The sequence below is a fragment of the Channa argus genome, chromosome 10 (assembly GCF_033026475.1).
Source record: "Channa argus isolate prfri chromosome 10, Channa argus male v1.0, whole genome shotgun sequence".
In the NCBI taxonomy this organism is placed as follows: Eukaryota; Metazoa; Chordata; class Actinopteri; order Anabantiformes; family Channidae; genus Channa; species Channa argus.
The window spans coordinates 15,402,088-15,474,176 of NC_090206.1; the positions used below are offsets into that span (position 1 = coordinate 15,402,088).

At 39.9% G+C, this 72,089-nt stretch overlaps 2 protein-coding genes across 8 annotated transcripts in view; one reads left to right on the plus strand and one right to left on the minus strand.

The window, feature by feature from the left end:
* Positions 1–18,225: 18,225 nt before the first annotated feature.
* tsc22d3 (TSC22 domain family, member 3) lies at positions 18,226–49,470 on the minus strand. Of its 4 annotated transcripts, XM_067517798.1 has the most exons (4): positions 49,165–49,470; positions 48,677–49,017; positions 20,617–20,668; positions 18,226–19,921 (listed from the first exon to the last, which is right to left on the minus strand). In XM_067517798.1, exons 2-4 carry the CDS (start codon positions 49,015–49,017, stop codon positions 19,649–19,651), a joined length of 666 nt encoding a protein of 221 aa, XP_067373899.1. In that variant the 5' UTR covers positions 49,165–49,470; the 3' UTR covers positions 18,226–19,648. The 4 variants fall into 4 exon arrangements, with proteins under 4 accessions (XP_067373899.1, XP_067373898.1, XP_067373900.1 ...); XM_067517797.1 differs by having other exon boundaries at positions 48,677–49,470; XM_067517799.1 differs by lacking the exons at positions 48,677–49,017; positions 49,165–49,470 and adding an exon at positions 25,491–25,766.
* Positions 49,471–66,440: 16,970 nt separating this feature from the next.
* Positions 66,441–72,089, plus strand: part of mid2 (midline 2) — a 127,394-nt gene continuing 121,745 nt past the window's right edge. For all 4 annotated transcript variants that reach the window (XM_067518455.1, XM_067518459.1, XM_067518454.1 and 1 more), the window contains exon 1: positions 66,441–66,746. The gene's annotated coding sequence lies outside the window, so the exon portion shown is untranslated. The remainder of the gene's footprint in view (positions 66,747–72,089) is intronic.

Consider the following 72,089-nt stretch of genomic DNA (forward strand, 5'->3'; position numbering starts at 1 on the left):
GGAAGAAATTAAAAGAGAGTGGGAAATGGGTCACACCCTGGTCAGCTCTGGAAATCCAACTCAGCACATATGTGTGTCAACCAGAGTCCTGGCACGACTCCTTTCAAAAGAAAAGCTGGACACAGTTGTGCACACACAGTCCCCAGTGGCTATTGTCCAAAGTGTGTCGGTAAGCTCTGTGCCGGTGGCCAGAAACAGAGTAATCCCATTGTGTAACAAACTTGCTTAAAACAAAACAGAGATGTGCTCAACTGTATAGGACGTCTTAATTACAAAGGCAGTAAACAAGCAGAATTAGTTGCAAGAAGACATTGTTTCATAAGTTAAATTAAAAAAGTAAAAAGTAAAATAAAAAAAATAAAAAGTTGTTCTGAGGGATAGATATCAAATAAGCAGCAAAATGTGGGTTAAGATGAATACACACATTTTAACAGACAGACAGACAGAGACGGCTTTATAAATGGCATAACTTGCTTTGTTATTTAAGCTCTGAAGAAGGTGCCTCGTGTCAAAACATCAACTTATGTAATAGCGTCTCTCCTCCATAGCTGAGCAATTTTGCATATTTGCTGCCCGCTGGGTATTTCTCAATCATACAATTCAATAGATTATCTATTACTGCAATAATTCTAAGATTAAAAAATCTTTTATCGTAAAACAATTTTTTTTGATAAGATGTCTGTTATGCAATAAACTGCGCAAATGCAGTGGATTTATTTAATCTGCTATAACCCTGGACTACAGTTAAGACTAGGCTAATGTTTGCAGCTGTCTAAATAGCAAGTGAGGCATTGAAGCAGTCAGTGAGGGCAGACTCCTTCTGTGCACCACTCCATGAAAATTTGCAGCCTTCATGGGACAATACACGCAATGCATGCGTAGTGTTGGAATAGCACCTGACCAAAAGTACATTATATATTAGTTTTTGCTGTTTATTCAGAGTAATAGGTTGAAGCTACATTTTCCTTGTAGAGATTTGCTGTTGAAGCCTCTCGTGACAAAGACTGATAGAACAGACGTGGTAGCAGTACAGAGATGTTCCCTTCAAGCAAACAAGCCTCACTCCTTCAAGCAATCGGAGACAAAACGTCTCATGTAGACACAAAGGGTACTTTTCACTTATATATGAGAATCCACGGGCTTTGAAATGGCTTCATTATTTGTGGCTGTTAGTGGATTGATTTCGAGGTCTCCAATGCATAGTCTACCCAAAATGTGTGAAATGTTTCCTACTTGCCAAACCTTAAAATAAAGCTTCACCCAGCCATCTAATAAATCACTTCTTTATTCTTTGAACTTAGCATGAAACTAATAAGCTAATGAGCTTCTAATGAGTAATGGTGGCAACAAATCCTGCACCTCATACTCAACTAACAAGTGTAGCTCCTTTTAAAGACCTTTTTTTTTGGTGACAGAGTTTGCAGTGCCAAATTTTGCTGCTTCTCCTGTTGCAAGAAGATACTAGCACTTCTCTTGATGTTTCTAGCATCTGAGTTTGGCTCAGTGTGACAAATAAGTGGACTAAAATGGATCAAAGATTTTAAGAGATCTAATTTGTCAAAAATACCTAACTCTTTCAGTGTTGCTGTTCCCATCACCCATTTCCAGATATGTACATTAAACATTCCAATGGGGATTTTCTTTTTTGTCTTTCTTGTTGAAAGAAAAAAGAAGTTTTCGTGTGAGCTTCACTCCATACAGTACTGTAAGTGAGGAATTACTAATTCAAATAAATCTTGCAGCACCCTGCAGCTTTACATCAACGTGGTGGCCTTTTCTTTATGACTGAAGACTGGCTGGTTTACTAGTTGGTAAACACGACTATACAATGTGTAATTTACTGTACTGATGTCACAGTACATAATTTGGATGTGTTAAATGTCCTAAATTTCCTGTTAATAATTATCCTGTCACTCTTGTTTTGGGCCACCAACATGCAAAGTACTATTGGGACTTAAAATTAACCTACAATATTTTGTCAAGGACAGATCCTTGTCTTTCTTAAGAGGTCATTAATCTCTGCTAGAACAGTAGACCAAAGCCTTAGATGAACTGCTGGGGGTTCTTTCCCTCGGTACCAGTAGACCATCACTGATAGCCGTGCATTAACTAAGCTGTGATTGGTGGAGAATGATGGCACATTGCATATTGTTGTTGTTGTTTTAGTTGTATGATACACACAGTATGAACTTCAAACTAAGGTGCTGCCTGAGGTCACTATGAAATTAGATACATTGGCTACAGTTTGGAAATGTTTTCAGCACATCAGTATCACGCATACCCAGATCTATCCGGATCCAGCCGCCGTCATTGTGCCCAACAGGTTAAGCTTATTCACAGCTCGTAGTGATGCAAGAAGTTCTTTCGTTGGCTGCAAACCAAAGGGTCCACACTAAAACTCCAACACCACCAGCCTCTGCCGGGTAGAAAGCCAATCCAAAAGACTTGTTTATTTGACTAATCCTCACAGCTTCACAAGCAGAAATAGAAGCCGTTATATAATTACGTTAAAGGTTGGGCCAAAAGTATACAAACGCTCAAAATAAGAAATGTTTTACTAGTATTTATTTATTATGATTTTAAAAAATATATATTTGTACCCAGTTCCCATTGATTTCATAAATGCATTTGGACTGACAAGTTACCCTAAATCTTTTACACAGAATCTGTGGGTCAGTACATTACAGTGTATAGGAGAAATACAACCAAGTAAGCCATGATGATCCCTGTCTGTAACCTGGTAAGATTCCCACAACATTCCTGCAACAAAATCTTATTTGTTGATATTGTGACCAAAGTAATGCATTCCTTGTTTATTTGTTGACTTTTTTGTCCATGTGTTTGTTAAGACAAAGGTACATTTGATGCGTAGTCAGTCAGTGAGTCATCCTAGCTTATGCAATGGGATCCTGAAGTCAGCATCTGACTTTATCAGACAACTAGCTCTCAAAAATGCAGCCATAGCCAGTATGAACAACAGTGTTCACTGTTGTATTATAAAGGAACTGCTGAACAAGGATGACATTCTCTTTCTGTGTGAACTAAAAACACATTTGGTCTGTAGCGTGACAACCTTGCTTTGAAATCCCAGCATCTATGATGTAGGTCACAGTAGAGCAGATTTCACAAGGATTTTTCCCCAAAGCACAGAGTGTGTGGGGCTCTGTATCTTAGCATAGATTTGGCAATTAATTATATGGTGTATAGTAAAAGAGCTGTAAAGTTAATGAGAAATTACATGTTCACTACTGCTCAGACTCAAGTTGCACACAAACCCTGTACTGTGCACGCGTTGGATCTTAGACTAAACCAAGATTCAATTAAAATATTCTTTCTGCCAGTTCAGCAGTTGTTTTCATTGACTGGTTTTATAGGTATATAAACGGGGTGAATGGCAGTGTTTAGAGCTTTGAAACTTGGAGCTTGCTTGAGTTAAATCCAAAATGCATGGCATCATCTTTAAACATCTGTTGTCTTACTCTCTGCAACCAACAACAATTAAACTGGAGGGATAAAACTCCTCATGCATTCTATGCCAAATTAAACAATAATGTTCTCTCTTTCATATGACATTTGTTATGCGTGTAATCAGAGACAGTAAATCTGTCTTTAGGACTGTACCCCACAGTTTAAAACGTGAGCTTTAACGGAACATTTACAACTAAATGGAATATAAATGTGTGCATGGCCAAATAATTCCCAGTACTCATTTGGTTTGCAGTAGTAAGTGTTGTGCAGTACTGGTCCTTTAGCACCATGGGAAAGTGTCACAGTTATTTACAAATGAACTTATTTGCGGCAGTAAGCACAATTGAGCGCCTTACACAGGTCTTAGAAAGAGATATACTTCACTCTGATCCGCTTTCAAGTTTTCAATCAGATTACGCACAATGGCACAGAATATGATCTGTGATATGCCAGAATGAACTACTGACCCCCAGCAGCAGTGAGTCTCAAATCCATATCAGCTGCTTAACCTCCCATAAGTAGTCAAAATGTTTGCTTCGCTTAGAGTGTTATAAAATGAACATGGCCAGTTTTACAAACCCTAATCTGAATCATTGAAAGTCAACATACTGCGTAACTGTACAGTGTAACTGCAATTTACAGCAACCACCCACAAGATGTGTGCGTTTTAGTCACTGAAAAAAGCATAAAAAGCGTGGGATGTGGCACGACTGAGGACACTTGCTCATCTTCCTGTAATTATTATCGTCTTGAGTCAAGAATGGGACAAATGTATGGACATTTTTCTCTGCGATTACACAAGACCAGAAACTGACCTCTGCTTTAGTAAATAGGTTATTATAGGTTGGGGGCTGATACTGGGCAAGCACAAACTCTTATGTCCAGTTGCTGATGAAGTTTGAACAGAGCAATAAGGATGAAGAACTAATGCAGGGACAGTGGAGGAAGACAAAAAACAGCAGGTTATGAAACAATGGTCATAATCTGTCTATTGTATTTGTGCTGCCCACCGTCCCTCGGTCATCCTGCGCTGGCACCCTTCAAACACAGTTGACCTAACGATGGTCAGCAGGAATGCTTTCTCATCTTTGATCCACATGACCTAACAGCAAACCAAGCAACCTGAGATTTGTGTGAGGTCAACATGCGGAAAAATGTAGGTCACTCAGTCCAACACTACAAAATGCCACATGCCATAACCTTTAGTGGAAAGGTAAAAGCTTCTGTTTAGGTTCATGCTCTCCAGAAATCCCCCATTCACAGCTATGGTATGTGGCCCACCTGTTTACAGCGACATCACAACTTTTCACCTTACTGAAACAAGACATCAACCTGCACAGAATAAGGAGAAAAAGACAACTTGCAAAACTTTAAACCCATTGTGGTTTAATAAGTTAATTGTCTGAAACACTCTGTTGACTTACTGGATAAGGCACATACCAAATAAGGGCAAGGGCCATGCTTCAATTCTTGTTCAGGGGCCTTCACCTAGATATCATAACCATCTCTTTCCCCACATCTTTACTGAAAATGGGCAATAATAATTACATATTACTATGTTTGGTTTATTTAATTTTAAAATGGAGAAACCTGACATGTGTCCTAATGTTTCTTTAATTTGAAATAGGGCCAGACTAGCTGTTTACTTCCTGTTCTTTAAGCTGACTTTCTGCTGGCTGTAACAGACAGATGAAGGAGAGAAGGAGAGTATATTTTTTATCAAATAAATAAGATACAATATATAATTATGTAAAATGCAACAAAATCTATTAATGTTCAGTTTTGTTTAAAGCTTGTTTTTATTCAGAGCTCTGAAAGGAAATTTAATTTGACTTTATAATTCTTGATCAGAAATCTGATTTTGTTCGTGTCTCAGCACTGTCACCAAGACTTCAAAGGAGAGATTGTATCGTGGTCAGAGACAGAGGCTCTGCAGCAGATACAGGAAACAGCTGGGCTCTAAGTCAGTACATCTCCACCTCTACCACATCATAAGGGAGTTAACCCACTCTTCAGTGGCTGACCGGTGCTTTGACAGCTGAGAGGAAGGCTGGTGATCCTTCCTGTCCAAACTTACAGCTACACAAGTCCCTGTGGCTGCAAAAGAGAGAGAGAGAGAGAGACAGACTCAGTTTGTCTTGTCAGTGAGCCAGGATGGCTTTCCCTCAGGAAACTCCTTGAAAACGCAATGTCAGACCTGAATAGTGCTTTGTGAGTCTCACACCACAGCTGAGACAGCACCAGGAAAAGCCAGAAGGATTTCAAATCTTTCCTCACTTTATTTTCGTCAGAGCTCCGATAGCAGGAAATGACAGGACTATATCGAGCAATTGAAACTTAATCGGCCGGCTCCGAGGTTTCAGTGACTGGTCAGATATGTGCTACAAAGTGTGCTGGTTAAAAATTCTCTTTTATTTATACCACCACACGTACAGTTTCCATGGACTGTAACAAAGGTGCTGATGGAGGGCAACAGAGTTAGCTTTTTGATATTTGCTTAACACATAATCTCTAAGATCAAGAAGTCACTTCTGTCTACATAAAATGTATGTGGTTGTTCATGGCAATTTCACCTTTTATGGAGTGCAACAAGATGCAATAACAAACACATAACCAGACCTGTTTGGGCCACTGAGACAAAGACGTGGGGCCATTGATATTTCCTCAACCTTGTCTAACTCTGGCCGGACAAACCCTGTTCCTTGGGGAATCTTAACAACCATTGTATTTTTCAACATGTTGTTTTTACTGCACAGCCATCCACTTCCTGTGTTTTCAACAAACAATATAACTTTCCTTGCTTCTACTTCTTTATTTGAAACAGTGAGATCAGACATACAGAAACACCTGGTGATATGTTTTAAAGCCGTAGTCGGGATTTAAGTGGGCAGCTGTCCAGTGTTTTCACTCACACTAAAACCTCCAGTGAATGATAAAGGAAAGGGCATTTTTTGTGTTTTTTAATTGGGGGTTTTCTTTATGCAAAATTTGGGGCAAGTATTGCTTAAACAGTTAAAGCGTGTGGCACCTTATAGCTAGAGAGCCCAGCAATTACAGTAGCATCTGGTATTTATTTTGCTGTTACAATTATATTCCAAGTGTTCATTTTTTTACAGTTTCTGTAAAAAAAACATAAGATAAATGTCATTAAATATATCAAAAAAGATCTGAAAAGACATTGTTGAAATGCAAAGAAACATCTAGAAAATATATCATTGATAGTAAATCTATATAATGGCTTTGGGCTTTAATCATATGCAGTTGTGTATAAAATATACATGCCACTTAAAGTCTTTTGAAAAGCTTGCCAACATGATTTGTAGGACACCGGCAGATGTTAGAGATTACTTTAGCAACATAAGCACATTTCAGTTAAGGAATCGAAGCAAAAAACACACACTGTACAAGAACGCGACACCTGCGGTTGGGGAGTGTTGCGTGTCAAGATGGTTGCGTCTGCAGAGTTAGACAGTCTGTGATCTGAGCTCGGTCTGCCTCAGAGGTTATGCAACGCAGCCTTGGTCACAGCAGATGCTACATTCTGATTGGTTTCATGGAACTGACTCATTTAAATACCCTTCCCCCTACAGAGCTTCTATTTAGTGTCCGACTGAGGGAGTCGCCCTGATTTGAATGAATGGCTGTACTTCAGCAAGATTCAAAACACTGGAAAAACATCTGTCTTAAGGCAGTTGGACACAAAAGACATCATGTGAACAAAGTATGTTAACAGAGGGGGTAAACTGACAGGAGGAAAAAGAAAAAAAACTTGATGCTAAATCAACAGTGTCTAACCTTGTCTGGTTTCTGGTTTCAGTAGTGTAACCAAGTATGGGAGGGTACTCCCAATGCGTGACAAAAAGAAAAAACAGCCTTACATAAGAATTTGGATTGCAGTTATGCCTGCTATGAAATGCATGGGAAAGATGTTCTTTTTCCTATTTGACCTCTTCATCCAAGACCAAAAATGGAGTAACCAAATTAAAGGGCAGAGCCTCAGAAAAGTGTTCAGTTCTGAGACCATTAAAAAAGTCTCATTGTGATTACAGCTGACGTTATAAACCGCATTAAAAGATCTGCACTGACTGTTTCATGCTGCCTTTTCCTTGACAAGGCAACAAACAGCACCCCTGGAATATAATAATTTGGAATGCAGACATTGTGTCTTCTGAAATCTCTGCAATCAGTCCTTGAAGGCGTTTCATATTTTTAACAAAAAACTGCTGTCTTCCATGAGATGTAACATTTAATTCTTCATTTTGAATTCTAATGCTGTTTTGCATGTTAAGACACGGTTAAGGTTCATGTTCAAAACAAGGAAATGAGATAGACAAAGAATTTGGTTTCAACCCAAAATGTTTGTATTCATTTGTAGTTTTGACATGTTTCTGTAACCCAATTTTTGTTATGCATTGAGAAAAGAGTTGGAAAATCCTTTGTACTAGCTTGTGTATTGGCACATGCACATCCATGCTGATTCAGGCCATGTTTGATTTTCTCTCTAATCACAGATGTTGCGTAAGATAACAACAACCATGAAGGCAGATCATGATACGGTACACTTCACGACATGCAGTTGTTTGATATTGCCACAAAAACCAAAACATCGCTTATGCTGGCAAGCCGAAAACGCAGCGACGGACATGACCCAGCATGTATGCAAGTCTCCTTCTACCCTTTCTGACCTTGTTAGTGTTAATCTAAAGCCTAGCTGTGGCCTGCATCCGAGGATCGGACAAATAAAGAAGAAGAATGGCACTTGTCTTGCTTTTTTGATTCAAAGGTGAACCGACATCTAAAATAAACACAACGCAGCATCTACTTCATGCCAAACTTCTGCTGCACATGATAAACTCTCGAGGGCAGAGACCTGCCTGGCATCGCTCCCTGAACATTTTGTCTGTGCTAGCAAGGCAGTGTTCGTAGAAATGTTTAAAAATTGCATCATAAATTGATTTTCTGTGCTTAGGGAGGGGTTCATATAATGGATTGTGCTCTATTTGACTGTGGTTTTTCTGGTAACTTAAAATGTATGCAGCAATTTACCCTGACATATGTGTAATGAATTGGAAGTAATATAGTTATAAACTGACAGTAAAAATTTATATTTTAGATCACAAAGTAACAAACCTGAAATTCGACAATTGTGTTTCATACATTACATTGAGAATCATCACTTTAAACCATTAAATCTACTGATGTGGAACTTTGGCATAGGTTAAATAAGTGTTCTGGGTCACTAGGCTGGGATTGTGCAGAGAGGTAAACACACAGAGGCATCACCTGTATTTCCAGCTTTTGCAGTACGTTTGCAGTGTGCATTGCAACATTCACAAACTACAAGACAGTATCATATCATATAACATGTACCATATTCCCATACTCAGCTGTCACCTTTGTTCACCTGTCTTACTATCTTACCTGTTCACCATTATCTCAGTCAGTTTGAGATGTTTAACATGTGTCTGTGCATATGTGTAGCAATGGAAATAACAAGAATGATGGTCAGCTTAAACATAAGGCAAATGAGCTGGTGGCCGTGAAATGGTAAAATGTCTCAGTTTGGTTAAAAACTTTTGTTTATACGCATATCTCACTTTTTATTTAATCAGAAAAAAGTAATCCAACTTTGAGCAAGCTGGAGCACAGTGTGAATATCTAAATAGACATTATTTGAACAATATAACTAAAATAGTTATATAATGTACAATAGTATCGAGTGAAAGATAAACTTTACCTATCATCATAAACCTCACGAGAAGCTCAAAAACATCACAAAGCATCACGTTCACGTTGAACAGTTATTTCTAGCAGTAAGTGGAAAACAAGGATTAATAGAAATTTGAAACCTCTCATTTTAGACTTAACCACATATTTCCCCTGAAAGACAACAGGTTGCATGCTGCAGCTTTTAAGTGCTTGACAAAGTAAATTGTTTGTGTGACTGTTAGTCAGCGTTCACGCTGCGTTAACAGCTACTTGAAATGCTCTGTAAAACCCTTGAAGCAGGCTGATCTCAATGTTGACAGACAGACGCCATGACACACATTACTGTGGGAGACGTGGAGGAGTCGTCTACTTTGTCACAGTAATGAACACTTTCATGTGATCTGCAGCTTTAAAGAATTTACTGTGAGGGGAGAATCTTAAACATTTATGTAACCCTTGTGTAAAGCTTAAAGCGACCGTGTGTGTGTTTGTCCACCATGTGTATTTGAACTGACAGGCCATTTGTTTATTTGTCTTTTCTGGATCCAGTTTCATGGTGTTTTCTGACACACCTCACTAATTGTAGCTCAATAGTGTGTTTTCTTTGTAATTGAAGTCATCAATAATATATTTTCTTTTGTGAACTGCTCAGGTACATTTAAAAAAAAAAGATGGAACATGTCTGCACCTAAATCCAGTATTGTGTGTTTTTGGCAAGTCTGTTCCTGAGGTCAGAGGTGAAGGTCAGCTCTTGATACAGAGGAAATGAGATGCTTGTTTTTGACCTTTCGCATAAATAAGTAATGCATGTGCCTCAACAGGACTGCACCAGAACATGTGTACCAGCAGAGTGTCTTTGTGTGTTTTGGCTGTGTTTGCTTGGTTGCATGCGTGTGGTTTGGATGTGGTGGTACATTTGTTATTGTGTATAGAAAAAGCAGTTTATTTTTAATACGTGTGCATGAGTGTCCCTTCCTTTTTTCCATGCCATAGCAACAATGCCGTCTCCTTTCCTGTTTAACTGCAGGCCAACACAGCCGGGCGTGTTGTGTTTACAAACTTAACCTCCACTGATGCCAAGAATTGGATCACAATGATCGACAAATGTAGCTTGGAGGGCAAAAAGAGGATCATAACAACACCTAAATAGGCCATGGCAAAGCGAATGACATCATCAGATGAAACTCACTGGCATTATTGCTGAGACAAATTCTTTTGTTCATTTTCTTACATGCACTCAAGCTTCTAGTGATATCTCAGTGTAAATAGATTCCTGTCTTAAAATTAATCTTTATAATCTTTGACTCACGGAAACGTTTTATTTTTGCAACACACTGCAGTATATTATAGAAATTTATGGAGTTTATGAGCTTCTTGTGTGAGGGTAATGTCTGCTCTAGCTGTCTCCCACTGGCCTTTTTTTCTCTCAGACTCTAGCACCTGAGCCCAAGCAGCTGGATATGTTATTTGTTGATGAGTGTCATCTGCAAATTGACACCTCATAGCCTCAGAGCTCACTGACACCGCTTGACAACAAATGATTTATAGAGTAAAGAGGCTGTAATCAAACAGTACATGTTTATGGTAACTTACCCTGCGGACATTCTACCAGTCTACCTTCCTGATGCATATAAGTAGTAAAAAATTATTTTAAATAATGTCACAGACTTGCTGTTTTGGAAATGTATTTGGATAAAAAAAACCTCCTTTTAAATTATTTTCCTTGTACTCAGCCGGTGCTGTGATAAGCAATAAAATGTCGGTTCAATTGCTCTGAGGCATCATGTAAAACACAATCAGAGTTAAGTAAGTGTTTACACTTGTTGTGGTTTAGAATAAGTATGGGTGTGTTAATTTGTGCCGGGCTGTGAAAAAAACATGTTATGTAAAAATTGAAGGGTGTAATTTTCTGAACTGCTCTGCTGAAATTTCACCGGCATGATTTCTCATTAAGACATTATTTTCATTGCATGCACATACTTGTTTAAAACTTCAGGTTTCATTCTTCAGCTGCATATTCAGGTAAATAAAAATTTGCAATGCAAGAAAAATATATTAGATGAGGGCTATTAGCACATTTTTCACTATTAGTGAAAAGTCATAGTCCCCACAAATTATTTCACAAAGGGCAGCAATTTCAAATTTGTTATTTTTTTACTTACCTCTCAAATTCACATAATCTATTAATTTCAGCATTGCTAAAGATTGCAAAAGTAAAGAGAAATATCTTCATAAAAACTTTTCCAAGCTAACATGTTCAGCTTTATTAAGCCTAATTCAAATGTAATTTAGCTTGTATTCTTGATCATCATGACTGATCTGATGGTGGAAATGGAGAAAGCCTTTTGTTTGGGTTGTTTGTTACAATGTGTAAAATAATGTTGTGTAAAGGTAGAGAATGAAAACGTATTAGTTGTTAACCCTCAAATGCACCAGTTTAAACAAACCTTTACAAAGCACTTGCAGCTACAGACGAATGTAATCCTGTAGCTGCCAAAGTGTTGGCCCACTAATAAACAATGCGATCCACCATGGCGCTCCACATTTGGTGAAGGGTTAAACGGCTGTAAAACAATCCCCCATAAAGTTCAGAACCCCGGAAAACCACAGGAAGGCAATAAACCTGTGGAGAACATACTGTTCTGGTACTACAAGGAGCTGACTGGAGGAAGCCATCCAATGTGGAAGCAGGACAGGATTTTCAAGATGCCTCACACTCACTATGTCCTGTCTGGTTCCCTGTGTTCAGTTATGACATAATTACAGTGTATGTGTTAGAGGATTCAAACCCAACTGTGTACGAGGCATAAACAGATACTGACTCGTTTTACTCTGTGGGTCAACAATTGAAGTATGATTTCTAAGGTAATGGTAAAATAAATTAAAGTTGTTGGATATAAAATGCAAAACAGTTTCCACAATTTTATGCAATAATAATATTATATGAAGTTTAATTTGATGGATACAGTGGTGGTGGTGGACATGTCCTCTGTCTCTTTCTTTCATGGGCTGGGACCAGATTAAACTGGATTATTTGTATGTCAGGCACAGTGTTGCATCAGGATTTGGCTTCACCCGGCTGACATGCAAGTTACCTTTCGGAAAGTGAAAATTGGAAAGTGAAAGTTATCGGATGATAACGCGTCTTCACATTTCTCCTGCTTTCTGTCTGCTACACGATTTGGCCCACGCAATGGCAAAGGGCACAACTTTTCATTAGCTAGTTTTGAAATGTATTTGAGCAAGATGAGTTGAGAAATTGGAAAGTACTAAGTCAGTCTCTTCATCTTTCCACAACATTTCCCTTGAGAACTACGTGAAAACTTGAAGTTGTCTAAGACTGCGATCTGACAGGACATTAAAAAACACAGTTGAGCCATGGGAAAGTAGGCACTTACCATCTGACACACTGAGTGTCTGATTTTGAAACTGTTTTCTTGATAAAAATAGGAACAATTCACTGAAAATCATGTGTAGTACAGTGCATATGGTTTCCATCGTGCCTTGTTTAACTGAATTCCACAGATGTTTTTAATAGGCGTGCTGACAAGAAAAATATGTGACTGTGACAAAGACTAAGGAAAATAATATAGTGGAACCTCAACCTGTTTCAACTGCATCATCTTTATTGGGCTTCTTAAAGACATGGCCCCCGAGACAAACAATTTTTTTACAGACATCAGGTAAATACTGACAAGGCAGAAGCAGAATCTTATCTATAGCTGTAAGAAATGTTGCCCAGTTACACCGCATTCAGCTGGAGTTCAGTAACCCGGCAAGCAAACACGGAGTTTAACTCTGACAAAATTAATTATTATTTGTTGCCCTGTACATTTTCAGGGCACTACAATATATTTATCATTTGACTCGTCATCGCAGGGAAAGCACGGGTACAAAACGGTTCTAATTAGCTCTTTGCCTCTGATGCCAGCTCCAGGGCCTGGTGTTGGGCATCACTCACTCCTAATTAATGGAACAGAGGCATCATTAGTGTTAGTAGTTACACCTCAAAAGGTGAATATTGACTGTTTTATACTTCTGCCATAAAAACCTGATTGAATCAGCACTATTTAGGCCTTTCGGTTATATCTGGGAGAATCCCTTTTTATCACAAAGAGTCTCTGGTTTACGTAAGTATCTGTAGCTGCAGGAGATCTGATAATTTATTCTTTTTTTTTTTTAACAAACTACCTTTAGAGTGCAATTATTTGTCCTTATCATTCTTACAAAGCTGTTAACAGTATAGTTTGTGCTACCAAGCACCTGTTAGTATTTCGAAATACAATAGACCTGTTTAAAGGACAACATTTTGACACGGTACAAAAAGCAGAAGTGTAAATCAATGAATCAATTTCATTAGTGGCTTCCAATGCTAAAGGTGCTAAAGGTACCCTTGGACGTTTATATAATATGCACAGGATGTCCAATTGGTAATGTCAAAGTTGAGTTGTTCTGGGCGTCAGATATTACAGTGAGAAGATTATCATAGCAATGACCTGGAGATCCTGTGCATCTTATACCACAGAGGCTACTTTGAAGCCCGTGCCAGATGCCAATTGGTTGACAAATCGTAAGAAATAGTTGGCTTTCCCTACTATAACTTGTCAACCAATTAACCTAGCAAGCATGTCTTTGGACTGTGGGGGTCCAAAGGGACCTTCTAGGTGTGAGGAGGCAGCGCTATAGTCTCAACCACTGTGCTGCCCTCTTACACTTTGTGTTGAAAGAAAGTGTTGGAAAGGCAGTGGTCGAAATATATATTTATTGTCCTCATTTCTTTCCTTTGTTTTCCTGCCTGGTGTCACAACCAAGGGTGGTGTTTTTCCCCTTCTCAGTCAGTCACACTATGATGGTTATTATTACAATCATCAGTTTTCCTATTTTGATATGCATGTCTTAATCATAACATGACTTGCAGCTGTGGGCACTTAGCCAGCTCCACCCCACAGCACTTAATAAAAAGATACTAAACCTGGATTTGGGAACATTGTCCTGATGTCAAGAAAATACAATAGCTCAAGATGTGTGTAATCTTACTAAAGCCTGCACATTATATTGTATCACATTTCTTTTTGTTGGACTTGTTGGCTACAAAGGAAAATCTCTTTACAACACAAGTGAATTTCCAAGGTTTTCTGGAGTTCATTTCCTGCTCTGTTTACATCTTAAACATCCTCCATCCCACAGACAGCTCTGTACATGAACCGAATCTAGAACAGAGGATGAGAGATGTTTACCACGCAAAGGGTCCAAACATAAACCGCAGTAGAGGAGGAAGGGTTGCATAATCCTTCATAACCTCTACCAAGACTTGAAATTAAATATGACCATGGAAATGCTGCTGCAGCCTCTTCCATAGACCCAATACTGCAAAATGCTTTGCTGTCTTTGTTGATGTTTACTGAAATCCTAGCTACTGGCAGATGTACAGGATTTTAAAATTGATCAAAGACAGCCTTTGACAGAATTACAGCGTACAGAACTGTACCACAGTGTACAAAACACTTATGTGGTTCTTCTGTGTATTTTGAATAAATCTAAATTGGGTATGAAGAATGCAGACTTGCAATACTGTATGTTTCAAACTTGTTCCACTGTACCTCAGAATAAATATACCAAAAAGTATATCAAACCACAAAGACCAGCTTTATATTATAGTTGAATCACAGTGATACAATCATAGTCTTTTCGTCAAAGTTAATGATTATTATACAGATAAACCTTGTTATTGGTGCAATTTTGTAAGTGTCGGAACTTAATATTTTCTCTATTGAGCAGGTTATGCAACCACCCCCCCCCCCCAACCTTGTTAGTATCACATGTTAGAGTAGGGGCCTGTAGGACTTTAAATTATGCTCAGACACTTGCTGTGCAGAGGTGCCATGAACTAGGGTATCACCATAAATTTGAAACCAGCGGCTCCTGACCTTTTGCCTTTACGAATAAGAAATCCCGGGGTGGCCACATTCCTAAAGGGCCTTTGATCAGATGGGACTGGAACACAGTTGACACTAGCATGAATAAAAACAGGTGATCTCTCACAGAAGCCAAGACCTGTAGGCTACCGTCTAAATCAAAGGCAGTTCTAAAATAATGTGCTTTAACGTGCTTTTTAAATGACCCTGTTGAAATACCACAATGGTACACATTTGATGAAGTTAAATGTTCGAGATTTTAAAGAAAAATATTTTAACATAGCGTGGCTGAAAACAGAAGGTAAAAACATGTTTTATCTATCGCAAACAACAACCTTTTTTAATTGATTTCTATGTAGCAAGACAAACTCCAGACTTTTGGGGGGTCGCAGCACAGACTCCCTTGGTTATACAGTACTCGAAATGCACATAGATCCATCAGGTTCATCCTACAAATAGCATAAGCAATGCTACAGATTTATGTAATATCCATTCCGGATAACCCGAAACATTCACCAGTTGTGATCTTTAAAATGCAAACCAAATGTATCTTGCATGTCAATTCCAAAGCATGTTGAATCAATTTGTCAACAAAGTATGGTGGGAAGTTTGAAAAAATATGTTTTGTTTTTTTTTTGATAGAAATAGACAGAATATCTTCCATGGTAGTAAAATCGGATCAAACTCAATCAGCACAATTCATGTTTTTGAACCAAAAAAACCCCTGCCCGCGACCATCTGAGCTCATTTTAATAGAGACTTATGTTTGCCCATTAATGTCAATGTGGGTAAAAATAAAAAAATATTTAAGGTGCAATCAGCATCTGGCTGTGGTGCAGCATTTTTGTCTGGTCAGACTGTAGATTTGAGGAGATTTCAGATGCAAGATGCAGATGACTGATTCCACTCAGCACCATGTGGGTGAAGCAGCAGCTGACACACAGTCATAACCAGAACAATATGAGGGGTGCCTATGTGATAATTATGCAGACACAAGCTCAATACAATTTATATTTGTAATAGGGCAACAAGCCGTTGTAGCCCACCATGTGTGAATGTGTTTATTGCACGATTGCCCTTCCACCTTCAGATGGTAACAATATCACACACATTGAAGTGGACACATTGCTCTGTCAGCACAAAAAGTATGTGGTGTGAAGAAAACTATTGATGAAGTCATGTTTGTAGCAGTGTAACGTGTTGTTGTTGTTGTTGTTTTATGGTGGTGGAGCAATGGTGGCACATTTTTCCTATTACATAACCACTTGTCATAAACAATTAGCAAGTCTATTGAACTGCATTAGAAAAAGAGTCTTCTTGTTTATATAACAGCAAATGTGCAGTGCATGACATAAAATAGTAGTGTGGCATCCAGCAAAAGTCTGACTTTTTCACTCAGCTCCGACAATAATATTGGCATGCTGACATTCAGCGGACACACAAGTTGTGTATGTTTGCCTGAAAAGCGGTCCGACCAAATTATTCCTCTGCATGCGAACCCAGCCACACTGAGGCACAGCTCACTTATCCCAACACAGCTCATGAATTTCCATGTGAAACAGATGTTGTTTTTCATTGCATAACAGTAGTAATCCAGTACACACTCTTCTCTTGGCTGCCTGGTTTCAAGCAGGCTCCAGAAGTTTAATTCCACACATAATACCTGTCACATGCCTTTAACATTTAACAGTATTCCATGGGAAATTATTTGCGATCACTGATCACTTTTGCCGTATTAGAAAATGCAGCAGAAGCCAAAACCTGATGCATGAATGAACACACTCCACATAACTGAGATAAATGAGGTCTACTTCCTCAAGAGATGTGTATAAAACCCCTTTTTTTTTACACTTTATTGGGTTAAAGATTTAAATTTAAATGGATAAAACTGCCAATTTTTCCCACCAGTCTGTACTTAATAACCCACAAGGTGAAAACCTGTTTTTAGAAACCTCTTACAAATCTGTAATTTACAGATGGTCAGATGAACTCGACCGCTCTTATTAATGCTCTGCACATCCCTCCTGCTGCTACTTAAACACAGAATGCATTCAGAGGAGCTGTATTGACGAGGACTGTTGGTTTTACATACAGTCAGTTGTCTTGACACAACACCCCAAATCAAACCACATTTCTAAGTGTAAAAGTGATCTATGGCGAAGACAGTGTGTTTACCCTTGTGCTATTTGATCTGTGGTGGTGGCTCTGGGCCTGTGCTGAGTGTCTCTGTTCTCAGCAATAGATGGACATGAGCCTGATCCAGGGAAGCCACAACATATCGCATTACACACAGGCTGCAACTGACTGGCTGCCAAACTGTCTGAGTGAAAATGCTACTAAGACAAGCATGTTTTTTCTTTGGCAGATTCAGACCCACTGGCAACCTACTGTTATTTTACTTTCATTAGTGATCACGGCATTTGTGACTTTGGGAAAAAGTCTGTGTACTTCCCAGTGATGAGTAATAAAGTAAGATCCTGCATGAAAAACTGCAAGTACCTTTGTGTAAAATAGGAGCCTCTTTACACACTGCAACATTGTGCTGAATTTTCCAAATCACATGCCTATCATACTGACCTTGTAAACATAAATAAGGCTCACAAAGCTCAATGGGATTCAGCAAATATTCAACAGTGTTATGACAGAGTGGCTCCAACTTCCAAGAATGCAATGCTACTTTAATTAAATGCAATATAGACAGATTTTTACTAAGGTGCTTATTTTAGCACCAGAAAGTAAAATTCCCCTGGGTGTTTTTAGACGGGTCTCATCAGTTTTTTCCTAAATACATTCCAGTAAATAAATGTCTCCCTTACATACAGTATATATTATTCTGCCAAACCGTACCACGAAGCAAATGTAATAAACAGATCTACTCTGGTGTCAGCACTATTCTCATATTACTGAAGTGTATTAGTGGATAGGCAGTAACAATATGTCAAATCCTTGTGTCCAAACAATGGAAATTCCCATTCACTATTCATCCCTGAATAATTATCCGTGACGTTTGTTTCATTCTTTCCTTCCAATATTCTGTGACAGCAGTTATAAATGATCAGGATCTCATTTCTAAATGTATGAATACCTGTATTCTGCCAGGGGTGAAGAAAACAAAGTATCTCAGTGTACTGTGTCATGTAAACATAAGGTTTATTGCAAATGTGCAGTCGTATCCAAACACAATAGCGAAGAAACTGTTTTTGAGGATACTTTACAGCAACAACACCATTATCTTTACAAAACACATAGAAACTTTAGCAGTAGCTTCAAACAAAACTCCTCTGAAATTTTACTCGAGGTCCTGGTTTGCTTGGCTTCTGTTGTGAGAGTAAAAAAAAAAAACAAAGGCAAAGTCTTTGGTGGCTACAAAAACAACAATGACAACAGAGCTCAGTGTGGAAATGTGTTCTCTTACTATGGACAGGCACTGTTGTCATGCCGTCGTTTTCAAGTTGGCATTTGAGCATAGACGAGACCAGATACTGAAGCCCGCTGCTAAAATCGGGAGTGCGTCTGCAGCGACAAAAGCAGGCATCTGCTGGCTCAACATCTCCACTGTTTACCTCAGGATGTTTCAACTTTATGTACATTGTAGTTTAAAGTCCTTTACTGTGGTGAGAAAGGCAGATAAGGTGTTCAGGTGTGCCTGTTCCCTCCAGCATACCAAAAACAGATCTATATCGACTGTACACTGCTCCCATTTTACAAACAACTTATTTTTGTTCAGAATCACCAACAAAAACAGACAATATAGCAGGATTAAGTTCCCCCACAAGCAGCAAGCCCCAACTTCAGACAATACAAAATTACATTTCAGGAATTAATACAGTATATGCTGGTCAATCTACTGCAGTGGTCACCAGCTCTTACAAGCTAGTGTGCATTAACTTCCACTTGTCTTGCCTTAGCTTATTGTCTTGATTATTGTTATGCGTGAACAATGTACATGAACTTATGAGTAATGCATTTTGGGTTCAAGTCCTCATTACGTAGCCGGGAGTCCTCAAAACTCATATTTTGAGATTGGACAAATCTGCATGATGGGGCTCATCTCACTGAGACTTGGAGGACCGTCTCAGATGGGATTCCACGATGTGAGCAGGGACCAACAGACCTTACTCACATTTCACAAGTTAGCACCTGCAGGCCCAGCCCGAACAACACGTCCTCACCACCCTCTCTCTAGAGCAGAGAGTATTTGTTGGATGGGTTTGGCTAGGCAGGGAAAGCCCCTCTGTCTGAAAGCAAGCGCTCCTCGATGTCTAGTCAGCCCTCTCTCTATTCTTAGCGCTTTTGTCTACAAAAAAAGACTACGACAAAGAGTTGGACGGTATCTTAGGACAGCACCGCACCGGTCAGAGCGTCTTAAGTTCAGTCTTGTGCTTATCAGTGTCAGCAGTTCGATTGTGTCCCATCGATCATTTTCCTCCCCGATGCTTCGCCTTCATGGTTTTGAAGGGTTCTCGGTGGCAGCGATGTAGTAACACATTTTTATTCAAATGGAGGTCCATTATTGTAAGGAGACAGTGGCTCTGCCCGCCCCAAGACAGAGCCACTTATACAGCAGAACCAGTGCTGAGGCTGCAGATCTGCTGCGGCTGCTGCTGCTGGTCTGGTGACACTTGGGCATTCTGGTTGTCCAGGGGTAACAGCACGTCTGTCGGGATACGAGACTGGAACTTCTCCAGCTGCTCTGGACTGGCCAGGTTCTTAAGCAGGTAGTTCTCCCTCTCGAGCTGGTTGTTCTTCTCTGCCAGCTCTTTGATCTGCTCTTTGAGAATCTCCACCTCCTCGCGCACAGCGTACATCAGGTGGTTCTTGACGAGATCCTGTTGTGACAACAACAAGGCGAGCAAGAGAAATTTAGACCCGGGAACACAGTAGTCATAAAATGTGTAAGGTTGATCTGTTGGTTTGCACAACTGATGCATGTGCTGACAGAATAAACAAACTTATCCTGCACAGTTTGCTGTGAGACAACGTGTGCTGCTCCTTTCTGTGTGCATGTTTACATGGAGAACTCGAAACTGTCATATGCTGTCTATAGTGTAGTATCTATTACACAATTTTGACTTATGGGTGTTTTCATAAACATCTGTGCTTCAAAAACACTGCCTGTCTCTTAAGTTGTGTCACCTATATTTGTCACATAAATAAAGTACATAATACTGCACACTAGCGTGACCTGCCTTAACCCAGTAGGCACTTCCCAGTGGATTCATGGAGACCTAGTTTTGTGCAGAATGCAGTGGGGAAACTAGGGAGGTCAGTGAATTACAACTGATCAATGCTGTACTATGTATACATCACTTATTTCAGGTGTTTTGATGGGTGTAATGGACACTGTAGATCCAGTAGTGGTCATTGCTAGTATCTATATTATTGAATCATGGGCTCATTTTAGAAATGTCCATTGTGTATTATGGAGTCTGTGGGGATTTGAACACTCTTTCTGTCAAAAGACCTAAATGCCATGTAACCATGTGTTTGTCTGGTATGTTTGTGTGTGTTTATCTCTGCTTACCATCGCCTGCTCAATCTTATTGTCGATGGCTACAACGCTAGCACCAGAGGCACTGCAAAAGAGAAGAGAAACAGCCCATAAATAAAAAGTACTTATCAAACTGTTCAGTGGAGTGGAGCTTCGTCAGCACAGAGAAAGAGAAAGTCTAAAAAACAGAAAAGAAAACTACATCTGCAGCCATCTAGTCTGGCTGCTGGAGTTCCATGAGGGTTAGAGTGTAAGGAGCACAGAGTGCGCGAGGCGGTGGCCAAGTGAAACGGTAGATGGCTCGCTGCACGTATTTTGTTCAAAGTCCAGACAAACAGCAGCAGGGACAGCTGAACACACCGTGTCAAATCTAACACTGCCCGGGTTTTTTTTTTTTTTAAACAAAAAGGCTACAGTATCTTTTACGGCCTTCATTAAAATATTAGAATAGTCACACACTCGGCCCGATTAAAAACAAAAAACAAAACATCAAACAAGCGTACGACGGCTCTATGGTATAATTACCTGTTGTCAAGTTTGACTGACACAACGTCTCCTCCGAGTAGTGAGGAGAAGAACGAGATGGAGAAGTTATGCAACTGGTAGACGGCCACCTCCATTGGGGTTTTGGCGAACATCTCCGTGCTCATGTTGAGTACCAGACTCGTTTGGATTATACTTCTCGCCACGTTTGCGACTTTGTGGTCAACTAACTGTGTATCCGGGTGTGATTGCTCTTGGGTTGCGATGCACTAACTCGCTGCTGCAGGTTGCGCGAGGTGCTGTGTCGGAGTGCGAGCTTCGCCGGCTTTTACTGGCGACTGTCTGATGCTATTTCTGCCGCCGGCCGCTATTTGACTGGCTTGCCATTGACGTCAGCAGACGCGTGCATATATTAGTCAAATGAGCTTGTGGCTCGGTTTTTCATGATGCCTTCCAGGGCAGTAGAACAAAAACTGTATTTGACTGCAGCATGTAGGGGTGTAAAAAGTCCACAACCCCCCCCCTCAATTTGTGACGGAGGAAGAACCAGAGTACACTCGGTCACGTACTGATAGTCATACTCAAGTATTCACGGGGAGGCTGTTTTGTGAAAATTGTGGCTTTTATTCGACTAGTCAGGTGATTTATTTACTTTTATTTACTGTGCAAAATAAATTTCGTTTTTAACATATAAGGCAGTAAAACATGATTTAGTGGAACAACCTACAACTATAAATTGCCTTATATTAAGTTAATGCATTAATGCTACAGAAAATACTGTAGACCTGTTTGTTGGGGAAACTTGATAAATGCATTTTTATGCTAAATTTAAATTAAAATGGTTAAAAATGTACGACTTGTTATGCAAAACGTTCGCTTTTAAAGTAAACAGTTCGTGCACCACTGTACAAACAGCCTTTATTCAGTAAACAAAGGCGCTGCTCGAAATACCATGCTTGAAGACGAGCACTTTAACGCGGCACTGTTTGTGTCCTGCCTTTGAACTTCTCGGTTCCTGGCTTCTCCAGTTAACCATCAAACCCAAATCCCCGGGTCCTGAAAGTAACAGCATGAGACCAACCAACAGAGCAGTTACAAACGCACTAGTTCTGCATAAAAAAGTCACTAAAAAGTTGCTAGAAATGAAAACTCGATTTGGTCAGCAGATATGTCGCAGAGCACGAGGTTTTATCTAACGTATATTTAAATGCATCACTAAACAGAATGAAGGGTATCATTTATTTGATTGTTTAATTTATAAGTAATTATGTATCATTATTTTTGTTGCCAAGTGATAATTTTTGCAACTTCAAACTGTCCTCTTAATGGCCAACTTACATTGTAATGAAGATGAAGTTTCGTTGCCATTATTGTTGTTCCTTTGCAGTGCACTTTATAATGTCCTGCACAGCTTTCTGCAGAAACAGCCAACCTTCGCCTCCGTGGGCAGTGTATGTGAACTCTACTGGTCTCTAGTGGTTAAACAGTATAATACACCAACCCGCCGGGGACAGTGTTCAATTTGGGGCTCTGTTCCTGGACACTGTTTAACATTTAACAACTTTCGATACACTTGCTACTGCGACCATACTTTAACAATTCTGGAATTTCAAGGTTGTTTTCCCTAAACACTTTACATAATCATCCTCTCCATAAGTTGCAATCCTATTTTATCTGTTAATTTTTAGCACATTGCGACTAATTATCATCTGTGTAATACAAATTAGTAAAGCCAAATATATGTTTGTAACACATACATGTATTTGTTATGTATACCATATTTACATTTAATGTCAATACCCACTCAGTGGACAGTAGTGCTACACTACTGTTCTTTGGTGTGTGACCCTTGAACTTGAATTTACTACATGTGATGCAACTCCCCTGCAAAATGTTAAAAAAGAAAACAACTGGTAGAAGCCAATCACAGAAGAGACAGAGATAAACATATCCGCTGTTATTGTGTTGTCCAAAGCGCTTTCTACGGAGTACTAACTGTACTAACTGCTGTTATTGAGCAATAGAGATTCTTTTCACTGAGGTGTAAATACAGGTTTTAATAGTTTATATGTAGTTGTGCAGCACTTCTCAGGTGCTGCATTATAGTCCGTTACAGTTATCTGACTTAATATGGACAATGAGCCAATTTAATTTCTATTAGAGAGCCAGTGTTGCATAATGTATACATTTTCTAGGGCTAGTCAAAAGGACGTTTACTAAAATTCAGCTTAGTGTTTGTGTCCTGTGCTACAATTTGTTTAATTTTATTCAAATATACAGTATCAAACAAAATCCACTTTTTTTCAGCCATATCTTATGAAGAATATTATCTCTATTTTTTTATAACACCATAAACAAAAAATATTGTTTGCATTGAAAGTGCTTTTCTTTTTATGTAAAATGTCCATTAAAGTGGAAAGGTTGACTTCTGGTAGATCTAACAAGGCTAAGCAGCTAGCACACTGACTGAGTATTAGGGCCTATAGTGCATGTCGTCTTAGATTCTGTACTGTGACAGTACATCTGCCAGGTTTAATATCCAGACCTGTTCTGGTGCTGAGGAGATGGTGAATTACCTTTCCCTGCTTAGAACAGGAGAGCTACACCAATTGCCTGTGACTCAGCTGAGAGACACGTATAGAAACTTCAGACAGCAGTTAGCCTTTCTGCACTTAGTCTGCAAGTACATGTACAGCAGGGGTCACCAACCTTTTTGAAACTGAGAGCTATCTCTTGGGTACAGATTAATGCAAAGGGCTACCAGGTTAATACACACTTTTGAAATAACAAATTTGCTCAATTTACCATTAATTATATGTTATTATTAATAATTAAATTAATGATATTCATCTATGTGAAGACACGGATCATGTTAATGATTTCTCACAACAACTATCAAATGTGGTTTAAAAAAGAATAGCAACAAAAAAATTAAATACAGCTAATTGGTAAATGGTGCAATGGTGAGCTATTTTTAAAACAGGCCTGCAGACTGCTCATGTGGTCCTTGCGGGCTACCTGGGCACCATGTTGGTGACCCCTGATGTACAGCAATATACAGCCTTATGTAATATGATGATGACAGTGTAAACCAGAATACTCACAGCTGTCCTGCTTTGCTTGCTTTGTAATCACTGCTTCGACAAAATCTTAAATAATCAACTACGTTTACATACAGAAAAAGCAATTCTAGTTGATTTGTACCTGCATGTTTCTGAACACATAATTGTACTATTTGCCTGTCCAACTTCTTTTCGCAAATTAAGTCTCATGTTTCTGTGGAACACTTGCTGTCTGACCATGTTTGGCGTGTGCCAAATTCAGTGAGTCACTTTAAAGCTAGGCGATGGGCCATGGTTTCCATCAGATGTCCCCCGTGCAAAAGCCAACTGCATTATGTAACACTGTGATTCATCTGAACCGATGTCTGAAGAAGACCGAAGACTAAACGTGCTACAGCCCCCAAGCTTTTGTTATAAGTAGCATTTGGAGGGTTTGACTCCCCACGTTTAAGATGCACAGTTCGACCCAATACGAGGCACTAGTGATAAAATCACAACCACCAGCAACAAATTTGTTGGTTTAAGGTCAATTCTGGGTCAAAATGTGGATTTTCTCTCCCTTTTTATCATGTGTACCCCATTTACTTTCTCACATTTAGGAATGCATGGCGTGTATGAGAGTGTCTCTAGATAGCAAAGGTCTGTCACTGCAGCCAGAAGCTGTCAGTGTGGGCAACAGGGCTGGTTATAAGCAATGAATACAGAACAGTAGGACACCCTGAGGCAACCATTGTTATCACATCACATATACAGTACAGAGCCACGAATAGACATGTGGCCTTGGTCTTTCTCATGAGAGTTTTCAATAAATTTAACAGGCTGGCAATTTCTCCATCTAGATTGCATGTAACATTACATGACAGCGTGTATTAGGCTACGTAAAACAAGCAGTACATGCAGATGATGTTGACACTACTGACATTGTTATCCAAGAGCTGGTGGATGTTTCATTCTCTGCCTGACGAACACCATTTGACTGCACTAAATTCACTATTACGGGAATTTCCAAAATATCTGTGGTCTTTCAACCACACGATCATCAAGGTTTATGAAGCAAAAAAGAGATGTGTTACAACAGCATCACACCTCCTCAAACAAAAAATGAAACGGAGTAAGGTTGCGGCATCATTTCCTTGAACATGAAAATGGTAGGAGTTTGGTGCTTCATATGATTCTTGTAATCCAAACGTGTTTATGATAAATATCCACACCCAGGCACTGAGACATTGCTGCTGTTATCGGTCTTCTCCTGTCTTAAATAACCACATTGATCCCTGACACATGTCACATCCTACCTCACACAAAGTCAACTTTTGTCTTGTCACCTCTGTCTCTGTCAAACTCTCAGTGGCCCACACTTACCGCCGATCTGGCCTCTTGAACAGACTTGGCGAATAAGGGGGCGAGTAGCTCATGACTCTCTCAGGATAGCTGAGGTGGTGGTAGTGACAGCAGGTTCTCTGGGATGGTTCGGCCAGGCGGTGGGCACACACCGCCCTCGGAGAAGGTGGCCTAGCCCCAAGAGGGGCAACTTCAGTGAGACGTGTATGAGAATGTCCCATCTTGGTGTCCGAATGAAGGGGCTGTTCAAGAAACACGAGCCCTCCTTCTGCTGTTGTTCGCTCTCACCAACTGTGTTCTCGCAGCACAAAGAGACAATTGAGCACTGGCAATACCTCTGGATGTGCAGCCATACGTATGAGTGCCATGCTCCGACTGGCACTTGTATGATGTGTCTCCAATCCAATGGAACACAATGGCCTCAGAGTCACGATGAAAATGGAAAAAACAAAAACAAAAGCCAAATGTGTCATCTCTCCACTGCTGGAGACAAAAGAAAAAGTATTTCTCTTCTGTTCCTGAAGGGAACAGTCATTATGCCTCGCTGTGTAACTCATTTAATCAGTGGTAATGTGTAATAAAACACATGGCTGATCCAGTGCTCCATGATGTGAAACAAACTAATGATCTTATCTGGCACCAGACTTCCCAAGACAATGAAGGCAGTCAAACAAGAACAGATATCATATTGTTTGCTTACTTGTTCGATCACTTCTATATAATGGTTTTGTAACCCTTCACAAGCAATTGTTACACAACTCTTTAAAAATTATAAAGTCATCCTGAGGCTCAGTGGTTTCTCTGTATCATTTCAGATATGTGATGTTCACAATCCCCTAAGAACCTAAATTTGTATTAGGCGGCTTTGCCAGTGTCAGCAAGCTTCTGTTGTTATCAGGGTGTAATAAATACACTTCTGTTTGGAGGGTTGTTGCTGCTGTTATAGGTGTAACAGCTAGGGTAAGTAACTCTCAACAAGTATAATTGCAGGCTGCTTTCTGTTTTGATAGTTCTGTATTAAAAGTCTCACATTTAATCCGTTCTGTTGGCAGGCATATGGTTTTGACATTTGATGCTAAGTACAGATTCTGATGAGCAGACAGGTGTGGTTTCATATGGGAGACAGTCATGTAAAACCAGTTTCTGCATGTTGCCTTTTTTGAAGAACTTTTGCATTTCATAAGATGGGATTTAATATTGTAATTATCTGCACCACTATTAAATAAATTTGTCAGACAATGAAGTAAATGTCAAAGAATACTTTTTAAAAGCTTCAAGAAACCGTTAAATGAATGGCAGTATGCTGCATGGTGCTACAGTAGTTATTTACAGGCAAAAAAACAATGAATGTGTAAATGATAACTGTTGCAACTTGGTCAGGTGCCTTTCGTATCTCTTTGCGTTCAGCAGTGGGATTTCAAGTTCCCTCAGTTCAGTTTCTAACAGCCAGTGTTCACGCTCCTAATTCAGGGCTGTTTGCCTGGGCAGCTGCCTCTGAACGGACTTGCACAGTATCAGCAGAGGGAATGGATGACATGTATTAGGTGTGTTTACACCCATCATGTCAGGAGCAAGTCATGGATTTAATGCTTTTTATTGAGCCTTCATTAAAACTAAATTAGATGTCTTTTTTTTTTTTTTTCTAGAGCTTCATAGTGTGTCATGGAGCTAAAAACCTGAAAAGATGAATCTTTTTTTGTTATGTATCGATCAGTTCATTCTGTTAATGTAGCACTTATATTTCTATATACAAAAACATGTGTGTATTCAGAGCTTTTAACTTCCAGCATAGGACAGGATCGTGGTGAGCAGAACTTTCCTGTGGAGAAACACTACTGTGTGGCATCTAGTTACAGTTTTTGTACTGTTTTCTTTACTCTATTGCAAACCAGCTAAAATCTATACAGAAAGTAAGCAAATGAACGAATCGTAAAGAATAAAATACAACTGACTTTTGCTGTTATTCCAATTCATAATAACAATTATGTCCTGTATAATTGGAATTATAGGTTTCACACACATTATGTCCTGTATGTAACCATCAGCCACAGCAGGTGTGTGTAGCACTTTTACTAAATGTTGGTTGCATGTGCCACTGAAAGCTCTACTTATTCACAGGAAGATTTGAAAGGATTTGCAAAGTATAGGAAACGTACAACTACGTCTTCTCGTGTTTTTTTCCTCAGAAGCAGGTGTGTTTGTTCACATCTGTACTTCTCAGCTTTTTTGTGGAACTCTGTTGAAACCATTAGTTCCTCCATTGTCCTTTGGAACATTTGTATTGTTGCTTGCTTTCCTTGATTCAGTTTCTCAATGCAACACAAAGGTCCACTTCATTATTTCGCTTACTAGAAACGACTACATTTAATTTCAGTTAAAACAAAATAAAATACAGTTCATATTCAGTAGTCCTAATTGGAACGAATGGCAGTCAAAACAGGATGAGAAGTATTGTAGTAAATGCTGCAGTGCAGTTTATTGCATGTAACAAGCTTGGGGACTTCATACTGTAGCCTCTGGGACCAGGCTGTGATTCAGTTACACTTTGCTTTGGGGCATAATGTGAAGATTTACCCCATGTTCTAATGAGGGGGATGTTTACAGTGAAAATACTAAAACAGAGCTGAGGGAGTGTGTTGACGGAGTGTCACGGTATGGCAAACCCTTGTCTAACCACATTCATTCTTTTTACATCCCCTTCAACACTACCAACATGTTCTAGACTGTAGCCTATATGATTCTTATCTTTGGTTTAATGTAAACATGTTTACACAAGAGAACACACAAACACACTCACACACAAACTGTCTGCTCTAAATGATAAGGGATTATATTCCTGGGGTTAGAATGCAGTTACGTTATCTCGCTAACTTTGACCTGTAGCTGCTCAACAAAAGGTTAAAGGTCGTGGACTCATTTGGCCATGCAGTGTTAGCAGTGCACTTTGTTATTACAGATGTGTACTTAGTATGCACCAATACATCTATGATGTGTATTTCTGTAAAGATTTGGCTCATGAAGCATGGTTATGCAAAGTATGAACAGTAATACTGAAAAGACTTAATCTAAAACATACCGATAATGCTGCCACATTGTATTGCATCTATGAAAGACAAACATTTGACTGGATCGGGCCAACGACCCCAAAGGTTACAGAGTTCATCACCATCTTTCCATTGTGATGCTGAGAAATTAAACTACAGTAGTGGAGAGTAGTGGGACAATTCATCTGGCTCTAATGTGCTATTGGCTCTGAGTTGGCAGCTTTTATTTTAATTAGCTCTATCAATTGTTGGGTTAAAATATGCTAAATGCAGACTCTAGACAGCAATAAGTCATTATAAAATCATTTATTTTGGCTCTGCATGTTGATGAAAAGCAAAAGGAGATGTCTGTGAGGAATCTGTTAGCGAACCATGTGCGAAAATGTGTTTTGTTTGATTTTTTGCTTTTTAGAAAAACTGGTTTGTTAGGAAACAGCAGTGTCTTGATTACAGATAGGTCATTTTACTGACATGTATTTAAAATCGCAAAGTGAAGTATTTGGCTGTATTTAATACTACAGTTTATTCTCTTTATTCTCACCTGCTTCTCACCAACAGTATAATATTGTTACTCCACCTCACTCACTAAAGGATCCCTCACTCTATCATTACAACCTTCTTCATTCAATCCATGTCCCCCATCGTTTCTGCCTATTTCCACCACCCCGCTTTTCTCATCTTTTTTCCAGCTATGCATCTGGCTGAGCCAACAGCTGTATGACCCAAGTCACCAACAACTGGGACAGCACAGGAGGGAGTTGTGCCCTCGATGAGCTATCCCCTAGTGTGTATTTATGTGTTTGCTTGTGTTTTTGTTCGCCTGTGTATGTTGATGTGTAAAGATGGCCCCACGCTTGCGTTTGTGCATGTTCGTGCACGTCTGGTCTTGTCACCCTGATCTGGATTTAACTGGATGACAAGCACCCTGCTAACTCTCGCTGTCAGTGTCATCCAAACACTGACTCGTTCCCACAGACTCCAGCAGACTTCTCCGCTGAGCATTAAAACTAATCCTTTGTCACCTGCAAGATGACAATGAAGCAACATTCAAGTTCCCACGGATAATTTGGGACAGGTCACTGGCGGTCATTGTAGAAGACCAAAATGCAGTAATAGCTTAAAAGGCATTTGTGAGTAAAGATTACAAAAGATACATATGTGCAGATGATGTTAAATAAAGTCATGCACGCAACAAAATTATTGTAAATAAACTTTAAAATTACATAATGTCACAACATTATGACATAATGTCATACATTCCATAAAACATCTTGATATTTTTTAACAACTGTATATCTGGAGCTTCCTATAAAACATGTTCAAGCCACCTTCCACTGATCTCTGCAAACCAAACAAATCACACTATTCTTCCTCAACAAGACCACAGGAATGACTGATCATAATTCAATCATCTTCCCTTTTTCAGCGTGCTCTGACTCAGACAGATGAGCTGTACATCTAACGTGTGATGATAGAATTACATTTCCATGCAGTCTCTAAGTATATGAATGGCAACTTTATTTAGAAAACCAGCCAAAAGTGGATACAGACAGTGGAGAAGTGGCATCAAGCCTCTTCTAGAAATAGTTGTTGATATAAGTTATTTGATATAAGAGGTTCACATATTCAAACTTCATTCACACTTGTGAATGGTATCATTTATAAACATTATATAGACAGTAAAATAAAACATCTACACACATAAAATCTACTCAGCAGTTGGTCAAAACAGGAACCTGAATAGTAACAGGACATTTATGGCCATTTCTCATTGAGGCTGGATCCACTCTCCATGTCCACATCACTCCAGGGATTGTATCCCTGTTTGTGATTTAACTGATTCCGATTGTTACAGGCACATTTGTGCAGTCAGACATCTAGATGAGCTGTGCTCATATGTAAATGTGAATATAGCTATGCACTTGTATTAAAACTATCAACGGGCCGTTTTCACCTTTTCTCCAAAGGGAACATAACTCAAAGTGCAGCTGTGAAGTGGTGCAACAGGGAAGTCATGTACATTCAGCACCACATATAAATCTCTATTTCAAATAGCATAACGGATTAAAAGCTATTCAAGCCTGGAGTCTCAAAAAGCACAGGGGCAATAGGTCCGTGCAGTCCCACAGAGCTACGGTGTGGATCACATGCAAACAGTGAGGAGCGCTGAAGCCTGAGAGAACATGGTGTACACAATGTTTCCTCAGCCTGTCTGCATGGTGAGGATCCCCCACTGACAGAGAACCGGCCAATGCAGACGAAGACACGGCCAGATGTACAGGATATGTTTCACAGAGCTTTAATAAGACGGAACTGTAACAAATTTCTCACATGTAATCGTCACTCCAGAATTGGGAATGCAGTTGACTCACAGCAACTAGAAGTTTGGATATGTGAACAAAGTAGCACACAGTTGATTATCTTTGTCGCTTTGCATTGCAGTAACAGCTAGAGCTGGCTAAACAAGTGTTCTGCCCATCAGAAGAGAACAGTATCCTTAAACAAGTCATTCTGGAAGCCATGCTTTTAAATTACCTCCAGCTTGGAAGAGTTTTGAGTAAATCGCTATAATCGTCACAGCTCAGCATCAGAATATTGATGTATTCTTCATCTTTAGCGTCACTTTACTGTTGGTTTATTGTGTTTATACAACACACTGTACTTGAAGCCACTATGAGTGGTATGTTATTGTACAGCAATTGAGTAACTGAGAATCACCTTGTCTCCGCTGTTCTCATGAACTGTGTAGTGAGTGCAGTATGTGGTGGTACAAGCCCTTTGAAAAACAGGTGGTCAAACTGGGCTCAGTCTGTGTCCTTTCTACAGTAGTTAATAAAGCAATGTATGTTACATTTATTAGATTATGTTAAGAGTTACTCTATTTATAAGATGTTTAACATTGCAAATGAATATTCATTTTTTTTTGCCCATATTATTGATATCAGTTCAGCAAGGATTTAGGGCAACGAGAGCTCTGTTTTAGGAGGTGACTCAGCCAGGGAAGGATCAGTATCAAAAGCGGCTGTGCGGTCCAAATAAACTGGGAGCATACTGTGGTGATATCAAGTACTGTGAAGTGCTGGACTGAAAGGTTACAGGAACCACAGCCTATCCTGCCTTCAAAGAGCCAAGAAGCCTGCCCCTCGAATACGGACGCCAGTCTTTTTTCTTTTTTTTTTGTGGTTGGAATATTATGAGGTGACGCCTCATGATAGTGTGAACACAGTAACGCAGTGTGTTTTTCAGGCTGTGTTGAGCTCAGAGTGTTTCTCTAACTGAACAAATGATGAATGCTTGTCTTTTTTCCAGTGGGGTCTTTGAAAACACCTATTAACAACAGCTCATTGAGCAAGCTGCATTGTGATGAATGCAAGTGTTTGAGCCAATGTCATGTGGTAGCTACTGAAAAATCCATAGATGTTGGCACTACCCTGGAGTATGCTAAAAATGCAAAGTTGATTTTTGACATTGGGTCATTGCTGCCTTTCAAACAAATACAACTGTTATGGATTAGAACAGAGAATACGCTTAAACTCAGCCTCACTTTCACCTCTGCTTTCATAAAATAAAGCATTCTCTTTAAATTTAAAGAGAGCAAGATGACTGTCAATAAAATGTAGGTCATGCTTTCTTCCCAGAAACAAACAGGAAATACTTCAACTTGAAGTGACTCCTGAACTTGGGGTCAGTCAGTGTACACAAGGGATATTGTTGCTTTTAAATGCAATTTTCCTGGACTCAAAGATGCACAAAAGAGTGACTGTGATTCCAGTCAACGTGTAAAGGCTAAGGTAAACAATCGAAACTAAACTGCCCTGCCTCCAGCGTGTAGCCAAGAGGTTCAAAGTTCACTTATGAAACCACAGAACACTCCCATGTCTGTTTTGCTCACACGCACCACACACAATTACACTCCAGTGCAAGTACAGGTGTGCATTCAAGCATGGACACTAACAACACTGTGAGATTAATACCTATGCAAAAAAGGACAAATATGCGTCAAGACATGTAGACACAGACAGATGCAGAAATGGATATGCATAAGCACAGAAATTCGAGCTTTGTCTGGACGTGTAGATTGAGCACCTTTTGTTGGACGGAGCTCTTTCCACACTGGATTAAATACATGTTGGAAAAAAAATGCTCTAGGAATTTCAAGATTGAGGCTGCTAGAAGCTCAGAAAAAATGGGCAACCTCTATTGGACAATATAATTTTCTGGCATCAATCAAAGTAAAAACCCCTAAAAAGTGCACAGAAAATAACAATAAGGTTATGATGGCTGCATTTGATATTTGCTTGAATGAATCATGTCTGAGGATGACGTAAAATATCTAATCAGATCTGGCCTCTCTGCAAGGAGACGTACGTAAGAGGGCTTTATTGTTTTGGAGATGGACAGAATTGCCCACGTAAGCACTGTTTGGCAGCCAGTACACTGTCACCTTATCTTCATGCCCAAATGACAGCGTTTTGGCATTGATGGACAAGTTTCCCACTGGCAGTGCGTTCTCTCTGCCTTATGCTCGCACAGCAAGGTGAAACACATGTCACAGGGAAAGTTTAAAGATTAAAATGCAGTTCTTTGTTAATAAGGCTGGCATTTGTACTGTGCAACTCAAAGCAATTGAATGCGTTCTTAGGAAAGAAATCAAAACTAATTAAAATTGATATTAGAGAGAGGAAGGCAGTGGGAGATGTTAGGCAGGTCAAACACTCAGGCACTGGGCTCAAAAGCAGCATACAGATCCCGAGCTGTCTTTGGCTTTGACCCTGTAAAAACACGAGCAGGCTGCAGCGCATCAGGAAATAGGAGAAAGGCATCTGGCTTTGTTTTATTATTGCCAAATTATTGCACACAAAGCAGATATGCGCCAGCATGTTTATCAAAGACAGCTAGAGCTGTATCTTAATATATTTCCTGCCTGCAATTAAGTTCCTTCACTGGATGTCATTCAGTCCTTGCAGCTGTGTTTAACAATATGGTTAAAGAATGTGGCCAGTTACCTTTCAATTGCCCCTATTCCTGACAAATAACCTGGGTCATGTGAATACACCACAGATCATGCGGCAGTGTATTGGTTTATGCAATGACAGTAAATTGATGCATTTCGATAAGTGTAAATAGGTAAATCACAAATGAAACAGGCTGTACGGTGTAAACTACTAGAGGAACTGTTTGCAGGATTTGCAGAACTGAAAATTGGGTATTTTCACAGATTCTCACACCCACTAGAAAACTCCTGACAGGACACACACCCACACACTGAGTACATACGTGCACTCAAAAACAGCAAGTCATTATCTTTGTTTTCCAGCCTGTGACTGATTGCCTTTTTCACACCAGTTTAACAACTGTGCTGTTCTTTCTTGGTAAGACTGTAATTATAGTCCAACCGCAAAGGAAGGAGCCCAGTGTGGCGCCTATAAGGTAGCTGCCAACTTTATTTTTATTAGCAAGGCATATACTGTATTTGAAAGCATCTTGCTAGTATTGGTTGACTTGACTATGTAACTAATGTGTCTTGTCTGCCACCTTGTGCACAGTCATTTGCTCTGCTCTGTGTCATCTGGCTCTTTTGTTTGGTTTTGCTTGAAACTTCTTCTCCATCTATGCTGCACACACCTCTAAAAGTTGTTACTCCCGTCCTTTCTCACTGTCACTGAGCAGTAAATCCTAACTGACTGCCATGCTTCAGGACAACCTAACCCTGACTCCGCCTCAAGGTAATTATCCTGTCTCTGACCTGTCTCCTCATATTCCTAGATGTTGTCTGGTACATGCTTACCTCTCTTGTGCACAGCTGTTGCCCTACACATGCTCACCTGACAAGGCCACTGCGGTCTGTATGTATAACTGTGACCTACATGAGCATCTATGCAAGGTACTGTAAGAGGGGTCACTGTGAAACAATATCTTCTTGTGTTTACTCTGTACAATGTCTAGGCCGTGCTGCCAAATAAAGGTGATGCTGGCCATACATCCCCTTCCTGTTATGAATAGATATATGAAAACATAAGATAGTAAACATAGGAGCAGAACATATCTGCAGCATATGTGTGTGAATATTCATATCCTATTAGTAATGTGCATCACATAAGGGACTTATGTTCAGGCAAATAAAACACTTCTTACAGCGAGAAAAATGAAGGAAGTATTGCAGGATTTGCAAACATTGATATCCAATAAAAGACATTTTAAGGCCATTATTTGGCTAAATGAACACTTAGCAGCTGAATGGGACTGTGAACTCTTATACATAGTGTTTCTTGTGTCTGTATGAAAAGACAATCAACAGGATAACGATGCAGAATCATTAACTAGGCAGACATGCAAATTAGTGCAATAACAAGTATCCATGGAATCACCTTTCACCAAAGTGTGCCTGTACTCCTGAGGACAGCCCCTTGCTTTGTGCGAAAGACGTAGTAGAAAGCTACTAAACATCAAAACTGAAAGATGCAAAATAAAAAAATTTAAATGTGAAAAAATAAAAAGGAAGGGGAGGAGTAACAGGGAGGAACAGAGGAGAGGGCTTCTACAGCTGTTGTTAGGCAGTTTCCTCTGATACGAGGTTTTGGCTGTACTCCCAGTTCTTTAGGTAAACTGTCAAAAAAACATGGTTGCCTTATAAGTGCGGGGGGGGGGTGGGGGGGTGGGGGGGGGTGATTGTAAAAGACAAAAGGAGGTTATCATATGGCAAAGACACCAAATCCAAAGTATAAACCGCATTTTCACAAACATTTTTTGGCTTGGGGTTGATGCAACCAGCAGAACAAAAATCACTTTTTCATTAGTCTTGTTCATCTAGGGTTGAAAAATGCTGACACACATAATGTGATGAAATCCAGTCTAAAATCTCAGTGATAAACTGTTGATACAGCAAAACACCCATTTGAAGGTGTAACATTTAAAATGATAACAACAGTGAACAGGATAGCAAGGACATTATCGTTAAGCATTTCGTAATACGTCTTGAAAAGATAAATAATAGCTAGGGTTCAAAGCTAGGGATGCAGATCAAACTCCCACCTGTGTTTATAAATCTACACTTCCTAAAGCTGTTCAGTAGGAGATCGTGCAGGACTGAGAGTGCAGACATCTGCAAAACCTGTTAGCCTCTTATCATGGGATCACGATGATAAGCAGAATCTAAGTCTTTAATCTGCCATGCTGCACGTCTCATTGTGTTTGTGACAGCAGGTGCCGTGAGCTATTTAGACTGTCACCGCAGGCCAGCAGTTTCTCGAGTCGCCGTACTCTATTGTTTTGGCCTCACACAAAGTGGATTTTGTTTTTTTCACCATCTGACATAACCAACATGCTAAGGCCTTAACCTAAGTCCTGGTGAGCTTGGTTCCAAACTCACTCTAATGTTGCAAAAGAAATGTCATTTAAAAATAATACGTTCTAGACATGAAAGGCGAGACGGTTGTTCTTTTCATAATCTGGGGACTCCCAAATGATAGTCTTGGATAAACTCAAAATGCTGATTGTGTGTTGACCATCCAAATTGAACAATTGCATTTGTTTCCATCTGTTTTAATATTCCACTTAAGATGCCAACATGACAGAAAATGAGAGACTCTCCCAGAAAGACGGGCCCTGGGAGAGGTGTTCCGCGATGCTGTTTTCAGTGCGATGGCCTAGATATTACTGTCATTTAATATTGCAAGAAAAAGAAAACACTCAAGGGTACTGCCTTGTCTGAATCTGATATCTCCTTCTAGAATCCTATTTAAATATGAATAGCAGGAAGTGTCCTGCTTCTCAGTTTTTTTTTTTTTTATATCCCCTCTCTTTTATATAACCTCTGTCATAGAATAACACTGAGGGACTTTGTTTTTTATTGGGGTGTTTCTATGAATGTTCCACTGATATGAGCTACAATAGCATCCTTTTCCTCCAGAGGGATTGGAAGTGGGTCCATGAACAAAAAAAGGGAGTACAAATACACTAAAACCACTAAACGGATCACGTAGCAGCAAATTTATTCTAGTTCACAATGATGATTCTATTGACAAAATCTGGGAAAATGCACAGACTAATTGCTAGTGTTTGTGTTGTCTGTTTGTCTTGGGTTGTCTTAGAGCACTCAGTAGTAGAAGGCTATGCATAGGTGGATCATTAGAACATTCACCTATCAAGAGCTCCAACCCCTGTGTGAAATGAAGAATGTTAAATCTAAAAGTCAGTTGGGAAAATGACTGGATGCTCTTTTTAACCCAAATTTAAACAATGCTTATTCTGCCTCTTGTGCATTGTCATTGTGGCTTGTTCATGTTTGTAAAATCCTGGAATAGTAGTACTAAATTTACAGTAAACTGGTTACTGTAGATTTCTCTCTAAACCCTGCACTGAACCTCAGAGCTGCCATTTGCTTAAGAAGCTACAACAGTTGTTTCAATTTTACATTCTTGCTGAAGTAACCTAACAAGTCATCAACAAATGTTTTGTAACTACATATTGTGACACTGTTTATTGTACTGTTTGTGCATTTTGTCCCCCACACCATAATCTGGTTTATAAGAGTGATTAATTAATTAAAACAGTTTCCCAATGTAAAAATAAATAAATAATTATGTATGTGGGAGTAAGTATGTGGAAATGACAAGAAGTGTGCAGAAAAGGAGAAAACAACTCATGTGTCAGTCAGATGACTATGATTTCCTGTTGAATTCCTGTGGATGCAAGTCTCAGCTTTAGCAGTATAGAAAATGATAAAAAAAAAAAGGCTCCTGTTTAAAAACAAATAGTACAGGCATTAACTGCCACTTGCTTAATTTACTGAGCCCCAAGCTGTGACTTTGACTGTAAAGACATAAACTGTCCTGCTCATGTTTTTGCACAGTAAAAAATAACTTTAACACCTTCTGCTCACAAGCACTGAAAGGCTGTGACCCTCAGTGTTACGTAAACTTCCCTTTTCTCTTTGCCATAGCACTTCCTCTGAAATGCCATGTTGCATTCGGGTTAATGCATTGTTGCTGCCCAAAGACGGAATCTGTGTGTGTGTGTGTGTGTGTGTGTGTGTGTGTGTGTGTTTGAGGTGCACAAAGAAATGCCAGAGAGTGACAGATGAAGAAAGAGAGGGAATGTGAGTTTCAGCATTCGTCAACATCCCTCCCATACGTCCACACTTTCTTGGCAGTGGCCTGGCGGGTTACTAAGCTCAAACAACATCAGAACTCTATTACTGTGCTCCAGAAGCATCCACATGTTCTCAGATGGGTGTTATTTAGCCTAATGCCAGACCGTGTAAACACCCCAGCGTGCAGTACAAACATAATGATGTATTTTTGACGCTCCCCTCTCTATGATACCATACTGGAAAGAATGCAGAAGGAGGTCATTGAATATCACTGGTGCTAATTGCTTCTTATGATGGCACACTAAGATAGCAGGGGAGAAAGCCATAATGCCCCGTCAAAGTCGAGCGGCTCGGATTGCTCCATGGCAAGACAGCGTCTTGAAACAAAAACAGTGACACAAGACAGAAGTGAGGTTTTGGACAGGATGCGTTATGTTATTTTCACTCGTATGAGTCTGCTAGTGCCTGCCTCTCTACCTCTGGGGACGAGCCAGAAACAATCACAGACTCACTGAAACTTGGCACATATGTTCATTTTTCTCTTTTCTTTCTCTCAAGCTCTTGTCTGCCAGAGAGGCATCCAGAGGGAGAGAAACAGGGCTTGGCAGAACAAGTCCATGTTTTGATTCCACTATTCCTGACTGCCAGGGGAACCAAACTGGTCCTCGGTCCAACATGTGTTCTCCCGTACTTTGTTGAAGTAAAAGCAGATATCTGATAGGATTTTAAAAGCCGCAGTTGCAAAAAATGCTAAATTTGGCCTGTGCATGTCATCACTGAAAAAAGATCCTCTGCAACGCATCTCTCTTTTCCCGTTTTCCTATTTGGTTATATCTTGTAGTTTGTTTTTTTTTTCAGCTTTCTTTGCATCACATTTCAAGTCAAAGACTGTGGAACTTTGGAAGCACCTGTTACAAGCGGGAAACTGTGTGCATTGCTGTAGACAGAGGTTGATCATGGTTCATGGGGATTTCCCGGTCATTTGGCCTTTTTACAGCATGTAGACTGTAAACTTTTATTCAGAGGGACAGTTGTATAAGAAAACAGAGGCTTTCTTGGTTTAGTACTAACGGGTATTACACTCTGTATTCATCCGGTGAAACAAATGCAACGACAAGGTGTGAGCAGGTTGCCCAACATGTCTCCCACTCAGTTTGGCTGCTTAAGAGCTTGTTTATATTTTTCTAAATCCATGTGTTGTGCAAAGGGCCAATTTAATGATGCGATTACAGGTGACAGCACAACACAGGAGTTCTCAACATGGGGTCGATGTTGTTGGGGTGGCACATCTCACAGGGTAAACACTTCACAAAGCTTTAATCGAACTGTGTTAAAATACCCCTCGGGTACTGTTGATTATGATTGTGTGATGGGAAACAGATGTATGGGTCTCCAGTACAAATCCAATTAGACACGTATGTTTACATTTACTGGTAAAGTTGGACATAACCGCACTAACCAAAATTGTGTTGCTAAATGTAGTGTTCTTAATACCAAATTCATCAATATTTACCATTTTCCAACCTTTTCTGGAGCGTCACTTCTGGGAAACTTTGGGTTCTTAAATTACTCGTCCACCCCAAGAGTTCAAATTGTTTACTAGCAAAAATAGAAGCCCAGGCCGAAAGGGAAAAACACAGTGTGTTGCCAAACTCCAGATGTCCAGTAACTTTGAAAATGTGACCTGTGATTGGTCCTGGTGCTGTTTCCTGTGTTTCATGATTTCACCTGCAGAAGTTCAGACAAGCAATTGTTTTCTTTCCCAGAGACTCTAGGAGCACTTCTCGGTAATGGGCTGTGGCAACACTGTTTCTAAAGTATGTCTAATACTACCTCCATGCCCTGCAGGGTAAAAGACAGCGAAGTGTGTTTGTGTAAGCCTGTGTGTGGTTGTGTATGTGAATGGGTTTTTCAACAGGGCTTTTCACTTTTGTACTTTGAGCTGAGAAAAGGTGGGTTCTGGTGTGCATCCTAATTCTTCTGCATTTTTGTCTGTTTCTCAGTGTGTGCACCTACGGTACATCATGAAACCAACCTGCGTGTGAATAGGGCCCGAGGAAAATATGATAGGCTAATGATAGGCCTGGCTTACGACCGCCCCACAAAGGCACTCTCCGACTGCATTGTGTACACTATTGTGTTAGGGAAAAAAATAACTCAGTGTGCTATAGCAGCACTTGGGATTATGAAATAGGCATGGAGACAGAAAAAAAGATGAAATAAACATCAGAATGAATCTGAAATTAAGTCTGGGTATGGCAGTCCTTTTAAAAGGTACTGCAAGGCAAATAACGTTGCAGAGTTTTTGTGTGCATGCTGCATAATACAGCTTTCCCCCCTGGTAGTGGTAAAGTGCCCAGTATGGTCATGTTAAGCATTTGTCTTCACTCCAATCTACTGTTCTTCACCTCAGTTGAACTTGAACTCGGACCTTATAGTCGCAGGGTGGGTTACTGCATTCTCGCTTCCCATGCAGAGGTAGAATAAATGGTGAGAATCCCGTGCTAATGAAAACAGAGCAGAACGAACATTTTACTGCCTTCCAACCAGCACTGTGTACAGAGCAGCCTGGGTGGTATGATCGCAAGTCCAATAACTCCATAATTTCAGCTTTCCCTTCATTTCCATTAGGAACTGTAGATAATGCACAAAATTCATATTGTCTGTCCAGTACTGTGGTACAGCAGGTGTGCGAGCCGCCATTTGATGAAAAGAACAAACCACAACACACCACCTCCTAATATTAAGTATTATGCAAGCTGTGCTACCATCTTTTTAGAGAGAGTAATTATAACATGTTGACTGCTTGTGATATTACTCACTCTTAATTACAGGGCTGTGCGTGTGTATGTGTTGACAGGCTGGCTTACTATCTAAATAGGCGCCATAGCTGTGGTCCAAACAGATAAGGCAATGAGCACAAGCCATGGTCACTCTAAACCCCTCTTCCCTCAGACTTATGTAAGTCCAACAGCTGCCAACTGGAACAACTGAGATGAAGAGACAGTGATAGACAGAAAGAAGCAAAAGTGGGAGAGGAAAAGAGCAAGGGCAGGGAAACAGGGAAGAGTTATGGCAAATAAAGGAGGGAAAGGCAAACAACGTTGCATAAACTTGACACGTGAAAGAATAGACAGATTTTAATGGATGGGTGGTACTGCTTCCCTCCTTTGAAGTATTTGTGGATTCATTTCTTCAAAAAGAATGCTTCCATCCTTTCTTTGTTGAATTATTTCCCAATGTGCACTTTCCAAAACCAAGTGTGTGTGCTCAGCTGTGCTGTGGTGTGGTGGGGTGAATGTCCTCCTAATTATTTTGGCGTGATTTTTATTGTTTGTGGGCATGTCTCTGGAATACATTTTGTAAAGTCATGTTTGAATTTATGTTGTAGAGCTCAGCCTCATGGGCTTCGGTCTAAAGAGATTTCACTAGCAACCACAAGATCATTCTGTACAAGATTTGCTCCATGACCACAACACAAATGAACAACTATTTCCTTGACACATGGGTAATGGATAGTTTGATTTGTAAATCCAGTATCCTGTCACAGACATTAAGAAATTAAAATACTTTCATTTGATTTATAAAATGCGGATTTTTTTTTAAATGGCTAAATAAGTTTTATTTTTAATGTCCGTTAACTTTATATTGTGTGCACTTTATGAAAGCAGGCTCATTCAGGAAGTATTTTTTAATCCCTAACATATGTATCTTCTTCTTGCATTTAATCTTGTTTTTCCAACACAAAGCAGATACATTTCTAAAATATAGGTGTGGTCAATGTCTTCCAATAATTTCCAGCTCATCTTTTCCAGTTCACACAATCTTGGGAATCTGACTTGAATGACAAACTTGATCTGTTACTTATAGATTTATAATCCGCCTTTGGTACATACTGTACTGTATCACAGCTCTCTGTCACTCGGGACAAAAGAGCTTAGCTGGAATCTGCTGTGGTGATGTGTCAATAACAGCGTTATCCTGTGGGTCACCTCTGTGTACTGTATACTGTAAGTGCAGTTGTGTGTGTGTCTGTTTGTGTGTGTCCCTCAGATTAGACAGAGGAATTACTCATTCGCTTGCAGCTGTCATTGAATAGTACTGGCATGATTTTAAGGTTATATGTATTAAAAGTATTAAAAACAATAGCAACAAAAACATTTGCTAATAAGGTTATATTGTGACATCTTTGTACGTAGTTCGTAAAAAATGTACGCGGCTGGATTCATTTTTGTCAAATATTTCTATCAAAAGACCAAAACCAGCAATCCATCTTTCAGTATGTTCAGACATCCCCAACATGTCTATACCGTCAGCATTGTGGACATACAATTGTAAAATAAATTGGTCATGAGTATATAGTTTTAATGTGTTGAAATGGGCACAGCAGTCTTCAGTAAAGGCTTCTCAAACACGAGTTGTTTTGGTCGTTCGGAGTGAGTATGTTAACCTGTAGAGGCACACTCACAAGCATTTACCGCAACTACCATCAGTGACATCATCTGAACGAAGGAACATGTCATCCAGTGCAATGGTGTGGTTCATTGGTGAGAGGAGTTCCTTGCCTCAGATTAGGAGCTATGTTATATCAGCCTTTAGCAACACAGATAATACTTGTTTGTTAGTTCTTTATTTGGTTTTGATGCTTTCACGGGACTTGCTAAAAAGAGAAAAGGTTATTAAAAATGACCAGACATTCAGGTAAAAAATCTTTTTTTTAAAAAAAAGTCAATTTGAGAGGTGTATAAATGGAGAACATTTTATTTATTACAGAAATGTTATTTTATTTTTTGATTTATTACGTAATGTAACTATAAGGAAAAGAAAGATGTCAGGTATTTTGATCATAAAAACAAAAAACTTTTTTGAGAATTATTCAAAACAAAGCGCACAGAAGACAATGTAACACCAATCTGATGAGCATGTTATGTTTGCCATGTTGCCAGGGGCAACTGAATATGGAACAACAGCTGTGTTGATTAAATGAAGGCCTGTACACAGGAGGTTGCATCAACCTATGGTACAGGGTGTGTCTGTGGATTTCAGAGTTGACACACACACACATACACAACTTGTTACAAAGGATGGTAATAATTGCATTGTGTGTGTGCATGGGAGGTAAATGTGTGTGTTAAAAAACTGCATTTTCTTCAAGGATCACCTACTGAGGAGCACTGAAAAGCACCCACGCGCTCTAATTCACACAAACGGGCACACACACACTTGAAGACAAGCAATTCAACAGTGGTTCCAGGCACCTTCTGGCACGGCACCAAGGGCAGTCACAAAAACAAGGCAGTAACTCAAGTGCTGCCTCAAAAAAAATCCATTCCTTCCATGTAAATCCCTCTTTAAATGAGCCCTTAGTTGATAAAATCAAACACATTTCTAATTCTTAGTGCAACCAGATCAATTATATAGCAGCATATGTTAGAAAACCTCAGACTGTATTTTCTAATATATATATAAAAAAAAGCTCTGGCTGTTAAAAGTCAAAATGTGTGTTACTGAGGCAGCTCATAGAAAACAACAATAAGCCAAACACATTTTACTTCCTCCAGCCACTAAAATATAACTTCCTTTAGCTACAGTAAAGTAAAAGGTTGTGACTTTTACCACAGACGTCTGCCATCTATCTACATCTTAGACTAAGTGTCAACAGCACCCTATTTTTAGCAAGTCCTGTCTGTGTTTTGTCTTTGCGCTGGTCTCCTGTCTGGCTTTTTGTCTACCTCTGACCCTTTCTCTAGCAACATCTCCCTCTCGCTCTCTCCTGGAATCACCATTTTGGCCTTTGTTTTTTAGGGATCGCTTCCCAAGATTAGTCTGGCCACGAATCTATTCTTCCAGTCCGACTTCCTTCTCTTTGCGTTCTCACCGCTAATCCCTGTTTTTTTGTTTACAGCCATCTCCCCTGCCACTTGCAACCCATGAACTTATGTAACTCCCCTCAAACTTCCTTTTCCTTTTTGCAGGAGACAGTAAGTCACACTATTAAACTTTTGTTGCGCAAAAAAAAAAAAAAGCACTTGGATTCAACTATGTAATTTGATACAGTCTTTAACATGGATGTGTTTTACATCTACCTACAAGTCTTTTATGTGGCAAAACTGGCAGAGACAACACATTATGTTATTGAAGGTTCTATGTAGGACTAAACATTATCCTGCTCTCTCCCAGGATGTCTTAGCAGTGACAGGGAGGTGATGTTTTATTTCAGCTCTGGTGCAGCCGTTAGCTTCTCCCAGGTCCCTGTGCTTGTTACGGCTTGTAGCAGCTTGTGATAATTTATAGACCATGGTGCTGTGTGTTTGAGTTGATTGTGGCCATTTTCACACAAATAGAGACTATAGATGAAAGTGTGTTTTGTTCATCTCATCATACATCTTTGTATCCATTTCTCAGCTTATATACATTGTTATGAGCTGAACACTGTACCCTGCAATACAAACAAGTAAATGTCTTTTAGTCACGGTGCCACAGGTTCAAATGTCATTCAGTGGCCTTGTTTTTTCCTGTATATCCATTAAGTAACTATCTCGCTATAATTTCCTTTTGACTTATTATGCAATCATGCAAACTGACATGGAATCTTTCTCCGGCTTTCAAAAAGCTGTTCCAGCAGTTTCTTAGCCACACCTTGGTTTGGGGATTGTTGAGTACAGTTAAAGGATTCCTAGATGCTTACACAAGGCCAATAGAGTTTCCATAAAATTTCCACAAAGGATCTCTGGATGTAGGAATCCAAAAACTGTGACGTGTGTAGCAAAGTTATTTTGTGGTTTGTATTTGGATCATGGAGTGGAACTTTAAAGCAAAGTGGGGTCTTTGACACAGCTGGATCCTGTCTCCACTCATGTTCAGTAGTCAACTGGACCAAAGCCGAGGGTTAAGGGTCATCTTAGGCCAAAGAGATAAACTTTTACCACTGTAATGAGGCCCGAAAATCGGGTCTTATAAACAAAGAGATGGTTTTTGCCTGACATAACTTTTTTCTTCTGGTTTTCATTCTACAACATCTTCTTGGTTATACTTTTCTAGCGGCTTCGTGTCAATTAAAACACGTTGCCAATAAGCTGAATTTGGTTTTGGTGCTTTTATTTATTAGACAGTTTAATGAAAGTCTACCTCTCCATTGCTTAAAACAATTTCTTCACCCTTAAAAGATTTACTAAACCAATAAATGTGAATGGCACATTAGTGGGTGCTGAAGTAAAAGACACCTTTTATGAGGTTCTGACACTTTGTGCTTTTTTTTCCTTTTTTTTTTTGACTGCTTGCTGACAGAAGTCATGTGATAAACATTTGTGTCATCACAGCAGGGTCCTCACCCCTCTTCACCTTGGGACGTACAGTAGTGGTCTTTAATGGCTGATAAGTGCTGGAGATGTGCACTTCTCTCGTAACTAACTCTCTGAGGCTAAAAGCAAATCACCACATTTCCTCTGGTTTTATCATGTGGATCACAGGTCACACATCACCCTCAAGGCTTTCTGCGTCAAACAACTAATACATAACTTGAAATTCTGCTCTCAGCACTTTTCTGTGACCCTTGAAGCATTTACATAACACGTTTACTCGCTGCCTCCACTGCTTCATACTGACATTCATCAGGTCTAACAGATTTTTCTGGCACGCTTCCTCGAGCAATGCTGAACATTTTATTCTGTTAACATGTGGTGAATGAGAATGATGGCTGCATGGCAGATTGACCACCCAGGGTACGGTCACAGTATAAACCTTAGCCAGGCTTTCATCAGAAGTTAGGCCCTCCCGAACCAAGCATTTTAAAAATGTATGAGCCGCTGCCAACCGAAGCTCAGCAATGCTGCTTTTTTACTTGCAACTGACAAACAGGATGTGATTGCGAGTGTAAGTGTGAATGAAGGCATGCGTCTGTGTTTCTGCCTGATAGATAGTGAGGGTACACTAATCAATGTTTTAATCCTGCAAGTAAGCCTATCACTAAAAGCCACATGATCCATGTCTGTGATTCCATCTTGAGAAGGCACAGTTCAGGAACAAAGTCTATAGGCTGAAGGTTTTATTTGTCAGGCAGACGAATGAGCTGGCACCGAGATTGACCCACTGGCCAAAAATGTTGGGACTTGTTTTTTATCAACTTGTGGGAGACACGAACAAAGTGGGTAATACACACTGCAGGCTGGTCACCTTATTCACATAGATGATTTTCTGCTGAATCATTTTCTAACTACACCAAGCACTAAATGACTTTTTTTTGCCCCTTTACATTTTTGAACTCCTTTGTTTTTGAAGGAACGAGTGAAGTTGCAAAGGAGCAGCAGTAGCTTTATGACTAAGTCTGAGTAGCAGAAAACTCTTGTGTAACATTTTAAACAAAGCCTCGCCAGCATTAGTCAAGGTATGATGCTGTAACCACTGAACGTACTGAATGATAACTCATCTGAACATGTCCAAGTAGCATAGGAACACTTTGAATATACTGTCCTGAACATGTTTGTTTGACAAGCACTATTTGTTTGCTGATTTCTTTAGCCAGAGAGTACTGGCTCAAGCTGAGGCGGCAGTCCTCAACCCAAACTTCCTTCATCCACTGTTCTTCCTCCTACAGTTTCCTAATGGCGCACCCTGACTACCATAAATAAATTAGGAACAGAATGTTCCTTCATTAAATAATGCAGCTCCACAGCAAGAACAATATCGCCTTAACAGGTGTTACATTAATGAACTTTAAAACTGCTGTTATGCAACTTAACAGATGGAAAAATAAAGTGGGTATGTGGAAGTTCTCCAAGTAGCCTATATATGATGTTTGAGTGAAGCAGCCCTGCAGTATCAAGCAGGTATTAAATGCAAATTGTACTTTTTCTGCTTTCTTTTCTTATTGTTGTGGCTCTTATTGCCAAAAGCTACAAAATCAAATTAAATCTTGTCAAGGTCTAATCCTTGCTGCTTTGTTCCCTTTCACTTGCAATACATCAGAAATGATTTTCACTTGTGCTGAACTCCCTGCAGTCATGCGATACCAATCTGCACCACAGGAGATTAGAAACTGTCTTTAACAAACAGGTTAAATTTTAACCTGAGTGGATTCCGTAGAAGCTTGGCCACGGAAAACTTTGACTAAATGCTGATAATAGATGATTTTTATCATCTGCAAATACCAGACCGAATGATAACAAATACAATTCCTAAATATGATCAAACTAAGTATGATCAGAATGCAGTATTATAAAAGTTTTTTTTGAGCAAAGGATGTACTTTTTTATCTTTACCATCTAAAGTTTATTTAAAGAGTATAGGTGTTGGTGTGCTTTTTTAAGTTTAGAAAAATAAACCTGAAACAGCTTTATGAAGAGAAAGTATGAAGAGCATAAAAGCCAGTGTGGGATTTTAGATGTACGGTGACTTCCATACAAAAGGCATTAGGGAAAAAAACAAGGCACTGGTATGAGTGGTGGAAAAGACAGTGTAAAGGTTTTTTCCAAACACCACCACAAACAAAACAGAAAACCCCTCTTTTGTTGCCAGATTATCGTATTGTAACATATATCCAGCGCTATCTGACATATATGTCGTGATGATTTAACACACATCTCTGCTACACTGACACAAAGGACATAAACTTTGGTATTTATGACATTCAAAGGTGGCTCTTGTGATAACAGGTTAGTGTTGTTTTAGTGTTGTGTTGATTTAATAGTTTAGAGCGCCACATTTTACTGCTCCGATAACCAGACAGACCATATGTAATGACAGCTTTTCCAAGGAATCACTGTACAGTAACTGCTGGCTCAGGGTCAGGAGTTCAGTAACACTGTAGCAATTGGAAAGATTGGAGCTGTTAAATTGAAGCTGAATTCATTTGACAGCATCTGCTAAACAAACTATCAAAGAACCACCAACTTTGTAGCAAGACATTCTCCTGCTCACGAGCACTGTGAGGTGAGCTGCCAAACAGGATTTTGTAAACACCGTTTGGCACAAACAGAGAGTGAATCAGTTCAATTTTAATTGACCTCTAGCAATAAACAACCATTTTAATTACATCAATATGACAAGAAACACTTGTATTAGAATAACTGTGCTTTAAGGTGTGGTTTTTTTTCTCTGATCCGCGATAAGGCTTCTTTTTTCTCAACATTTGTTACTCACAGTGCAAATATGTTTTATAAATATTAACCGCTGTAGATAAAGCTGCAGCATGTAACTCTGCGGTAATATTTTCTGTACATTTACTGTATGATCCAGATAGTTATTGTGGAGAGGTGCTATCATAGGGGGCAGTGACCCAGACCCAAACAGCCTGGAAGCAGCAAGGCAGAGGTTTTCTCTTCTAAAGGTGTTTGAACAAGGATCAGGTGTTTGAACAACCATCCAACCATAATTCATGCTTGACTGATACAATATTTTGGATTTTTAAATTGTGAGTTTATAAAGCTAATACCTGTAGGGCTGGGAGACGAAAACAGACGCTGAGCAGAGCAGAATGGATGATTTAGCATCTCATGTCATTACCTTGATTTCCAACAGTTTTATTCTGTAGTTTTAAATGGCGTCCCTTAAGAAAAACACCGTGTAGTGTTAATCCTTTGTTGATGCTGTGTGAAAGGCATGGATGGATGGTGGAGATGTAAATACACACAATGAGCTTCGTAAGCATTTGGAGCTTTTTTGTTTTCAATATAAAACAAAGTGCATAGATGCAACACTGACAATGTGCGTTTTAAACACATTAACCGCTACACTTTCTTAAAAGTAAAAGAATGCTTTCACACAGGTTTTTTTCAAAAACTAATTTCTGAAACATAATTAAAATGAACATGCTCACCCTGCCCTATACTAAATCCATAATTGTAAATGCTTGGGTCAGCAACTTTGTGGATCCAATAAGCCTGATTAGTCTACATTAACCATCTGGTTCATCTGCACAAAAAAATTATCCGTAAGCAGAACTACCACAGTATTCAGGTTTAATCAGTGTACAGTCTGAAGGATGGAGTTTGTACTAAATGTAGAGAACATTTTTCATTTGAGTTTAAATGAAAGTTACTCTAACATGTGCCCATGATAAGAGCAAACAGACCCACCTGTGGAAGAAGAGCAGTATAGACAGCATCGTCTGGTCTATGTTTCTGTTGCAAATCCCCTCATTGAGAAGGAAGCAGGGGTCTCTCACCACTGACTCCAGAGAGTCCTGCCTCATTATGTTGTTCAGCTTGTCCGTATTCAGGTTCTGATACATCAGCTGGTTGCGGAGCTGTCGAAAGTGAGTTACACTGGGGCTGGTTGGACTTCCTGGCAGGCCCCCTGTAGTACTGAGGCCCTGAGCTTGGCTGCTAGACATGGATTCATCACAGCCATTGGCCAGGTCCAGACAGCAACTGCAACAGTCCAGGCCGATGGGAGAGCGGCAGTCATCGTCTGACATCTCGAAGAGCAGGTGGATGAAAAGGAAGGACACCCAGGTGAAGGGAAAGGTGCAGGGATCTCAGTGAGGGATGTCAGAAATTGAAGCGTATAAATAAATAAAAAAAAACAAAAAAAACAGATGTCACTAAAAGAGTGTGTTTCTCACAGAGACAGTCAGGCAGGCCGGTCTAGTGTATCATCCTGTCTTCACTCCAGGGCCAGGATAGGAGACCTAAATGGCAGGTTGAGCCCCTCCCTGAGACGTGCAGTCTCGCTGGGCCACTGTGCCTGCTTCTATCCCTTAGTTTTCCCTCCTGTGGGTCTGCAGCATTTACCCTTTTGTTCAGTACTGACGCTGCTGCAATGTTTTGCTACTGTGGCTTGAGAAGAGTGAACGCCCCACACACACACACGCACACACACACAAACACACACGCTTACACCGATTCAGCAGGAGTGCGCATGAAAGAAAACCCAGAAGCTGCTTGCTACTTATCACTTTTTTCCCTGCACTTTTTTTGGCGTGCCTGGAGACAGAGGGAGGCGACAATAAATGGAGAGAGAGACAGAAGCAGAGGGTGGGGAAACCCTTGTGATTGGGAAATCCACTGCTGGTTACAAGTACTGGGTCCTCCTCCTTTCTTTTTTAGCTTAGCTGTGGATACATTAGGCTAAAGGAAGTACACAGAGGAGATGAGCCTCAGACCGTGCTTGAAACGTGCCTCCAGCTCCACCCTGCCATGCTGACAGCACAAGGAGTGGCTGGGTGAGGGAGGTTTCAGGAACGCACAGTCACGACGACATGTCTGTTCAGAAAATTTCTAAAAGAAGAAAAACAAAGTGTTTCCAGTCGATGTGAGTTGCTAGCACTGCATTGTACATGCTTGCCAATTAAAGGAAATGTGTCTTTTGTTGAGTGTGTGGGATTTTCTGCATCAGTTGACCTTTATACTTCAGTCTTTTTAATAATACAATTAAATATACTTAAAGATAAATGGACCGCCCATCGGAGTTCAGTACCTCTGTTTGTGGTGGTGTATCGCAGGTGAGCGGGTAGTAACAGGCTAATGAAAGGCAATAGACAGGGTTGTGCAAAACTGTTTCTTCAGCAAATAAAGTTAGTTACAACAAAACTCAATGATTACACAACATACTTTGATGTTATTTTTGCAGTTATGCATGTGCATGATTGTTTTATTTTTCCGACTTGCATTGTAAACATAGTAACTATCTTATCAAGTCCTGTGATTTTGTCCAAATCCATATCTGTTAGACAGTTTTGTATTGGGCAAGAGCATACTTTGTCCTTCAGATGAGTGTTTCACAAGCCATAGTAAACACCAGGCCAATGCCATTGCAGCCATACAGATGGCTCCTGGAGGAATATACTGCTGAGACCCTGACCTCAGCCACTGACCAACAAGTGTACTGCATGCTGTCTACAGATGGCCGGTCACACAAGAACAGAACAGCAAGATAATTACAAATAATATGTCTTCCTCGGAGGCATGCTGCTGTTTCTGCTGCAGTAAAAAATGTCACACCGCACATTGTTGGGTAGCAGTGGGATCAATTAAGCAGAGAAAATGACTGACTATTGCTTTATTGAGTGTGTAATGATGTCCTCGGGCAGCATGGTTGCTACACTTTGGCTAGTGGAAGGATGGGACTGAAGGCTCACTCAGGTAGATGCTGCCATCTAGTGGGCGACTGCTAGTAAAGTCGTTACTGTTTTTAGTCATCAAGCCAAACTGGGTTATAAGGCAGACAAAAAATAAAAATAAAACATTTTGTCCTCCTGAAACATCACAATTAAAATTTTAATTTTCCCCTTACAATTGGACCTTTTCTAGGTTTTTACACGGCAGCTTGTTTATGAATGAATGTAAAGTTTTGATGTATGACTTTGGAGGCCCTGAAAGACGCAGCTGACTGTTCCACCTTATGTGCAATCATTGGAATTTTGCAAAGCTGAGCTAACAGGTTCCTGGCTGTAATTTCATATTTAACACAAAGGGGTATAAATCTATATTTAAGTCCCCAAAGGACAATCCTGTCTCCTTGAAATTGCATTTATATAGTACAGGCTTGAATCACTAATTACATTGTGATGAAAGATGTGATTATCCTTTTAATCAACATTATTTTTATTGAATTAAGTTATTAATCAATGTACTGTACCAGGGATGCAGGGAGGCAATCAGAATGGATGGGAAACTCATGGTATTGTTACACCAGAGACCAAGGTCCTGTATAGTCTGTTATATGGTTCTGGTTAAATGCAAGTAATGACTTTGAGTATAAAAAGTCACTGTAAACCTTATACAGAACTCAGGTATTTGGTTTGATAATGATTTGCAACATAATATTTGTGCTACACTCGATGCAACATATTGTTCTGGAAGGTCTGATATTTAGGCATAAACAAATACATCTAACAGTGTTTAGTAGCAACATATTCACAATTTGTCAAAAAACTTGAATGGTTAATGGGTTAATCTGTGCCGTTTAAATCTGCTACGTGCACTTGTATCTATGGGCCATGATTTCAAGCCACACCCAATCTGTGATGTCACAATAGGTGTTTTGCCTTAAATGGAAAACACCTGCTCTGTTAATATTTAGGCAAGACTGCCAATGGGGGGAGGGGTGCGTGAAGTTTTGCAACATAAAGAACCGTGTAGCAGCACAATTTCAACCCTAAGTGATTAAATGTCTTAAAGTTACACAAAACAATTCCATTTAGTAGATTTCTGCATCACATATTTAGATGCAGACATTGTGGCGGCTGCAGATGTGTAATGCAGTACATGTTATTCTTGGTTCTTGGGTAGCTTACTTATGTTGTGTGAAAATGTCTCCAGAAATATGCACTGCGCTTAGATAAGAGCTGTGGACACTCTATATGAATTATTAATTTGAGGGGAACGGCGTTTTACAGACAGAGTCCCACAACTGTCAAAACTAGGTCAGTGAAACTAGGATGGTGAAAGCATTTTGCTGTTGTGGCACATTCCTACAATGTGTTGAAATAAAACTGATAGGTCCGGTCAGTCAGGCCACATCCTCAGTCTGGTCTCATTTACAGACTGACAAGTGGTAACAGACATGTTTCACTGATGTAATAGTAAACTTGAATTCCAACTGATTGATAATTGAGAACAAACATAACTTTCATTTTTTTTTTGTTTATGTGTTTTGTTTCGTTTACGCACAATGAAAGTTAAAATGGGAAGATGATGAGCTAGTGCATTTGCATGAACACAAGTTAATTTAAATTGCTTCAGTTCCTTTTCACCCATATTTTACCCTAAGCAGTTTCCCCTGTGGGATAAATAAAGTGTATGTATTAGCACCACATGTAAGTTTTACTTATGTATTGCTTTAGCGCTATATGCATGTTTTATGTACATCTATTTGTTTTTGTATTTTACTGCAGCTCTGCCCTTTTATCCAAAATCATTTCCCTCATGGGGGACAAATAAAGAAATCTGACCTAATACACATTTAAAAGCTATGTTGTTCCTGTTTAGACATACAAGGATTGACAACATTACATTCAACCTCAAGGCTATAATTAACTACAGAGCACTGCACAACAGCAAGTTTGTATATACAAGTAAAACAATCATATCATAAGTAATTTTGATCCGATAAATACGACCTGGTAAGACTTTCCTGATGCCAGGGCTAACTGGACCTGTGCCCTACAGTGGCTAAAGAAAAGAACCACTCCCGGGAAGTTCACCTTGAAATATATATTTTTTTATATTGAATCATGATGGACTTATTGTGGCTTTTTATTTCTTTTGACAAAAAGTCAAAGTGGAAGGTGAAACCAAGGGGAGCAAATATTTTCTATACTCTCTGGTAATTCACTTTTCTGAGCCAAAGAAAGGCTCCAAAATACAAATATATAATATTAGCTGGAAATTCTAAACTTATAGGCGTGGACAAAGTCCACCCTGTGTCCAACTGTAAACTCAAATTGAGTATAGAAGGAACTTTGATTTGTTTGTATAAGCGTTATCTTATCACAGTTAATACAAATCCAGCCAAAGTGGCGAAGCGCACGTTCCTCCTATTTGTCTAATCTTTGTAACAACATTAATCAACCTATGTTGGGGACAATTAGTACTGGCCAGACAATATGTAGGTCAGACTGCTACTTAAATATTGTCACATGGAGTTCAAAGCAGGATAACATGGCAATCATGTTCAGTGCATCTGAGCCTAACATAGCCAATAGTAAACACAAATACCTACTGTACAACCTCCGACGTATAAATACTTCTATCGATACATGCATTCATGCTGTCAAAAATACATCATTAAAAACTTTAGTTGCTACTGTACATGTTTAAATGACATTTGGTTCGAATAACATACGACTGACAAAAAATATTATGATATAGAAATGAACCCTGTTAAAGTAATATTAATGTTCTGACACTAGAGGGCAGTGAAAGCAAACAAAATATAAGTACACCTCGATACAAGTTAAGATGAAGAGAACGGCCTTTATTGTCACCCTTTGTAACCTATTGCAGGGTGTCATCGTTGTGGTGTAAAAATAGAGGGGGTGGAGAAGCTGCCCCTTGTTTACAGCTATTGCTACAGTATAAGTTTAAAAAGAATCTTGTTTTTCATCACAGTGTAGTTACAGGTAAGTAACGTGTAATTTGTGGTCATCACCAAGCTCAATGAATCTTAACAATTGTGTTTGCAGCTTAGCACTAGTTGTTTTTGTGTACTGTCATACACGTTAGAGCAAAGTATGTACAACGGTGTTCATGACCAGGACACACTGCAAAATAGTAGAAATGTCCAGCGCTGATTGGACAGCGACATCCTGGGGGAGGAGAATTCAATGCACAAGACGTTTTGTGACATGATTGGAATACTTGTTCACAATCCATATTAACGGCTTTAAAAACGGACTTGTTTCCTGGGTGTTTGGGTAATACAAAGTATACCTATAATTTAACAATAAGACAGAGTACATTTTTTTAACTCAGTGTTCTGCAGAGGACTCCACTTCTGTGAACCATGGTTATCATAGTGCATCACTTCGTCCTTGTGCTTTTGATCCGTTGCCTCAGGCTGTGATTGGCCAGGACACTGGGGCCAGACAACCTCAAATCGTCTCATTGGCTGGTGAGATATGGTGAATAATCCTAAACTCTTCTCACCCTCTGAGGATTAAATTTGCTGTCCAGTCATCTTTTAAAAGTGTGTCCCACTGCTCAGGCTTGGATTGTGGAACAGCAAGGCACAAACTCTTTACGGGAAATCCCTCATCACAGGAACATACAGCACCGAAGCCGAGTAGTGAGCTTAGCTCCCTGTGGAGGAGATTCAGGCCATGACATAAGCCAGAGAAGTAATTACCGTTGTCATAAACTTGGGGTCTGAACTTTCTTCCCTCCCGACTCTCATGGCTCGGTCTCATACACTCCCCAGCTTCCCCCACATCTTTCATTTCTACTCTACTACTTGAATTCTGTGTTGTTAGTCTTTTCTGTCTTTTTTTGCCTCTTAATATATCTCTGAAATATATTTCAGACTCCTGGAAAAGGAAGCCTGTATCGATTCCATGTAAATACCACTATTACCATTACTACACATCAAATATCATTATTTATTTCTTTTATACTGTTTGATTTTCTATAGCAAATAAGTGTTACCACATGAGAAGGGCTTATTTAGCTTTACACAGTAGCTTTATTTAAAATACAATAATTACACAGATGTTAATGACCCTTTATGATGGGTTAGGGTTAGATCGGGAAAAACACTTTTTGCACTCCTCTCACTGACAGTGAAACCTTTGAGTTCAGGCTAAATAAAAAATTTGGACCAGATCTGTCAGAGAATTGTTGAAAAAGAGAAATACAGACGTAAACGGTTATTTGTTGTCAAAGAACCATGATCCCTGTTAATTCTATTATTCATACTGGTCACTTTATTAGGAAGACCTGTACAATCTAATGCAATCGCTCTGAATTCAGCTTTTAAAATGTTAGAATATCTCAGTTTGTAAGTTGAAGCTGTCAGAAAAGGTGATACGTCTACTTTGTGTTATAGAAGAAAGAATCTGGATTTATTTATTTTTTTAACAACAATGCAGAAGTGTCCACACTGATGATTTATCTCTGCAGTCTGTGTTTGAAATGCTGCTGCTTTGATTTATGTACTCGGTGTGTCCACTGGTTGTGTCTTTAGCTAATTTTAAGTTCAGTTTGTGCTTAGCAGCTGATGTACTTTCAACAGCTGCCCATAGGTATCACTGCAAACACACTCTCAGTGAAAGCTTTTTTGAAATGATTGTTATGCTTTTGTAATCTTGTGGGGGACATTACATCTAAATGGCAATGTGCTTTGCAGCCTATGTAATAGAAATTGGCAATATGTTTTTGTAACACTTCTAACTCTTATTAGACGCGAAGAGCAGAAGCTCTTTACAAATTGCGACATTTGTGACTAAACTTTCTGCTGATGCTCAATTTATAATAAAGTGCAGGTGGAACTTCTTAAAGTCAGGTCTGTACACTGAGCGCAGCTCAGTAAAGAGCAATACACCTCACAATAAATAGCATCCCTGTTACTTCAAACGCTCTGTAATTCAAAGGTTTAACAGTATGCATGACATATGGTGTTGCAAACCATGATTGTTTGGCATTTTTGGCATTTTGTTAAACTAAAACAGGAGGTGTTGATTAATGTGAAAACAGTTTAACCACCTGCTTATTGACATATGTGCATAATCGCCCAGCTGTGCCTGTGCTGCCAGCTGGATTGTGTGTAGGAACATCTCACGGAAAGGTGCAAAATGGTGATTATTGTTAATAGAAGCAAAATAAATAAAATAGCCACTGTTCTCAAAAATGCATGTGAGGAAAAATCTACAAAATGTCTACATAAATTTAGACATTGACAGTTTCACACAGTTTAACAACACGGCATTTAACATGTACATTGACATGGCATTTATCTGCCTTTAATTCATGCATGCACACAGCCTAGCACCTGTAACCTATAGATTACATTATGTCAAAGTAGCATAAATTATACAGCGCTGTTTTTCTATGTGCTATCAGATAAAAGGTTTAACATGGCAAGTGATAAATCTTTAGGCTACGATGGAGGATATGTTTCAGCAAACCTAACCTGGGGAAAAGTGAGTTGCCTCTAAACACATTTGGACATACAGTGGTTAAATTAGACAGTAACAGAAGAAGCTAAACTAAAAGATGAGCAGGGTTAAGGACAAGTTTCCAGCCTTTTCCAATTGACTGCTTTAGGCAGGAAAAAGCAGGAGAACTATCCCTGATGGTCCAGCTTTAGTGACCTGTGTTTAAGAGGAAGCCTGTGTGGATCCACGTTGGTTGGCCTCGTTTAACCACCTCCTCCTGGTTAGTTACAAGCATGTCCCTCACTGCAGCATTAGAACAATGGATACGTTTATTTATAGCTTTCCAGTTTCATGTGGTTTCTAGTCAGCGATGAGGGATACGGGTAAAAATGGATTTGTGAAAACAATGTGGCGTGAGGTGAAACAGCTGCTTGTCTGAAAGCTGCCATGTTGTGACCGTTTACTGACTGATTGACGCTGCTGATGAATTCATGTGTGTTTACTCCTGAGGCTAGTTGTAGCACTCAGCATTTGTTTGGCCGTTCACGGAGGATGTGTATCCTCAGGGGCAGGTTGAGGGGGAGCGCGCCATGATTCTGCGTCTACAACACAATCAAAACACATCCACACTAAGGATAATTAAGGCATGAAGTGTTTGGTGCCACTGACTAAGTCCCTCTTAGTTGAAGTAATAATCCAGTGTTAGCTGCAATGTCAACTTGGCATCATAATACTTGAGCAATTAAGACTAGGCTCTTTCTAGTTTTTCCACTCAAAAAAGAAAAAAAAAACAATCTGAAAATCTGCCCAGAGTAATTCCCACAAACCTACAACTAAAGTAAAACCTGCAGCAATGTACTACAGCTTATACTGCCGCTAATGCAAACATTAAAAAAAATGGCAGAGACCACATCATCACAGTCACTGCAGCCTGTCTGTCTCTGTTAATTAAGCCCCACTGGTTTTTCCATGGAGACATCCTGATCTTTGTTTGGATAAACACCATTAGGTCGGTAGCTCTTTTTTCAAAAGAAACTTCCACTGAAAAATGTGTCTCTTTTTTCTTTTTTCACATCTGCTTTGTGGCCTGTAATGAGTGCCCAGGTCATCAAAAGTAGAGATGCACCCTACCTGCAATGTTTTATAATTTCTCTTCAAACCTTTGAGTGAATGTCATTATTTGCATTGTGTTTTTGTAATCTTGATATTAGTGTTTGTGTGTGTGTGTGTGTGTGTGTGTGTGTGTGTGCATTGATAAATAAAAGCTTAGGCATACTGTAAATGGTGAATTACTAGAGAGATCTGTGTAGTAAATGTGGTTCTAAATACTCCCTTAAGTCAGATTTCTAAAGTGATTGGCTTTTCTAATCAAATCCTGCACTGGTTAATTCACTTAATTTGTAATTAATTAAGTGAGTTTGGAGGGAAACTATAGTCACAGGAAATAACGGTCTCAACCTGCACCTGCTCTAATCCTGTTTGTTTAGTAGCTACTCATTTTAGTGTTTTTTTTTTAAACAAACATAAATAAACTTAAAGGAAGAACATGACAGATTGTGATCACTGAATTTTCTCCAGGATGAGGTAAATGCTCTAAACTCATCAGTTCATCAGAATTCCCAATTTTAGTTTTTTTGAGTTGCCAATTGACATTTTGAGCTGAATTCATCGGCCAGACAGTTTGAAACAACCTGGTCTGGCTTGTCTTCCCTCCAACAAAAGCACACTTAATATTATATGAAATGCTGTATCTTTGCCTGAATTCAAGACCTATTACTGTAGAAGGTAGAATGAAAAATCCCAAGGCTCTAAAAGCGCGAAAACATTCACAGCTCTCTCCTCTCTCCCCCTGTGGCTCAGCTATCTTTAGTAACAAACACAGTGGTGTACATTTCCACAGATGCCACCCAGGGCAGAGTTGTATGGAGACAACAGTGACAACAGTGCCAGTGACACGGGGTGACCAGGTTAGAGATCAGATATGAAGACAACTCTGACACATTCCTAATTGTCAGGACAACAGTGGAAGGTTGATGCTTTAAAGAAGGGCGAGGGATTATTGCACAAGAGTGTATAATCGACATGTGGGAGTGTGATTTAGTGTGTGAAAGGGTTTTATGGATATTGGTTTGTCTGTGCTCATATGGAGGAAGCACACTGCTACTGGGTCACCCAGTGTGACAGAGAGACTATCTGAGGCTTCTGCATTTGATGTCTGTCCAACAACACAGCATGATTTCCTAGTATGAGCTGCTGGTTTGCTGATGGTGTGGTGTTTCTGTGCAGTGCTTTAATTTCCAGTTATATTCAAAGTGGCTCTCATAATGAATTTCTGCTCTTTTGATTTCAGTTTCTGTGGTGGAACGCAAGGAGGATGCTCATTCAAGTCTCATTTCATGTACTGCAAATTTCTGAGAAATCTACAAAACATTTATGTAAATGTGCAACTGCTTCACTGTTTTACTTTCTTCTTTCAAATTCAACGAGGTTTCCAAACATTTAATGAAGGCACTGTTGCATGAGATGCCCAAAAGAAAGGGTTTCATTCATTTCAATTTCATTATGTCTGCTTGTAGAATTATAGCTATGCTCATGTGTTTTACAGTAAATTTACTTACTTATCCGTTTACAAAAAGCCTTTTCCTTCCTCACTTCACGTCTTCCTGTGAGCCATGTCTTCCAGCCATGATGCTGGCGTGCTGATTCTGAGACCAGCTGAGGGCAGACAGTCTCTTCTGGGACTACTGACAGTTTGGGAGATTGTTTAGGAACCATGACAACGAGTGGTCATGAAACTCAGATTTGGGCAGTGAGCAACAATCTCCTTGTGAAAGCATCATTAAAAGCCTGCAAAGTGGGGGTGGCAGGGTGAAGAGTGGACAGCCGAGGGGGCAAGACACCTGGGAGATCAACTTAATGTGCTGTCACTTTGTACCTTCCACTGAGGTCTCAGCACCAAACCTCTAAAAGCCACAGCTCTCTTCCAGCACTGAGCAACAGCAGTGACTGCTATAGTCCACATACACATTGCACCTTTTCACAAAGCCCTTACTGCTAGCAGCACTCTGGATGTATTGATATCCTATAAACAGTATGCTTCACTGGAAATAACTGCATAAAATAAAGTACATTTTCTCTCTTTCCTTTCCTTTCCATACATTATATACTGATGGAATACACAAAGGCACACATGTCACATTGGCCAATGCTTTTTCAACATCGATGACCACTTTCATCTACTCAGAAACCTGATGCGGCCATGAAATGATATAAATCTTACACCAAATTGAAAGGAGGTGAATCGTGTTTTGAAAACCGAGAGCAAAATCGAAGAGGCACATCCAGGAGATGTCAAAGTTCATCATGAGTCAAGCGGCACAGAAGTGGCAAATACATCTGAAATGCCAGCACTGACAATTTGAAGTCAATAATGACTGATTGGTGTTTCAAAGTATCAGAGAGCAGTGAAAACGCTTTTCTTTGCCTCTTGCTGCATTCTATTATCTAATGCTGAGATTCATTTTCCCTTTATTTGCAGACAATGCTTCTGTGACTTTTAATTTAATTCTTTACACAAACATCATCATCAGTTCACTTTCCTCGTGTGCTTTATTTTACCCTGTGAGGCACAGATTTTCATTAATTTCACTGGAGTCAGACATTTGGCATAATATCTAAAACGTTAAAAATGGCTCAAATTATTCATGTTGATTATATTCATCCCAGGAGAGAATGTCTGAGAATTAAGAAAAAAAAAACGTTAAAACTAAACATTCAAGCTTGAATTGGATTTACGTGTTAACAGAATAATAGGATCTAAAACTAGAAATGGCCTGTACTTATATAGTGCGTTACACTGCTCCTCATTCACCACAGTCACACACACAATGATGGGGGAGCTGCTATGCAGCTTGCCAATGCTCACCAGGAGCAACTGAGTTGGGGTTCAGTGTCTTGCTCAAGGGCACTTCATCACGTGACTGGAGGAGCCGGGGATCAAACCAGCAACTGGGAGATTGGTGGACGACTGCTCTACGTCCTGGGCCACAGTCGCTATTGTGTTCTATTGACAGCATTTCTCATAGTCCCATGTCAGTTATAATAGAAACAGCATAAATAATTTGAGGCTAATCTACCTGCGTGTAATAGCACATCCTATCTGCAGTGCTGCAGATCTTTCCCTATCAGTTTATATGGTTTTATTATTTATTACATCTTCCTGAAGGCAATCATACAATTTATGTTCGCTAAATCAGATTTGAAGGCACAGAGACACTGTCCTAAAATGCCCTTTAACTAAATAGGAAAATCACTTTTCATTTTCCGACAGTGTGACTTCACTGCGTCCAATTCTTTCTCGTGATATCTCAGTTTCTCTCGCTCTGTGCTCCATTGTTGGGCCTTCTGTCTGTCACAGCTTCCTGGCATTTCTACCCCTATCTGCTTCCATCACACTGAGGGCAAAAGCCTTTAAGCCATTTTATCCCTCTCAATTCAATTTCAGGATGGCGACACTGTCTTGTGAGCCGCTGCAGACCAGGCCTCTGTTGTAGACAGGGCCCCAAGATAATCAGAGACCCCAAAAGGTTTTCTAATCTGGCAACGCTTCCTGTGGAGGCAGGCACAGATGCTTAGATATTCTATTCAACTCTGCTGTGACATGAGACAACCCCCCTCAGGCTTTTGCAGCTGGGAAAACTTTCATGCTGCCCATTTCAGGCTGCCCTTAGGTGTCTTCATGAAACAGTGGACTGAGACATTTTGTATAATCAGCTGAATATGAATTCACAGCTTCAGGTAAAAAATGTTTACAGTGATTTATTTCCATTAGGTGAAACTAAAGGACATGACATTTTTAAAATTTCACTGTGCTGAACAAATTGAGTGGTTTTTGAAGAAAGCAACAAAGCCTAATAAATACGTCTGTTAATCGAGGACAAATGTTCCAAACATTACATTTCTAATAGTCAAAGAAAATCAATCAGGTAGTTTACACAGTTTTCTGCGTTTACTTTAGTTACTGTATGAGAAATAAATGCCAGAGCCTTCCACATTCCATCCACACACACACTCCTTCTGAGCTCTACCTGCATCTGACTCACTTTGTTTTTCTTTCTAAATGGTCTGACGCATCAAAATTCCTGTCTGTGTTTTATCGCCCATGTACTGTATCAGTGTGCATTGGAATGGTGGAAGATGTTGGCAAGATAACCTTCTCTCTGTAGACGAACCCTTGGGCTAATCTGATTGCAGCCTTTTACTAAACAGTCCACTTTTCTAACTTTACTGTTTTTCTGATTTTGAGATTGAGAATTCCCTGCAGCAATGCTCATGACAAGACAGTGACGACAAATCTGAAGCAATAACAAATGTAACAAATAAGTCGTGTACCTACTGGCAGGGGACAACAATTTCAATAAAATAAAAAGAAATGTATTTCTGACCAGCTTTAAAGTTGAAAACGATTGACTTGGACAGTAGTTTCACTAAGAAAATAACTTTTATTGCTGATGCCATAAACAAAACACTGGTGTAACATCCTATGTGGGATTTCTTTGTGTGACTTGACTTGGCAATGTATTTAACTAATCATACCAGTATAAATAACGAGTACTGATACAAATTGCTAGCTGACATGACACGTTAGCTCTAACATACCAAATTAACCACAAAATAATTGGTTAACACAAGTCTTTTTCTTAGTGGCCTTGGCTTTTTTTTGTTTGTTTGTTTTGTTTTGTTTTAGTTATTTCAAAGACAGAAAAGAGAAGACTTTGCAAGAGCAGTGGGAGGTTGAGTTAGGAAAAGTGTACTATTTTTAATTCAACAAAATTTCAAAAAGCATTGTCAACTGAAACTGTGTCAAGGTGTAAACAGTGTATTTGATGCATAAAACACCTATTTTAATCAGCAAGTTGTACCAGCCTCCTCATCACCTGAGGTGTTGTTCAACTTTTCCTGCTGCTTTAGCTGATCTACAGGGTTTCACAGCTGAGGTATTGAAACAGATAAAAACAGTCCTTGCAGTGCAGTAGATCAGGCTACAAACACCTGCGAGCAGAAAGCTTCCTGCTCAGGCATTTATGAGCTGCTGTCATTGCAGCATTTTATTTATGGCTGGCTCACAGGCTCAAAGACCCGGCTGGACTCTGAGCTGAAACACAGCAGGTGGCAACTACTTACATCAACTCTAATCTTCAGAAATGTACCGACAGACAACAAACGTGGCCGAATCCTCGGAGCAGCTTAACTAAGGAATGTTTTTAAAACTTTAAATGCTAAAAGATGCACAGTTGGACAACAGAAATTCAGCCACTCAGATAATTATGTAATGTAGAAAATGCAGGACAGTGTTGGGGTGATGTAGTGTTAAATACTACCGCTGTGGATGATTAGAAGTTTCTTTATTTCATTGCTATTTCATAACAAAATGTTAAAAACACCCAAGCAGAGGCTGATCTAGAAATTTTACACTGGGGAGGCCAGATGGGGGTACATCCTCAAAATCAAGTAGCACATTTGCAACTGCTACAAAATCTTCTAGCTCAACAAAACACGTGAATTCACTTTACATGTCCAAAATAAGTCAAAGGTATTTATTTCTCTTTTTCCATAAGCATAGTCATTCACATCAGCCTCAGATTTGGTCAGTTCTCCTTGTGCTGAAAGTTTTACAGCAGGTACCTAGAACCTTATCACTCTACCAGGAGGTGGCACCTGAGGTGGTCAGTCAGATTTTGGGAGTGGCCAGTGCCATTTTTGTCCGCTGTCCTCCCCTCTGGCTTCCAGCCTGCACCCAAGATACAGATTTCCGCTGAGAAATACTTCTATTGCACTACTATAATACTATAAATACATTTTCTTTTACACCAAAAGATAAAGGAACAGGACTCAAATTTCAATCTATTGAAAGTCTGAGTTCTTTGAGCTTACTTTAAACTTGTCCATGCTCCAAACAACTTGAAAAATGGGTCACTTCCCAGCACCAAAATTTAATTAAGTATCCCATACTGTCCCATCTGCACCACGCGTCATTAATTATTGCTTTTCCCCAGCCTCAGTTATCCCTCTCCAATTAACTATTCATAAGCCCTCTAATGATTAACAATATGTTTTGGGCTAATCTCTATGTAAATTAAAGAAGCTTTGTAAGAGATAATGCAATTTGGACTTATCTCCACACATTACTAAGTACTCTTTATCGACCTCCAAGGGCTCAGGATTGGAGAGGGCTGATGTTTTATTCAGAAAAGGCTATCTGTTTTCCTTTAAGGGGCTAGGTGGAAAAAATAATGATGTAGTGGCCAAGATGCACAAACACACCAGTAATGGATCATTTAACGATAATGTCACGTGTGCTCATGCCGGTGCACATGTAAGTATGACAGAAAAAAAACAGGGACCCACAGGCCTATGTGTAAATACAGTAAGTGTAGCTTCAAATTAGCTGATTTCAGCCCCAACAAACAGTGATTTTGGTGTTTCTAATTACAAAAAACTTTCTTTACACATCCCTTTTAGACCATGTGCAATAGGAAAAAGCTGATCTGACATGAGACTATTATTTACAAAAAGATTACTTTGTTTTTGTTCAGTTTGCTGAAATCAGATGATGCTTTTTATGTCTGTGATAATAGATTCATCATTCATCAGATCCAGGCTTTCATAATGGTAGCATTAATGAGCCACTGGAAAGGCCTATTTAGGACAGTGTATTTAATCCAAATGTAAGTGAAACTCAGGCTTCATTCGTTATGTTTTGTTGTTGTATACAGTATTAGTTCGATAAAGTGTCTCAATTCTTTGTGCCGACCAGAGGACATTCATTATAAAAGAGTAACATCAAATGTAATTTTTTTTTTACCTTCACCCAAACAAGATAAAGAAAAAAATGAGTAGTTTAAAAAGGATGAATACAAACCTATACTGCAAAGATGTGTTTTTAAAAAAAGCTTTTAATGATTTGCACATGTCTTACTCACACACACATGCTTTGTGGTCTTAACTGCATGCAATAGTTAGAAATGCAGTGACAGTGAGACTACAAACCTTCAGCCAAGTGACTGTGTTTAAAAAGCCAACATCAGGTCAGTGGTGGTTTCTGCCTCTGCCACTGTGTCCTAACGTGACTCGTACCCTGGCTGAGGGAAACCTGTCTAGCTAGCAATGACATGTCCTCAAGGGACTGACCACTTTTGCAGCCTTCACACAGCAGCACAGAGATCCACCTGCCACCTTTGATATTCACTGCTTTGGACACGCTTATCCCTGTGGACCCAGTTTATCAACCTCCTGCATAAACATAAATGTAAGGTGGGAGCACCCCTGTGCCCTCATCATCTGCTTTACCACACCTAGTGGTCCCATTTCACAAATCAAATATTCACATATGCTCCCAGGGCAAGCTGTTAGGATGCTTGCTGGGCGTCCCTTCAGCCCCTCTTCAAGAAAATCCACTGAGGATTTCCCCTGTATTCCATCTTTCTCATGCATTCACAGGCTAAATTGAAATGGATCTCAGTATAAACCAAGCGGAAAAGGCATGTTTGGAAACACAGTGATGGATGGTGTAGGTGGCACATTTACAATAAAACAAAGTCCATGCAACAATGGTCCATGTTAGGGAGGTGGGGAGTAGTAGCATGTGTGAGAGGAGGTAAATGTGACACACAGAGAGATAAAGACCACCTATCAGTTTCCCCTCCAGCATTAAGTTGTCCTTGTTTTCACTGAATGAGCTGCTTGTCACAGAGGAACTAATTAAGATGGCAACTTGTGCGACTGTACAGCTCAGCAGCGATTTAACATCTGTCCCCTATGTGTTTGCGAGCTGTTTGAAGGCAGTAATTCAGCAGACAAATCCCTGTTTCTGAGCAGCACACCCACGTTAGCTCACCTACAGGCTTGGAAAAGACAGCTCCTCTCATCTTCATTTTCACGCCCATAACCTCATTTTCAAAGGGCTTCCATGGGAGTCAAGTGATAAAAAATAAATAAATAAATGTAAGATGCACACATTTTCCAGCCCTCTTTTTAATTCGACATGAAGCTTTAGCATGGATGTGTCTGATCACTGCTGCCTAAAAACCGATCAGCTAATCCCCGTGCAAACACCATGCTGTTCCAGAAGGAAAAGCAAACATTTGGCATCTATTCCAGGCTTTTACCAACAAGACTCTTTGTACCTGCCGATAATTATCTTATGACACTACAGATCCAAGGTTCCAAGGCAACAGCCATTTATTTCCATTGTCCAGGCAGAGCAGACAGACTGTAATGATGAGACACTCTGCCTTCCTGTGCACAGCAGACTAATGATGGTGGAGGCAATGTTGTTTCCATTCGCCCACCTTTAAAATATAACCACTGGAGCTGTGGAGGTGGGATTAGCATGAAAGGTCTCAAGTTGTCACTTGTCGTAATTTGCACCTGTGTTTTGTTTTACCGTGAGTTTGAAAATGTGGTGAATGTCACACTGGTGAGCACCGACAGAATCCAGAGCTGACAGCGACATTAACAACACAGATGAACATTCAGTAATTTGGCAGTAACTTTGATTGGATTAAGTCTACTTTGCTTGCTGGTGAGAGTGAAGCAGGCTCACATAAATGCTTTCCAGCAAATTGCAAAAACTCTTCTGTTTCATAATGCAATCAAAAACATTGTTGAGTCACATATTTTTGTTTTCTGTGGTGTAGGTTAGCTTACCATGAAAAGACTTTTACACCCTTTACTAACAATCAAAAGACTGCAGGCACATGATAGTGAGTTTGCACTCAGATACATCATTTACACAGTTGAGTTTTATGGTTTGTTTTAAGAATTAATACTTTTATTGATGTATTTATTTACTTTAGTGTAGATTTTGTGATATACAAGGGCAATGTAAAGATTTTGTTAAATTGTGCAAAAAGTTAGTGGCTGTCCTACTTAAAATGTATTTTATACAAAAATATATGTTTCAAAGACTTGTAAGTTTAATTGCCATTGTATCAGGGCCAATATGAAATACTTTTTAATCATTTTACCTAGGGTTACCTATGTTTTGTGGACTTGAGACAGGTGTATTTTCACATTTGACCTAAGCTGCAGTTAAACGTAAAGAAAGTCAAATGCCAGCGACACCCTGAGGCCTCAGGAGGTGAGAGCGCGGTTGGAGGAGGCGCGCACAGCTCACGGTTTGTTGACGGGCACTGGAGCAGCGGTGTAACTGATCCCAGCTGCTGCCGTGGAGGGAATGTGAGCTATTCCCGTCCCCCCCCCCCCCACCCCCGGTGGGTTAGTCACGTGCCCTTGGGGAGCGTTCAGTCTGGTAACTGCGTCGGGAGGGAGAGGGAGCGCACAACCGAGTTTTTACACTTACATCTTTAACAAGTGCTAATCATCCGGCGGCAGATCAAGCAGATCAGTTTCGTTTTGGGGCGTTGTCGTGTGCACTCCACAGTGGTGCGTGTTACACGTCCGTCAGGCGCAGAAACTGTGTGTGATCTCCCGATGACTTACACTACTAGTCAAAACTTCTGCGCTCACCAGCTGTGATCTTTACTGCGAGCGTCACATTGTTTCCTACCGCTGCAACAAACCGACATCCAGAGCTGTCACCGCGAACTGAGGTAGGCTGTGCGTCTTTTCTGTGGGTTAAGGGGGGACACAGAGAGGAACGTGCATGCTGGCTAAATAATCACACCATTACTTTGTGCAATATGCACAACGATGGGTAGCGTAATGCGCGGATTGATGATTGGTGTGTATGACGAGCTTTTCCCGTGTGCAGAAACAAGCTGAGTGGGACTGAAAACACGGCGTCAGACCAAAGGTGCCCTCGCGATTTTCTAATGTGGTGCGTCAACATGACATCATTGACTTAATATGCGTTAATCTTCTGTTTATTTTAAAAGAGCACGGTCGGAGAACGGACTGCACCTCTGAGACCGTTCGCACCGGAATCTGAGGGGAAACTGCTTCAAGGTTGCATTGCAGAATAAGTTTTAAGCCTTGCTGAAAGATTTAGAGACATTGGTGAAGTATAATCATATAATGTGTAGTACTATGGCAAACTATGGACCGACCTGAGGCCCGTCCCTCAAAGCCACCAGAGATTCAGAAACACAGTAAGAATTATTAGAACATATTGTGTATTTTGGTAAACAGCCATTACAGCAACCATTTGTGTCATCGAGTCTGATAGTGTATGATTCCGTGTACTGTAGAGAAAACGGTATGTTAATATATAATACACAAAACAGAATAATGTGGCCACAACAAACTCACAAACAAATACAACAGGAATTTGAAACTTTCCCCTCAGGGATGTTACATCATTTTGTAGCTATGGCATGTATCAGTGTGGCTATTATGAACAGTGCTGCAGGTGACAGGAGATGCATTATGACTTTGGCTTCAGAATGACAGGGTGTAAAATGTCAGGTCTCCATCAATAATTCAGTATATCATAACAATAGGGTGCATGAGGAGTGTGTGTGTGTGTGTGTGTGGGGGGGGGGGGGGGGGTTGTCTACATTTTCTTTCCTTTAATGGAGTTTTGATACAGTTAAGTAAGTCTCCAATGTTTTTTTTTTTAACTTACTCAAAGTAATTACGCTGCTATAGTCCACATAGTCCCAGTCTAATTCTTACAGCCTCAGTAAAAGGGCTGTGATGTCAGGCATGTTGGGCACCAGTGATTCAATGTTTTATGCATGAGGGCAACTGTTATACTATCAAAAGACAGTGCATGAGCATATTGTAGATGAAATGATTTATTTTCCTACTCTTCCACCCTCTCTCGATAATGCACGATCACTGTGGTTAATGAGACAGGTCTCGGCACATGGGGCCCGGCTCTCTTAGAGACACAGTGCTGCTAACTGAGTGAAAACAACTGACACCCTCATTTATCATGCATCTACAGGGTGCTGCCTGCACTCATAGACTCTCTCTCCCTCTCTCTATTTCTCCCTCTCTCTCTCTCCCCCTGACTTGCACGCTTAGATGATAATTATTAAGCTATTATAATGATGACAAGAGCTGTGCCTTTTTCGAAGGGAGAGAAAAGGCATCAGCTTCTACTTGCTGGGATCATTATGGCTGTGACAGAGGATTGGCATTTTGGGTTGATGATGCAGCTGCAACAATTTCCCAAAATAGATGTAAACACCTACAATACTGTTTAGTGGCGTTTCTCCTGTCGACTCCTGGTTGACTTAATGCAGCTTTGTGCAAAATGTTCGTCTCTCTTAGCAGATTGTGAAACTGCTTCCAAATACCGGCCAAGTAAATGTTTGTATTAAGGACTTTGAAGCAATGTGAAGAAATTCTGCTACTGGCATGCTATAGGTCTTACTTTCACTCACATTTAATACATGGAAGTGACCCACATACTTTAGTGCATTTGTTCGTTTGGACACAGTATTACAGTATCCATTTCCTTCCTTTCAGATTTACTTTATTCATCAACGATGAAATATTTTAAAGAGAATATTGCAGAGATGATTTACTCTCAGATGAAAACAGGAAGCATCCTAATCCCAGTTATGTTGCGCCTGTCACAGTTGATTTTTAAAAGCTATCGGTCACGTTCTTTGTTTGCTTAGGGAGTTTCTCCACACATTTTAATCACTTCATCCTCACAGATCAGTTAACCAGAAAGGACACACATCCAGAGGATGTTTTTATTCAAGCTGTCTGTCAAGAGGCAATGCCAGTTTGAGGCTGAATGAGGCATTTCTCTAAGAGCCTCTTGGCCACGCATTCAGAGGGAGCCTTTGAAAAAACAAGGGGGGCCTGGCATCTTTTTTCGGTGGAAGTTGATGGACTTCCAGCTTCCTGTATACAAAATTATTGTGAAGCTATGATGTGACGATTTCGTTGGTTGTTGGTTGTGTTTATATATTTTTTGCATCGGTTACATTGGCAGAGCAACTGTGGTGCATCAGCAGGTACAGGTACTGTGTTTTTGACAGAAGGTGAAACAATTGTGTTAAACCAATCATCAATTCTACGGCACAAAAGTCATTGTTCTCAGAAAAGTCTGTTTTATTGCCATTTTATGATAACCCTTGTATACATATGTCTCTCCTCATGATTTTCCTTTTAGTCCTGAGGAATTCAATCAAATTTGTGTTCCGTAATGTTTACTGTTATCTGAGATTCCTCACCTTATGTTTTCCGTCAACATGCTGTATTAAAAAACATCTAAAATCTCAGCTTAAGTGAACAAAAGGTATTTTCTGCATCCTTCGTGCAGTGCCGCCATTTATTCAAAACATGCTCTGTTTATGTATGTGTGTGCCAAGTACATTAATGCCTGCTTGTGTCTGTGGACCCCTGCGTGTTTGAAGATATTTTTCCTGCCCAAAAGATTGAAATTATGACAGTGTGACAGAAAAACCCCAGGGTAGGCAGGGCGCAAGTGACACTGCACTAAGCAGCACCACACGTATCTCTCTGCCAGCGCAATGGCAGCAACACATAACAGCCTCCATTCAGCATCACAGTAGTGTGCCTTGCCACTCATCAGGGGTTTAATATTCAATTATGAGGGTCCTCTCGTTCAAGCCGAGTTTGATGGCACTGTGGAACAACCCTACTGATTGATGAGTGGGCATCTTAGCTAAACAGGCTCCCCTGAAGGAGGAAGAAATAAGGCAGATGGCTTGTGGGGGTGTTTATACTGACGTGGCAGGACTTTCTTGTAGTTTTACCATACACAGTAACAAGACAACAACAGTGAATCAGTGTTCAGTCAGATCAAGCTTTGAGAAAACGTAGGAACTTACTTCCCCTTAATACCAGGAATTTGGTTTGCTCTTTCTTTAGACCACGAGACACAGAAGTAAAAAAATAAATAAATACAATTTGAAATGTGTATCCACAAAAAAGAAGCATGAAGGGTTAAGGCTATGACAGTGTCATCTCGCTGCCTTCAGGTTATTACTCTGACATCGCACTGACACATGAAGCTGAGTCTGAAGTGTGCTGTAGGTCTCACCGTGCTGACAAACCTCACACAGACAGATAAAGAAGGCGAGACAGGCAGCCCAGCAGTTGCCCAGACACGATGTGGGAATAGTGACTTCTCCTCTGTCATCTCCTGGCAGATAAGATTATTCTGTAGTCAGGTATCTGGACCTTGCTGGTAGGCTGTTTCATGACTGAGAGTTGTCAGTCAGATTAACGCTATGAGCCATGGGTGGGATGGCAGTTCTGTCCTTCTGAGGACAGCCTTTAGAAAGATCTCATCCACATGCACCCCCCAACCGAAGAATGAAGGGACGAGATCAAGTCCGGTCATGGGAGGCTCTTTTCAAATAAAGTCCTCCTTCGGGAGACTGCTGACCCCTCCATGACCTTCAGGCACGAATGCATGGATTTACCCGGAAATATAAACACACACACGCACATTCATAAACACACAGGCACACACTCAGACATCCTGTCCTCTTCTTCAGAGAAGCTGAGCAAAAACACTGATATGTGGTTGGCTATCCTAAGGTGGCACATTGCATTCACCAAAGCAAGTTGAATCCCGCCTTATAATCTAAATTAACATTGTGACATTTTGAAAAGCTAAGTCCACCGAATTATCTATTAACAGTTCTGTTTTACTACAGAGTTTTTGAAGTATCGAAAACTATCACAAAACTACTGTGATACTGATGACGTCCTAAAAACCTGATTATCTGAAATGTTCTCATATTTAAGTCCCGTATTTTGTAACTACGAGAAACATAACTACGAGATGTGGAGAGGTGCTGTCAAAGCCTCCATGACACCGACTCTGACAACAGCACTGGCAGCAGTGCAGAGATATTCCCTTCAAAAGGATTTTGAGCAAGGCTTGTCCTACTGACTAGTCAGAGAAGGTCAAACCCTGCATGTCACATGCTAATGCAAAAGGCTTTGACAGAACGTCCGTATTTGACACTCTGGATGGATCGATTTTGAGTCTCATGCTACTTTGTTCCCATGTGTTGCATCTTGTAGCTTTTATATTTCAGTATTTAGGATTAATGTCCAAGCCTCTTACCAAATGTACACAGGCTGAGAGTAATGCTTAATAAATTAAGATAGGGCTGTGTTGACAATTTTCCTATTAAATAAAAATATCCTAGAGCCCAAGACATGATCCGCTGTTGTTGTATTGTGAAATTACAAAACTGTGTCTCAGCTGTTTTTAATGGATTTTAAATTTTAGAATTTTCGACCGTGTGATCAAGCAGTGTCTCCCATTGTGACGTCACACCCAACTGTGAAATAGGATGGATGTTAATTTACTTTAGTTGCCAACTACCTGATGAAGTTTTTAAATGAGCACAACAATGAACATTGTTTCTTTAATGCAGCTCAAGGAATGCGGTGTATCTGTGCTAAAGCTAAGCTAGCTACCTCAATTATATTTGGATAAAAGAAATGTTTTTTTTTTTTTTTGCTTTGTTAAAAACTTACATCCACATCCTGTTCTTCTACTTCAGATTATCCAGTTTGCCAGCTCTATCACTGTATTCACATTTCTAGTGGCTGCTGTTACGTAACTGCAGCATCAAAAGAGAATATATATACTTTTCATTAGATCGTGTTCCCATTGATTGGGGGTGAACATAGAGGCCACACCTCCAGCCATCCAGAAACTTATGAGTATTGCAAAGGATATGTTTATATTATCTGAATAGCCTGATTGTGGACAGAGGATAATTTAAGCAGTTTGTAAAGATGGATTAAGAAAAATCGTAAAAAATCTTTGGCTGTCTCTGCAAACACAGAACCAGCTGAATGGCATTAAGTCCCCTGATGTTATCACCCAACTTTCCTGGAGCTAATTTTATTAGGACAGACTGCGTGAAGCAGCATGTCCTGCATTTCGAACAGGGAGGATGAAACTGTGCATAACTGATTGATCCAACACAGGGAGAAGAGATGCCAAATTATGTTGTAGTGTTCACTGGGGAACTGCTTGA

Excerpts from the sequence above, each read along its gene's own strand:
- tsc22d3 (XM_067517798.1), bottom strand. The coding sequence starts at position 49,017 with ATGTCAGACGATGACTGCCGCTCTCCCATCGGCCTGGACTGTTGCAGT. Across the intron at positions 20,669-48,676 it reads ATACTGCTCTTCTTCCACAG|TGCCTCTGGTGCTAGCGTTG; the intron begins GTGGGTCTGTTT and ends TCTCTTTTGCAG. Across the intron at positions 19,922-20,616 it reads ATAAGATTGAGCAGGCGATG|GATCTCGTCAAGAACCACCT; the intron begins GTAAGCAGAGAT and ends TTGTCACAACAG.